This window comes from Mauremys mutica, chromosome 6 (genome assembly GCF_020497125.1).
Source record: "Mauremys mutica isolate MM-2020 ecotype Southern chromosome 6, ASM2049712v1, whole genome shotgun sequence".
Classification (NCBI taxonomy): Eukaryota; Metazoa; Chordata; order Testudines; family Geoemydidae; genus Mauremys; species Mauremys mutica.
The window spans coordinates 60698898-60770986 of NC_059077.1; the positions used below are offsets into that span (position 1 = coordinate 60698898).

A 72089-nucleotide genomic window follows, 5' to 3' on the forward strand; every position below is an offset into this window, starting at 1 on the left:
ATATAGGGTCCCAAAGAGCCAAAGGAGGTAACATGACCCAGTCACTGTCCAACATTAAACAGTTTGGTAAACAGAGCCATCAGCCTGCTTAGTACCGTAGCAAACACTCCATTCAAAATCCTTTTAAATATTTTATTAAAAGTACAGAAAAGAAGTAAAAATGGGTAAGGCATTTGAAATGTGAAGTATTAAATAAGGCTTTTATTTGGCCGGAATCCCTTGTTTTCATAGGATTAGGAGGGACCACAAGGGTCATCTAATCTAAACCCCTGCCAAGATGCAGGATTTGTTGTCTAAATGATTGTTCCCTTTATGTGTGGAAAGAATTTTATGTGCACCAATATCGAGGTAATGTGTGGATGTGCACCACCAGTAGAAACAAAAAACCTAGATATATTATATATATATTTAAAAAGTTACCATAGGGATAATTACTTCAGGCATTTTAGAACTCACTATTCAAATAATTAAATTTAAGCATAAGAGAGAAATCAAATTATGAAATGCACAGACCAGTGAAAAAATTGAAATATCAGTACTTTGTAAAAAATAAAATTACAGAGAATATATGTGCATTGCAGGAAGTACCAAGAAGTAACAACAATAACACAAGTATGTGTTGGTAGGTGAGTGTGAAAGAGACTGTGTGTGCGAGAGAGAGACTGTGTGTGTATTGCAAGGTTTATTGTCTATTCAGGGTTTATATTTATGTAAGGATTATTTGTTTATATTCACCATTTTATTGAATTGCCATCTTGGATTCATACAAGTTGTTGTTTGGACTCCATTTTGAATGTCCTTCTTAGAACGTTGGTGCCTTTTTCCTCAAACGGTGGGAAGAAAGGATGGGAAAAGGGTACATGACTAATCTGCATAAATAGCAAGTGCACCCAGCACAGGGTGCTGTCTGTCACAGAGGCAGCCCATATCCTGTTTATTTGTGCGCACGTCGTGACTCGAGATCCATTGCTGTTACTTACCTGGAAGACCATCTCCTGTATCCAGATCCATCTTCCTCCTGTGTCCCACCAGAGCACAGCTGAAGGTCCGGATTCAACAGGTGGCCGTGACAGATCTGAGACCCGTCCAACAGTCTGTTCATCTCCATCTGTGCACCAGAAATCATCTACCTACAAGTAAAGTTCTGTTAGTAGCCCACAGTTTAAGGGTTTATAATGGAACCTTGTCTTCACTGCCTGTGAGAACAAACCTACGAGCTGTTTTACTATTTTCCTGTCATACTGTTAAATTTGCCTTGTCTCTTAAATTTGTTTGCCTTGTTTGCCCAATAAATCCCTTTTTGGTTTGTACCTTAACATTGAGTTGGTATTAATTACCTATGACCCAGGTGATAGAGATACTATGCCTGAGTCCAGAACACAGCATTTCATTGGGCTTAATTTCCCTTGATGATAGTGCGTGGGACAGAAACAGAATATGTGGGTCAACGCGGGTTGCCTTCTTTATCTGAGTAGCAGTGATGGGTGTATTCTCTACCTGTTCAAAGTAGATGATTTCCTTTTGGGCACTATCTTGATGTTTGACCGGCAAAGGCAACCTTGAGAGGCCATCTGCATTGCCGTGCAGAGTGGATTTCCGATATTTGATTTCATATGTGTGTGCTGAAAGTAACAATGCCCAACGTTGCATACGACTAGCAGCTAATGGGGGAATGCCTGTGTAGGGTCCAAAAATTGACGTCAGAGGTCGATGGTCTGTAAGAAGAGTAAACTTTCGCCCAAACAGGTACTGATGAAACTTCCGAATTCCAAAAACAATTCCTAATGCCTCACGTTCGATTTGGGCGTAGTTAGTTTCTGCTTTGCTTAGAGTGCGTGAAGCAAAAGCAATAGGTCTCTCTTCTCCCGAAGGCATAACGTGTGACACGACTGCTCCCACTCCATAAGGGGAGGCATCGCAGGCCAATTGTAGGGGTAAGGATGGATCAAAGTGCGTTAGAACTTCAGAATTTAGCAATGCATCCTTAGCTTTGTTAAATGTAACATCACAGGCTTCAGTCCACTTCCAGGCCTTGTTCTGCCCAAGGAGCTCATGAAGTGGTTTTAGCAGTGTGGCTAACTGTGAGATGAACTTTCCATAGTAGTTCAGTAGTCCTAGAAACGAGCGCAGCTGGCTTACATTTCGAGGTGGAGGAGCCTCCACAATAGCTTTAACTTTTGCAGGGGCCTTATGAAGACCTGCAGAATCAATGATGTGTCCCAAATATTCAATAGAGGGCTTGAAGAATTCACACTTGTCTTTGCGAACTCGTAGGCCATACTCTTCCAGTCTTTGTAGGGTAGCCTCTAAATTCTTTAAGTGATCCTCTTCATTTCTTCCAGTGACCAGGATATCATCCAGATAGCACTGAACTCCTGACAAGCCACACAAGATCTGGTCCATAGCCCTCTGGAACAGGGCGGGAGCAGATGTTATTCCGAAGGGTAGGCGGCAGTATCGATAAAGCCCCTTATGAGTCACAATAGTCAACAGCTCTTGGGACTTTTCATCGACGTGCATCTGTAAATATGCTTGACTCAGATCAATCTTACTGAACTTTTGTCCCCCAGCCAGGCCTGCGAAGAGGTCATCGATGCGGGGAAGCGGGTATTGCTCTGCACACAACACTGGGTTGACAGTGACTTTAAAATCACCGCAAATCCGGAGAGAGCCATCTTTCTTCACTATTGGAACGATAGGAGTGGCCCATGAGCTATGGGTAACTGGTATTAGGACTCCATTGGTGACCTGGCGCTCCAGGTCTGCTTCAACTTTTGGCCTGATGGCATATGGCACAGTTCGGATATTTTGGTGGACTGTCAGGTTTAATGTTCAATGTCACAGTGATTCCCTTCATACTTCCCAAATCATCTCCAAAAACAGCAGCATGTTTCCTTAGTATAGGGGTTAGACTGGTTTCTTCTTTAGTCATCCGGTGCACTTCTGCCCAGTTCAGTTGAATCTTCCCAAGCCAAGACCTACCCATTAAGGCTGGGTAGTTACCTCTCACCACAAACAGTGGCAATTTAGCCACCTGTCCATTGATAATGGCAATTTAGCCACCTTAACATCAATAGTGCCCAGCATAGGCACAGCTTCTCCCGTATACGTCTTCAGAACAGTTTTTGTTGCCTTAAGCGGAAGATGCTGTAGCTTTTCTTTATACACAGTCTCGGAGATCAGTGAGACGGCTGCACCGGTGTCCAGTTCCATGCGTATACGTTTGCCATCCAATAATGGGGTTACCCAGCATTCATGTGAGCCCACTGCCAAAGACAAAACATGCAGTGGCACTTTCTCTTGCGCTGAGGTGTCACCTTGATCATCCTGGGTCTGCTCTAGGGTATGCAAGGTTCCTCTTTTTGTCGGCCAGACCACAGGCCTCCTTTTCTTTTGATTACAGGCACACTCAATGTGTCCCTTTTTGCCACAGTGTCGACACACCAGGTCCTTACACCAGTATTCCGATGCCTGGTGACCTGGCTTACCACAGCGGTAACATTCTTGACTCTGCACCATTTTGTGGGTCAGTTCTTGTGACACTTTTTTCGCTCTAGGGGATGCACCGATGTATTGCGCCTCCCTTGTAGCCAGTTCCATGGAGACAGCAATATCAACAGCCTTCTGTAAGGTAAGCTGAGCCTCTGTCAGTAGGCGCTTCCGTATAGCTTCACTGTACAGGCCACACACTAACCTGTCACGCAGGGCATCATGTAACATTTCTTTAAATTCACAGTGTTCTGCTAGCTTTTTTAAAATGGCTACAAATTGTACAACTGTTTCATCTTCCTTTTGGTCTCTTTTGTGGAACCTATATCTTTCAGCAATTACCAGTGGTTTTGGGGAGAAATGGGACCCCAGGATTTCCACAATGTCACTGTAAGATTTAGTCTCAGGCTTAACAGGGTGTAGTAAGCTGCGTAGCAGGGAGTAGGGTTTAGCCCCTACAACACTTAAGAATATTGGCACCTTCTTTGTTTCTGTAATGTCATTTGCAATACCAAAAAGCTCAAAACGCTCAGTATACACATGCCACTGCTCTATATTTTCATCAAAAGGTTCCAGTGGCCTGGTCAGAGTAGCCATGATTTTAGTTTCACTTTCACAGTCAGTGCAAACAAGCAGTATTTTTATTTGTTTGTTTTGTACTTTGACTTCTACTTCCTTCTGTTACTGGAGCAGCACCAGGATCCCATCCTCATCGCCACTTGTTATATCCTTGGGGGCAGCCGGTTTAGGAAGAAATCACTTGAAGCCAGACAGCAGACAGCTAACAAAACCACCATTTTATTTACAGACACAGAGCTCACCCAGCCGGCCGAAACCGGCTGGGCTATCCCCTAATAATCTAACTCAGTTGCCATAGGAACAAAAACCATGACAACCAAATACACAACAACAGGCACCAGCACATGGTCTTATCAGCCACTCTAAGACCTGGCCAATTTGAACTAGCATTGGGTCGGGTAGGGTATCAAATTTAGCTGCCTCTTGCTGGTAACAGGTTTACAGCAGGGTTGCAAAATATGCAGTTTTGGGGTCCTAGGAGAGAGTGGGAGTGGCAGCCATGATGGTTAAGCCAATTTTTCTCCCAAAGTCTCTTTCTTTACAGACCTCATCCTCTCATCATTTTGTTCACAATACAATTCTGACATGCTAATTTTAGTTTAATGATTTCTGATTCCACACTTCTCTTGTTTACCAAGCATGATCTTAATACAGTGTTTGAGTCACATTCATAAGCTTTTTGTGTAGACTAACTCAGTCTTTCTGTCTCATTTTGGCACCTTTTTCCATCAACATTTGTTACAGGTTATTGTGACATCTTATGAACTTACTCTTTTTATAGTTGAGCTCATAATTGGGCCTACAAATTTACACTAATTATCACAATAGGACCTCAGCTATTCTAATTTTGTTGCTAGACCTTTCCTCCTCCACTCTCTATTCTCTAGCCTCATGACTAGGTTGAGGATTCTTGGGGATCATCTATACATGATCTGGACAATCAGACTGTTTTCTGAATTTGTGGTGGTAAGGAGAGGAGAAATTTTCTCTCTGTATTATTTTCTCAGTAAGCAAAGTAATATTTTAATTAAAATAGTATTGTGTTTTTAATTTCAAATTGCCCTAATTAGCCCACAGCAATGGATAGAATTTGAATGCAATAAGGTTTGGTTCTATCAAGGAACTTCTAAACTCAAAACATTTGAGTGGCCTTAAAATTCAAACATAGTTATTTCTAAAGTACTTTAACTTAGTCCTCTGAATACTCCATCATTTCAAAGGCATCTCCAGCAAACACTTCCAGTCAGAAACTTGGATTTATATCAGTTATTGTTGATTTTAATGTCAACAATTCTAAATAGTGGAACAGAGGTGAGAGAAAAGCTTGTAGAAGGAAGGAATCCCATATACTTTTCGACTTCTTGTATTACTTATTTTAGGTTTGTCATTTTCAGAATTTGTTTCTGCTTCTGTCCCATATTTGGGGTTTTCCTACATTTATAATCTACTTTCTCAGTACATGCATTGAATGTGTGTGGTAGCTCATTTGTAATGTACACTCTGCATAACTTTTACATGTTCGAGGTTTTTTTTCCCCCATTCTAGAAATTTACCTTCCTCTGACAATTGTGAAAATCTCCAAAATAACAGATTCATACCAGGACTTGCTATATTGCTGTCTGGCCAGAACAGCTGGAGCTACTTCCATTATCCTTGTCTTCGAATCTGTCCTGTTTTTTGTTTTAGATGCACATTTCTATTTATACGGTCTTATTTTTAAATCAGTTTCTTATTTTGTCCCAGAAGCACCTTTCCCTATGATTGCCCTCATCGCACAGCTCTTCTTGATTTACATTTTTAGGGATCCCTGTAGAGAAGACATTTTCCTAGCGGTGTTTGTGCAAGCCATATCAGACTGGAATAAAAAGAAGAGGAAAGCTGGAAAAAACAACTAAATTACAAAACCAAACGTCAAAATTAATTTAAGTCAGTGGCTGAAAGGTAATTTACCTGTGCTGGATTCTGATTTGCAAATGAACAAATCATCAGTCCTGTTGGTAAGCTAGGACTTTTGTGAAATCCTGTTAAAGCTTCTCCCTTGACAAAACGGGCTTTCCCTTTATTATTAATTAAAGTCCCTGTTTGGCCAAGGGAGAAAATCCTTCTTTATGCTCACTAATACAGCCTTTATGCACACTAATCCATGTGGCTTCTGTTTTTTATCTTTGATGCTGTTGTAGCTTCACTCACCCACCCCCCACCTCCCCGGTGTTGTGACTTCATTTATTGAAACTTTTTGTTTTGAAAGTAGGAATGAATCTAACTGATACAAGATCCTAATCAACAATGTGTTTTATATAGAAGAATGGAATGGAAGAGGACTGATTTCATTACCAATAAAACATATACATCACCTAATTACTGTAATCATAAATACCATGAATTAATTGGTTAATAGATTTTCTACACTAAAATTTTAGAAAAGTACAGGAGGAAAAAAAATCTTTTTAATACCTCTATAAATAGGATATTTTAAATATTACTGTGAAATTTATTTTTCATAATTTTGGTGCCTTAGGCATTGATTCTATTCTCATTAGCGTTTCTGGCAAAGCTCCCATTGACTTGAATGGTGCAGGATGATCATTTGAATAGCATCCTATTCCACCCATTGCAAAATCTGCAAATACAAATTACGTTTGCCTATGGCTTCCTTTTACCTCTCGGTGAAATCTTTGGTGCTCTTAAATGCTTATCATGCCATCATCTCTTTTAAATAAAACTGTTAATTATCCACAAAATCTGTTTTGGAGGAGAGGGTTTTTTTTATTTTGTTCTGTTTTTGTTTTTGTTTTGTTTCTAGTGCACAGGATATTGCATACCATTTTATACGTTCTCCCATTCTAACTTGAATCTGAGACTTGAGGTCTGAATCTCATCTCGGCAGACTGTTATAATGTTATTGTATCACATTCACTGTGATTTCTCTGGAGATGTATGAAATGTCTGGAAATATAAATAACTTAGTACTCTGACAAATATGTGACTCATATAGCTCTCTGGATAACCTCCGATTTTTTTTATTTCTTTGAAACTGCAAAAATTGTCTAAACCTCATTTCAGATTTGCCTTGTCCTGAGGATTTCTCCAGTTACACTAAACAACAAAAACTTTATTTTACCATGGATATAATAGTTTTACTTAGTGATTCAGGTATCCCGCACCAGTTTTTTGTAAAATCCCGATATCATCATCTAATCTCTGTTGAAGCCAATCTGCAAATTACATGTACATTGCAATACAATGAACCATGGGCTGGTGATATTGTAGAGGTGTGGTTTCTGAAAGCCTTTATCAGTGACCAGTTGATCTTTAAAACATTTTATGAGTCAGTGCTAATCTTAGTTTTCAGTTTTAGCAGTTTCTAACCTTTTTCATTGTGGAGCTAGCGATTGATTTACATGTTGAAAGCTAGGATTGCATTGGTGAGGATGTGAGTGCCCAAACCTTGGCAGTTCTTTAGTACTAGGCTGGGTTCTGATGGTGTGGTAACCAGCGACTTGAAGGGTCTGCTTAGTTCAGACCAAATGAATAAGCTGTGGCAAAAGCCAAAAAAACACAGTTTGGGGCCTGGTTCCCCCATTTATTTGATACTGCCTTAGAACCTGTATCTGCAACCTTTTCTCATGTTGAATAGTTTATGGACTCAACGTGAAAAAGTGTTACCCTTTGTTACATTGAGTATCAGAATTGAGAGCCGAACTTCTACTTCACAAAGCCATTTCAGAGAGAGACTGTACATCTGTGATTTCAGGGAGGTTCTGTTAGTAGGTGTATCTAAGTGACAGAGTTGCTTTCTTCTAACACTGAACAAGAAAATTAGAACAAGATAAAAGCTTTTCTGTCTCACTGTAGAATTTCTGACTAGAATCTTTCTTAGTCCCTCCATCCTGCCTTCTGGCTACATATTTAAAGAGAGTACATGGTGAGTAAGCGTGTAGCCTTTCAGCTGAGAACTGGAATAATAATAGTTACAAGATGTACTGTAGTACATTGGTAGATTTGCATGGAAAGCTTGTCTTGTTCCTAGATGTAGAGAAACAAGAAAGGTGAGATAATATATTTTACTGGACCAACTTCTGTTGGTGAAAGAGACAAACTTTTGAGCCACAAAACTCTTCTTCAGGTTTGGGAAGCATCACAGCTAAATGCCAGGTGGAACAAATTGTGGAGCATATAAATAGTTAACACATTCAAAGGGACCAGTCACAGCAAAATGACCTGATTTAGTGTCACTCCTATTTATTATTTGTATTCCAGTGGCATGTAAAGACTCCAACCAACATTGGGGTACCATTGTAATAGGCACTGTATAAAACACATAGTAATAGAGGGTCCTTCCATCCAAGAGTTTTACATCTAAATTGATAAGACAGAATAGAAAGGGAAATGGACACATGAAATGACTTGACCAAGATCTATCAGGAATAGAACTTGGTCCCTGGACTCCCAGTCCAGTTCCCTATCCATTGAACTGTACCACCTGCATTAATAGTTCAGGAACATTTAATTCATTCACAACTTCAGAGAGACTGGGGTGCAGTTACATGATGGGAAACATTATCCTAGATTTCAAACATATGCTAAACAGAATAATACAAATAGTTGTTTTCCTGGAATTTCTGTAAAATATGGTGATATCTCCTAACAACATTACTGGTAGAAAGTGATGTATTTCATTTTTTCTTTGCTGTGATGAGGTCTCTAAAAATTTCTATGTACCTGCATGCTTCTGAACTAGCATGGATAATCTCTGATATGATTCTTTTCCCATTTCTAAATGCTTAATTTTGGAAATCTCTGCATATGCTTTTCTGATTGTGCACACATTAATTTCAGTGTAAGACATGAATACAAAGGGATTCACATGGAGAAGGCTAATTGTGTATCCAACAAAAAAAATAGGAAAAGTCAACCCTTCACAGCAAATTGCTGCAAAAAAAGTGACATATCACTTGATTTTTCAACAAAATATTTTCTTTCATTCTTTCTTTGGCAATAAGATTATTTAAAAATCAGATGCACATTCCAATGTTCCATATTTTTTATATATAAAGCCAATTTATATATACAGATTCTTCCATGAGGTTTTTTTAAAGATATATAATTTCCTTAAAAAAAACTCATGGAAGAATCTGGCTCAGAAGCAGGCTGGACAGGCTTAGGAAGACCATTGCTTGTTCTGAAAAATTTCCAGAAGTCATGGCTTTTGTCATAAAACTCATGACTTTGAAAAAATATCCAGTCTCTGCCTTGATAGCTCCCTTATTGTGCATCTCTGAGACTCTGCATCTCTGTTGGGACTAAATTTTATCTCCAGTTATACACTAGTGAAAATCTGGACTATCTGCAGTGAAGCCACTGGAGATATTTATAGTGGTATGACAGAGGGTAGATCTGACTCTTAACTATTACAGTAGCTCCCCCCGGGCCAATATTTCTAGCATAAAAATAGGTCCACGTTCCTAGAAAAATGAATGTATAATTGCACATGCAAAAATGCATGCTCATTTGCCACCTAAATAGAGTTCATTTACAGTAAATGTATCTTGAAATTATCATGTATTTGGTCATGAGTAATCACAGTAATTAGGTGTGCAATTATACATACATTCATACAAACACAATTGCACATGTAATGTCTTTAGGACCTGATCTAAAGCCCACTGAGATGAAGGAAAAACTCCCACTCACGCTAATGGGCTTTGAATAAGGCCTCTAGTCAATCATTTCTAAGGCCTGGTCTACACTAGGACTTTAATTCGAATTTAGCAGCGTTAATTCGAATTAACCGTGCACCCGTCCACACCAGGAAGCCATTTAATTCGACCTAGAGGGCTCTTTAGTTCGAATTCGGTACTCCACCCCGACGAGGGAAGTAGCGCTAAATTCGACATGGCTATGTCGAATTAGGCTAGGTGTGGATGCAAATCGAACTTACTAGCTCCGGGAGATATCCCACACTGCACCACTCTGTTGACGCTCTGAACAGCAGTCCGAGCTCAGATGTTCTGATCAGCCATACAGGAAAAGCACCGGGAAAATTTGAATTCCTTTTCCTGTCTGGCCAGTTTGAATCTCATTTCCTGTGTGGACATCGTGGCGAGCTCAGCAGCACTGGCAGCGATGCAGAGCTCTCCAGCAGAGGAGTCCATGCAATCTCAGAGTAGAAAGAGGGCCCCAGCATGGACTGACCGGGAAGTCTTGGATCTGATCGCTGTGTGGAGCGATGAGTCTGTGCTTTCGGAGCTGAGCTCCAAAAAACGGAATGCAAAGACCTACGAGAAGGTCTCCAAAGCCATGGCACTCAGAGGATACAGCCGGGATGCAACGCAGTGCCGCGTGAAAATCAAGGACCTAAGACAAGGCTACCAAAAAATCAAAGCGGCAAACGGACGCTCCGGAGCCCAGCCCCAGACATGCTGCTTCTACGAGGCACTGCATGCCATTCTCAGTAGGTCTGCCACCACTGCCCCACCAGTGACCGTGGACTCTGAAGATGGGATAGTGTCGAGGGGCAGTTTCTCGGCGATGTTCGCCGATGGGGAAGATGAGGAAGGGTTTGTGGAGGACAAGGCAGGCGACAGCGGTTACAATACTGCTTTCCCCGACAGCCAGGATCTCTTCATCACCCTCACAGAGATCCCCTACCAACCCTCCCCGGCCGTTAACCCGGACTCCGAATCAGGGGAAGGATCAGTCGGTAAGTGCTATAAACATGTAAACATTTATATTTTAACAAAACAGGAATAAAAACTATATAAAAAGAAGGTCAATGCATATAGGGATCGAACAGAAATCCTCTTGGGACAGTTCTACGAAGCTCTCTGAGAGGTACTCGAAAAGCCTCCGCAGGAGGTTCCTGGGGAGAGGTGCCTTGTTGGGTGCTCCGTGGAAGCACACTCTTCCGCGCCAGGCCATCCTGAGGTATAATGGGAGCATCGCCTTGACCAGCATGGCAGCATAGTGCCCTGGTCTGTGCAGGGATTCATGCAGCATTCGCTCTCTGTTTCTCCTGGAGACCCGCCTCAGGGTGATCTCGCTCGGCGACTGCTGCATCTAATTAGGGGAATTACTTTAATGTTAGTATTGTGAATGCTTGACTTTTCCTTTGCATAACAATGACCGTCGTTTAACAGCCGCGTGTTGTAGGCTGCAGAGGAAAAGCATACAGGGATCTTTCCCGTGCACAGCCGCGAGGGACTGGAATAGGGTCAGACTTTATGCTTTCCAGATTGCCTGCAGCAGGAGGGCACTGCTATCCATTAACTGTTAAGCAGCCTAAAGTTTCCGGCTTACCAGGCCTGGCTGCTACACGGATTCTGCTGTCCTGCCCCGCTTGTCCGATCTCCAGTGCAAGACCCCAGGCAATGAAAGCGAATGCCGAAAATTCGAACTTGTCCTGAGAGCACATGAGATTAGGTGCCCTGTATGGTCTTGTTCACAGAAACTGAGTAGACTGTGTTCAGTGTTCGCAAACATGTATCTTTGGAAGGAAATCACTTCCTTTTTCCCATCACACAGCTGCGGCTCTTTCCCGAACTGCCCCGGCATCCCCCTCACAGAGGCTGGCGCAGATTAGGCGGCGAAAGAAAAAGACTTGGGACGAGATGTTCGCTGAACTGATGGCCTGCTCCAGAGCTGAGGCGGCCCAGCAGAGCCAGTGGAGGGAGACCCTCTCTCAGCAGCAGCGCTCACACAGCGAACGGGAGGACAGGTGGCGGCAGGAAGACCAGCAGGCGACTCAAACGCTGCTTGGACTAATGAGGGAGCAAACGGACACGCTCCGGCACCTTGTGGATGTTCTGCAGGACCACAGGCAGGAGCAGAGAGCCCCCCTGAACTGTATCTGCAACCGCCCTCCCCCGCCACAAAGTCCTGTCCCCTCCTCACCCAAAATCACAAGGAGGGGCGCTAGGGGCCGTGAAAACTGTCACTCCACCCCAGCAGAGCGCTCATGTACCAAACAGCTCTCATTCCCTAAAGTATGAGAATTGCTTGCCTTCCTGGCTCACCCGATCCCAAATCCCAGTTTCATCCCCCAACTGTGTAGTTGAGTATTAAAAATAGTTTGCTGTTCATTACTGTTTCCGTCATGTTTCTTTGCAGAAGACTTTGTGTGAAGGGGGGGGGAGGGGTTTGTTAATTGCATAGGACAGCCACCATTAACAGGGTACAGACATGGGGGCAGGATCAACAGCAGGTCACACACAGAGTGCAGTCACTAGGCACCCAGGTCACTCTGCGAGGTGTCTGCTGCCCCAGGTCAGTCTGGGAGGTGTATGTTGCCCCAGGGTCCGAGCGCCTGGCATCCACAAATGGCAAGGCAGGCTGCCCTTACCATGCCCTTCCACCCTAGCCATGAACCTCTCCGATGCCCTGAGCCCCAGCCAGAGCCATCATCCACCCACACCTACTCACCCTTCCCACACACCCCTCACCCCTTCCTGCAAACCCACCCCTTCCTGCACACCCTCCGGTAACCGTCCTCCCCCCAGAGACCGCTGTAGGAGCAGGAGCCTGTCAGTCCTCGAGTGTAGAAGCGGTCTGTACAACACTGCACACCGTACCCACCACAGTCTGCGTCCCTGTTGGAACCCTTGAACGAGAATTCGTTAGTAAAGAAAACTTTGTTAATTAAAAATGTTCCAATAACTTTATTTTTAAACATCTGTTGGAAGGGGGGAAACCTGGTGAACGGGGTATGTAACCGCTGAAAAACGTCAATAGTAACTGAAACAGGGGCAGGTTCAGCTTCTCTGTAAAGAGACTGGACAGTCATAGGTTACCCTGCTCTCTGAGGAACCTAGCTTTCAAAGACTCCCGGATGCACAGCGCTTCCCGCTGGGCTCTTCTAATTGCACGGGTGTCTGGCTGAGCGTAATCAGCAGCCATGCGATTTGCCTCAACCTCCCATCCCACCATAAAGGTCTCCCCCTTGCTCTCACAGAGATTGTGGAGCACACAGCAAGCTGCAATAACAATGGGGATATTGGTTTCGCTGAGATCCGAGCGAGTGAGTAAGCTCCTCCATCTCCCCTTGAGACGTCCGAAAGCACACTCCACTACTATTCTGCACTTGCTCAGCCGGTAGTTGAAGAGCTCCTTGTCACTGTCCAGGGCGCCTGTATAGGGCTTCATGAGCCAGGGCATTAGCGGGTAGGCTGGGTCCCCGAGGATCACTGTAGGCAGCTCCACATCCCCAACACTTACTTTGTGGTCCGGGAAGAAACTACCTTCCTGCAGGCGTCTAAACAGACCAGCGTTCCTGAACACACGCACGTCATGAACCTTGCCCGGCCACCCGACGTAGATGTTGGTAAAACGTCCCCTATGGTCAACCAGTGCTTGCAGCACCATTGAAAAGTAGCCCTTTCGGTTAATATACTGGCTGGCCTGGTGGGCCGGTCCCAGGATAGGGATGTGAGTGCCATCTATAGCCCCACCGCAGTTTGGGAATCCCATCGCGGCGAAGCCATCTATGATGACCTGGACATTTCCCAGGGTCACCACCTTTGAGAGCAGTAGGTCAACGATTGCGTGGGCTACTTGCATCACAGCAACCCCCACGGTAGATTTGCCCACGCCAAAGTGGTTCGCTACTGACCGGTAGCTGTCTGGCGTTGCAAGTTTCCAGAGGGCTATGGCCACTCGCTTCTGCACACTCAGGGCTGCTCGCATCCGGGTGTCCTGGCGCTTCAGGGCAGGGGCCAGCAAGTCACACAGTTCAAGGAAAGTGCCCTCACGCATCCTGAAGTTTCGAAGCCACTGTGATTCATCCCAGACCTGCAGCACTATGTGGTCCCACCAGTCTGTGCTTGTTTCCCGGGCCCAGAATCGCCATCCCATAGCATGAACGTGACCCATTGCCACCATGATCTCCGCGGCGCGGGATCCCGTGCTTTGTGAGAGGTCTGTGCCACTCTCACACTTCATGTCTTCACTGCGCTGCCGGAGCCTCCTCGCCCGATTTCTCAGCAGCTGACTGTGGAAGAGGTGGACGATAAGGTGCGAGGAGTTGACAACGGCCATAAGTGCAGCGATGATCGCAGCGGGCTCCATGCTCGCAGTGCTGTGGCGTCCACGCTGTCACTGACCAGAAAAGTGCGCGAACAGAGTTCCTGCCGGCTCTTTCAAGGAGAGAGGGCGGGAGTGATGGTTGAATGACGACAGTTACCCAAAACCACCCTCGACACATTTTTCCCCCAATGGGAAGCGGGGACTGCGGGAACTGTGGGATAGCTGCCCAGAATGCACCGCTTCCAGTGTCGACGCTTGCCCTGTTAGTGTGGACTCACAAAGTCGAATTAGTGTCCTTAGTGTGGATACACAAATTCGAATTCATCAGGTCGAATCCACAAATTCGACCTAAGTTAAATCGAACTACTCTTGTAGTGTAGACATACCCTAAGTGCTAAAAGATGTGATGAACCCAACAATTATTTTTATTTTTATTTTAATAATTTTGAAGCTTCAATATGAGCATTTAAAGTAATGAAGCCCTTATCAAGAAAGTTTCTCTGTATAAAGTTACTGGAATTTCGTGAGTGGGAGTTTTTCCTTTAAAGTTATAACAGTACTTTGATGCTGTCATGTTTGATTACACAGAAATAGTACTGTTATAACTTTAAATACAGTACATGGAATGAAAATACCTTTCCGAACCAAGGCAGGAAGTCTTAAGGGAGTTAGCAATGTACAAAGTAGGCAAAGTAGATGAAGGCAGAAATTTTGAAGTGTGAAATGGCAATAAGCATGTGGGAGGAGTACAAGGAAACAGAGAGAGAGGAAAAGCTGAATGACTTTTACAGTATTACAAAAAGAGATTTAAAGCTGCTTTGTGGTTTAGGCAGTTCTCCAAAACCAGGGTGGGAAAACCACTGACAATGAATTAAAACAATCCATGATTTATCCCAGTGGTTCTCAAACTTTTGTACTGGTGACCTCTTTCACATAGCAAGCCTCTCCAACCCCCCCTTGTAAATTAAAAACACTTTTTTATATATTTAACACCATTATAAATGTTGGAGGCAAAGCAGGGTTTGGGGTGGAGGCTGACAGCTCATGATCCTCTGTTTTTTGGCTCATTCTAGCTACAAAATTGGTGTGTTGATAGAGAAGCCAAACTATATAGGGATGTCTTAGCCACAATAACATCACGAGTTAGCATCCTCCAGTTTCTGGAGTTTACTACAGGGCAAAAAGTGCTCAAAAGTCATGTCTGAGACTGTATTTCTGACTTTCATAGGCGAACACCGCTGGTTAATTTGGTCTGCATTAGTACAGGACATATGGAAGTCTCTCATCTGATAGTTCACCTACAATAAGGGAAAGAAAACTCTATATTTGATTTCTGTGAAAATAGTCTCTGACCATGTTCCAAAGACAATTGGCACAACTCTTAACTACAGCTGACTGAAAAATGAGGGGAAAAAAATTGAGACAATTTTGCAAAAATCATGCTGCTTTTTTTTTTACCAGCTTTTATATAGCCATTGGTATATCATCTGAGCACCTCACAGTCTTTTCAAGTAGTTAGCTTCACAACACACCTTTAATATAGGGAAATATTTCACTTTACAGGTGAGGAACTGAAGCACAGAGAGATTGATATCTGGAATTTTAAAGGTATTTAACTGTTGCGGCACTCAGTTTTGCAATGCCTACCTGATTTAGGTGCCTAACCTCACTTTCAAAATGGATTTAGGCACTTAGGAGCCAAGATCCCATTGTCTATCAGTGGGATTTAGGCTCCTAAATGCCTAAATCCTTTTGAAAATGAGATTTAGGCTCCTAAAACAGTTAAGCATTGCAACACAGAGCGCCTCACCACCTAAATGCCTTTAAAAATCTGGGCTTAAGTGACTGGGCCCAAAATCAAAGAAGAAATCTGTGGCAGAGCAAAGAATTGAATGCTGGTGTCCTAAATTCCAGACTAGTTACTGAACCACTGGACAAGTCAGTATTTGCTGCTTCACAATGGCATGCTGGAGATGCAACATAGCAAAGGTAATGTGACCAATCAGTGAGTTATGGATGAAAATACCCCTTGCATTGCTTATGGGCATTTTTGGGTCAAAAAAGCAATAACCCAATTTGTTTTCCAAAATCTGATTTACATAACAGAAACATAATTTATATGTTAAATATTTGAACCATGTGATCACAAGCACTGTGTATTAGTCTTGTACAAGTGTTGTTATTTCTGATCATTAGAGTTGTTCATTTATACTATGAGCTAAATGTTAAAGAATATACTTTCACTGGAAACCTATTTTGCTAGTATGGAATGGATGAGGAACTGCTGAAACACATCAAGGGACAGTCTAGGTCAACAACAGAAGGTTCCTGGAAAGCTTCAGCACCACATTAAAAAAGGTACATCATCACCCCGTATTCTTGCTGTCACCTTAAATATCCTGACTGATATGCCTTTGACTATGAAAAAATGGCAAGGCAATCGTTAAATCCTGAACATCATCTACTACAATATGGTTTAGGCAGAGATGAGCTGATCCAAAGATTTTGGGCTGAACAAGCCAACACAGTGAAATTAACTGAAGATATGGGAGCAATTGTTTGGTGTGTCAAGCTAAGAATTGTATAAAGTCGCAATAATTCTGAACACCTGAAAAGCTGCTAAAACTTTATTGGACAATGGGTTTCTAACTGTGAATGCTCATTTTGTTCAGACTTGAAAATTGGTCCCACGTTTGCAAACTTTCCTGACATGAAACTTTTATATATATTTGATATCCATTCCATTTTCCTTTCTTGATCCATTTCACAGTACAAAAGATATCCATTCCAGTCTTGCTCCAAAAATAATACAGCATAATAATAGATACTGCAGCTTGGATACTGTAGAAACAATGTTCATGAAATATTCATTCAGTCTGACCATGTACATTTCCCTTATTATTTGCTATTTAAGAGCATTTATGCCAAAAAGTGTTTTTCAAATGAACATTTGGGGAATGACTGTTTTAATATAAAAAAACAGGAGTACTTGTGGCACCTTAGAGACTAACAAATTTGTTTGAGCATAAGCTCAAATAAATTTGCTGTAGTTTTTGCTTATGCTCAAATAAATTTGTTGTTTTTCGGATACAGACTAACACGGCAGCTACTCTGAAACCTGTTTTAATATAAATACCCATATCTGCACACAAAAATATGCAAACAAGTATTCACTGTTATTTGTTGTACTATTTGCTATTCAGTATTATTTGTGTGTTACTCTCACTTAAAATTTCAATAAACCAATCAGGGAGCAGAATCAGGACCATGTGACTTAGGCGACCAATAGCCAAATTGAATAGATGGGGAGAGGAAAAAGAAATATTTTGCATTCATAAATTGTGATAATATGTGAGAATAATGACTACAATGACAAATGATTCATAAACAGAAAAAAGGACTACATATGTCAGATAATTTTCTTCAAAATGAATAATTTGACCAGCTTTGTTTTAATATGTTCTGATGAGAAAAGAGGGGGAATTCATTTGTCTTGAGTGATGATGGAAAGCACAGGAAGGATGATTCAGAACTAGAAGACAACTGGCATCTGGAATGTAGCTTACAGCAAGTATTAGTGTGTGCCCTTTAGGGACTGGCTTTTTTTGTTTGTTTGTTTGTTTGTTACTCCCCCCGACACAATGATGTTATCTATATTGCTTTGACCAGAAAACCAACCATGATAAAAATGCTCCCATGTAAGCATGAAAGTTCCATGTCAGGCAAGTTTTGCACAAATGAGACCAATTGTGAATTCTCACCAATATGAATATTCACACTTAGAATTTTATGAATATTTAACAATTTTCAATTAGCCCACTTTGGAAATCTGCAGACTTCCTGATACATCCTCATTATATTGGCTTATAGAACTTTGGGTCCAGTGTTTTCAGTAAATGTTTACCAGAGAATTTTAGGATATGTCCACACTTAAAATGCTACAGCAGCACAACTGTGCCACTGTAGCTTTTCAGTGTAGATACTACCTATTCCGATGGGAAGAGTTCTCCCATAAGTGTAGGTAATCCACCTCCCCAAGAGGCAGTAGCTATGTTGATGGAAGAATTCTTCCATTGACCTTGAGTGACATAGTTATGCTGACCTAATTTTCTAGTGTAGATCAGGGCTCAGTTAATTTTAAGGTTCCTTAAGAATCTTTTTATTTTTTTAGGCTCTTTACAGGGAATGACCACTTTTATGTCAACCATACCCAAACGAATTATAGTTTATTTAAGACAGCCAAGGCAATTTCAGTGGTTGGGTGTCAGGGCTATTTCACTGCTATGGGGACTTCCTGGTATGGGCTGGAGCCTGGGAACTAGGATGCCGAAGAGTGGGAGGATACCAGAGTTTTGGATCCAGCCTGAGCCTGGAAGTTGACCCAGCAATGAAACAATCCTGCAGTCAGAATCAGCTGGCGTGGGCTAGCTGCAGGCTTTTCTTTGCTTTGTAACCATACCCTATGTAGCCAAAATAGAAATACTGATGTGACTGAACTTCTTGAGAGACACAAGGTGAGTGAGGCAATATCTTTTATTGGACCAACTTCTGTTGGTGAGGACCCATGGATCTTGAAAATTTAGAGGAATATAGATCATTATAGCCGTGGAAATACGTCTTACATGTAGAAGGTCTCTGGGGTGGGTTCATGAGGTGAAAATATTGTAGAGTTTTTCTTGGAGTTGTTTGGGGAAGGATTTGATGATATCCTTAAATTCCTATGTAGTGTGGGGTCTTCTCTGAGCTGTTTTATAGTAGATGGTGTTGAAGAGTTGTTGGTTTGCCTTGTTGACATAGTAATCACAGTTGAGGACTATGATGGCACCCCCTTTGTTGGTTTGGTCACTATCTGGTGGTTGGACTTCAGGGACTGTATGGCTGTCCTCTAGGCCAGTGCTTCTCAAAGATGGTCCACCGCTTGTTCCGGGAAAGCCTCTGGTGGTCCGGGCCAATTTGTTTACCTGCCACGTCTGCAGGTTCAGCTGATTGTGGCTCCCACTGGCTGCAGTCCACCGCTCCAGGCTAATGGGCGCTGCGGGAAGGGTAGCCAGCACATCCCTCAGCCCACACCGCTTGCCGCAGCCCCCATTGGCCTGGAGTGGCGAACTGCAGCCAGTGGGAGCTGCGATCGGCCAAACCTGTGGATGCGGCAGGTAAACAAACCAGCTCAGACCACCAGGAGCTTTCCCTGAACAAGCGGCAGCCCAACTTTCAGAAGCACTGCTCTAGGCAGTGGAGAGATTGTGGTGGAAGTGATATTTATTAGGGATTTCACAATCAATTTTTGTCCTGAAGCAATCAATGTAGTATCAAGTGTCATTTCATCCACTGAGGGGAGAGGTGTCAAGTCAGATTATTTCTGTTTCATATGACTGGTGGTGGGGACATGGTAGTTGAGGGTAGTGTCACCTTTGTTGTGAAAGAATTTTGAGGCTGATTCAGTGAAAGAATCTGTCTAGTTCTCCACATGTTACTATGGTATAAGGTTCTGTGGTGTGTCCCAGGTACAGTCCCTTGGAGAGTCTAGACAGTGATGTTGAGGATGTCCTATACTATCCATGTGGTTGGTCATGGTTTCTCCTGGAAGGTGGTGTCTGTGGAGTTGTTGTAGTTGGTTCCACTTTTTGTTTTTGTGTTGGATGGATGTCATCAGTGTTTTTGTGTTTTTGTGTTGGATGGATGTCATCAGTGTTTGTTCAGGATTTCTTGCATTATCTTCAGGTAGGAGTCCTAATTTTTTCCTTCCAGTATGTGGTAGCATGTGATGATTTCTTGTTTGAGGTGATCCCTTCTGGAGTATGTGAGGTACAGGAGATGGTTCCTCAGTTTTTCTTGAAGTCCTTTTGCAGAGCTGTTCAGCATATTTAGAGTCGTATATAGTAATCAGAGGGTTATAGATGGTGAGTCTACTGGGGATAATGTTTTGTTTTTTGCATTTGGTCAGGAAGTAAATGTCTCTGCTAAGTTTGGCTTCATTCTATATGTTGTGGAGTTTACATTTCAAATGGTAAAATTTGATATCTTCCATTGTTGTTTGCTGTGTTGCAGCTATGTTGGTCCCAGGATATGAGCAAGACAAGGTGGGCGAGGTAATATTCATTATTGGGCCAACTTCTGATGGTGAAGGAGACAAGCTTTCAAGCTACACAGAACTTCTTACTTCTTACTAAAGACATTTTGCTAACAAAATCACAATGTGCAGGATAGTCTCTCATAGCTTACTAAAAACCTTACACTTATTTCTGAAATCAGATTGTTCCTCCCAAGGTATTTCATGGTGTTAATGTGCTCACTTTTATAGTGTTAATGAAGTCATTCTGCTTGCATTTAATTATCTACAAGTTTTGCTTGTTTATGGAACTGATTACGGGCCATGATGTATGTATGATGGTACATGCTTTTACAATTTGATTATTCTAAGTTGTTACTAGTTGCGTTTTCTGATAAGGCCTTATCACATTCACATTGCTTAAAATGTTGCTATTAGGATATTTATCTCAGTACGGCATTCCCATCCTGAGCCGTCTTCTTTAGCTTACTCTTAATTGATTGATGAAAGAGTGAATATTTAAACCTGTCATTAGACTACCTGCCTGTTTCCAAATCCTCTTCCCCTTTCTTTTCACGTTCATTTTTTCCTATTGTTCCCAGATATACTATGCATTCATAGATACAATGTTGGGAATATTTTGGGGAGGGTGACTATATTTGCTTTGAGACACAAAATCTGAAATACTGTTTGACGTTACCAAGGGGAAAGAACTTATATATTGATAGGTAGCAATTGTATGAGGCTGGAAATCAGCATCTCTGCCCAGGGAAAAATTATTAATCATGTTGATGACAGAAACTGCTTCTTGTTGGAGGGAAAAAATCTAGTAAAGGTTTTAAAACAATGAGGCTGATTTTGTGAGCACTAAAGCTCAATTTCAAACACCAATTACTATTTAGCCCTCTAGCTTTTCAGTGCTTCCAGGGCTTCCTGTCTTTCTCCTTTAGATGACTTACAATGTTTTTTATTCTAAGCTTAATGGTATGATGATCAGTTTTTAGCCAGCTTCCTCTTTATTGATAACTTACATTGGGATAACTTATAAAATAGAGTATCTTGGCCAAGAAGTTTCTGTACCTTAAAAAAAATCAGTTTAATCAAAAAGATTAGGAGTGATCAAATGTCTAACATGAACACGAGTGAAAATGAGATAGGATCTGAGGCTAAAATAGAGAAAGAATAAGTTAAAAATTACTTAGACAAATTAGATGTCTTCAAGTCACCAGAACCTGATGAAATGCATCCTAGAATACTCAAGTCGCTGAATGAGGAGATATCTGAGCCATTAGAGATCATCTTCGTAAACTCATGGAAGATGGGAGAGATTCCATAGGACTGGAAGAGGGCAAAAATAGTGCCAATCTATAAAAAGGGAAATAAGGGCAACCTGGGAAATTAGAGACCAGTCATCTTAACTCCAGTACCCAGAAAGATAATGGAGTAAATAATCAAGCAATCAATTTGCAAACACCTTGAAGATAATAAGGTGATAAAATCATCATGAATTTTTCAATTTCATTACCCTATAAGTAATCATATTTGAACAAACACAAAATTTGGATTTATACACTACTGTAATGGCATAAATTTCTGCCCCTTTACTGCATCTGCAAAAGGTCCTGACCGCAGCAGAAGCTGTGCAGTTCTATACCAGAGTTTGTGGAAAATGAGGATGCTGAGCAGAGTGTCTGAGTGCCATGGCCAGCATGAAGTGAGAAAGGCTGGGCAGGGCCAGAAAACCTATGAGTAGATAAAGCCACCAGCCACTTTCTTATCCTCCTCTGTAGAACAGAAGCTGAGGAATATACCCCAGGCCTCTGGCTACAGTAGCAGCCATGGAATGGTTCAACCTTCCTCAATGGAGTTCCTCTAACTCAGTCTAGTTCCTCTGCCTGAATAAAATTAACACATGCACAGAGGCCAAGCACAAGACCCATGCACAACTATGGTGCATAACCTGTGGATTTAAGTGGTGCATAGGTGTTGTACAGACTCTCTGTTAGAGCTGGGTGGAAAATTGTCACTGAAAAATGCAGGCGCAAGTCATCTTAAACATGTCATGAATTCTTCATAAATTTGTATCAATTTCATCAAATTGTTTCAATGTTAAAAGAATCCAAAAAAGATCTGTTTTGTTTTGACATTTTCCAAAGTGTTCACATTTTTTATTCAAAATGACTTTTTTCATTTCACAATATACTTCAGTTTTATTTGTATTTTATTAAAAAGTTAAAAAAGCTCAAACAATTTAAATTTTCATTCTGGGTTGAATGAAATGTATAATTTGACCCAAAATATTTTTTGTTTCTATTTGTAATGGCTATTAAGATGAAAAAATCAGCTCTATTATCTACATATGGATGAATTGCATCCATTTTTATTAAAATTAGAATTAGGCTTTTCACATTATCTCTGCATTTTTTTTCATATGCTGTTTTTCCTAAGTGAAATCCTGGCCTCTCTGAAGTCAATGGCAAAACTCCCATTGATTTTAATGGGACTAAAATTTTACCTCCAATTTATATTTATTCTTCATTATGTATTAAACATTTTGTAAGATTGTAACATAGCCAAAGGAACTCTCACATTCATTTTTCAACATTCTAATTAAACTTGCCCTTTGTATTCAAATCTGTATCTCTCTCTCACACACACACACCATCCTGGGTCCTGGTAATCTCACAGGAAATACAGATGGTTCAGAATGTTCATGCATATTTTATTTTCATCCCATTAATTAAGCTCCTCTCACCTCTCCCAGGTACTATATGTATATACTGCAGAGTTCATATTATTGTGTCTAGAAAATATTGAATGTATGTTTTCTTCTGACTTGTAATTTGAGCTAGCACATCTTAAAAATGTCATGAAATGACACATCTCAGAATATTAATTATTTCTAGTGATTTTTCAAGGAGTTGCAGGTTCTCTTCTTGTCACATCCTCTTGATTTGCCCTTCAGTCACTTCCCCTTGTTTCTAATTAATTAAGAAGATATTTAAAATGCACGTCCCCCTTACTGTGCCACTTAGTGACATATTATTCTAAGAAAATGTATTTAACTTAACCTATTACCTTAATTCAGTAGATCTGCATAGTCTGAGCAGATAATTATACATTTACAGTGCATTTATTGTAGTTGAATTTAAATATTCAATTAGCACATTAAGTTTTCATGGTGAATATTTTAAGGTTAAATCACTTATTGCTAATGCTGAAAATTGACTTCACTAATAAAGTCAATTAAACCTACTTAATGGAAGCTCATATTAAAAGCAATTTATTTAAGTTCAATTATGGACACTATCACATGGCCTGTTTCTGATACTGAACAATAAATGTGATATTTAGTTAGGGTATAACATACTCTAGTTATTATATAAACTGATATAAATAAAGCTACATAAAGAGTGAAAGTTCGGGCTAAACATTAAGGGGCATTCTACTCAGCTGCCATGAAAATGTACAAGGAATAGAGACGCACAAAGGAACACCTATGAAAACCTCACCCATAAAACCCCTACACAGTAACTGGGCACCATCTCAGTCTTTTTGCCCCTGAGTGAACCTTACCCTTCTGTATTTTGAGGGATTTTGTGGGACTTAAATGGCACTTAATGTCTTTTGCTGGCCCTGCACAGAAAGGTGAATGTATTTTGTAGAGCCAGTTGAAGCATTTCAAACTAAAAATATTAACATTAGAAATGGCTTTTTTAAAAAACAAAACTTTCACAAAGAAAAATGCTTTACTTATTCATTCTTTGTTAATTATCAGAAACAGGTTTTTTTGTGGGGGTGAGATAATATTTCTTTATAAAAATTAAGCAGTCCATTTCAACCACTTCTAAATAAAAATGTTGTGTTTTTGTTTTTTTCAGGAAAGTATCATTTTATTTTTCAACTATAGTAATTTGGGAAGAAAAATGATATTTTTGGCACCAAATGCCATGCCAGCAAAATCGTCCCTAAGCACATTATTCCAACTTTGCAATATTTCAGCTGCAAAATACAAGTTAAGTTAAACTAAGCTGTGTCCAACATCTGTGCAAGCTCCACCTTCTTTTATTGCAAAGTCAAAGCTTGGCTCTAGTATTTGCACATAAGGGAAGTTATAGGTAGCTGTATACAACCCACAAGCTCTTTGAAAAATCCTGGTTCTGCATAATACCTCTAGGTAGCCAGATGCTCAAATCTTTTCTGTATATGTGGATCAGATTTTCTTAGAGTTGTGCTTAAAAACTTATTTAAAAATCTCTAAGCAAGGAACCACACTTAATCCTGGATGACTAACAGAAAACCTAGATACAGAGGCAGTTTTGAAAATGTTGACCCATATCTCTGTATGGCTGGATACTAAAAATATTAAATCTATTGCTTACTGTGCTGCATGTTAACTTCTGAACTGAGAAGCACAGTCTTGCTAAGGCTAAGATACTGAAATAAGGAGGAAGACATCTGGGAACATTTGTGACATGCATTAAGGCATGATTTTATGTACTGAGTTGTAAAGATGAAGTAAGATGGATCTTTATTCCATAATGATGTGTTGTCATAAGTTCTTTTTAGCTATAAATGTGTGTATAGTCCAGGTGCTGCTTGTTCTTTTTTCTCATCTCTCCTTATGGTAGTCTTGTCAATGCTAAAATTTCAGTAATGAGTAGTCCTTCAATGTATTTTGGTGCCTAGCTATATAACTCTTATGAGAGACAAGCTAAGCTGGTAGTGATTCTAAGGACGTTCCAGAAGCTTATCTTATTATTTACATACAATCAAATTCTGGGAGATGCTACTTATCTGCAACTTCTAGTGAATCGACAAGATTTGCATGTGGTCAGGATTTTATGTGTAGGCTGAATTTGCAATACATAATCCTGGACCTGAAGATAATAAAATATTTGTTTTCATAGGACAGTCTTAATTCTGTTAAGTTTTTCATAGGACAACAGTTTGGTCATCTTTTAGGAGGTCATTACAATAAAAGATTATCTTCTCAGCCCATTAATTGAAATTGGCCTGTACATGCAGAATGACAGTTGTCCAAGATATTGTTCAGGATATTTTACCATTCAAATTTTTTTTTTTACTCCACAATTGGATGTTACCTTTCATGATGGGTTTATAGTATCTGCTCCTTGGTGGCGGGAGGTGGATGTTTGTTCTGTCATGTAGTAGGATAGCTAGGTTAACTGTGCCAGCTGGAGGCTGTTCAACTTATGTCCAATGATGTTCTAAGTCTCATTTTGTCCATCCTGTTATATATTCCACTTGAGTTGCCCAGAAGTAGAGTTCATATTAGGAAGGCTTAGCCCTTCCATATTATGTCTTCAGAGATCCTTTAGTTGAATTGCAGGTTTTGGCATACTGTGTACATTGAGAAAACAGTCTCTGTCTCTTTGTGAAAAGAGATCATAACATTATAGGGAAATATCTGGAGCTGATAAGAGATGCGGGAGTAAGCTGTTTTTTAAAGACCTCTTCTGTCCTGCCTTCGATGTTAATTTGTTTCCTTTTAGCTGCATTGAAGGGACAATTCCAGAAGCAGTGGCATACAATAAAGGATTTTACTCCTAGAAGGAGCACTTAGCAGAATGGGATCTTCTGAACTATGAATGACAGAAGGATGGTAGAGGATGTTTTCATAGAAACATAAAACAAAAATCCATGTACAAAAACAAAGGACATTCAAATTACAATGAAAAACCAAAATTTGTTTCTTCTGAATACAGGAATATACGGTAATGTGGCAGGGAGCACGGTGAAGAGGTATTTAACACACAGCCCTACTTTCTTTTACTAGCTGACTGCCTAATCTACTCAAATTCTCATCATCTTCCTGCTTTGGATGAAATTGTGAAAAATCTGTAGACTCTATTACCTATATTAGAGAATTTTAGCTATAATGGTAGTGTACATGGGTGATATTTGAGATATTCTGTGGCATACATTTCATATAGAATATGTGTCCACACTTATGTTAGTATAGTACAATGATCTGGTGATTCTAATTAGACACCACTATTATTATTTATTATTTTGGTCAGTTGACACAATTAACCACACTTATTCCTATGTTACTATAGTATTAACTACACTGTTTCTTAATTATAGGTGAACTTCAGAAGGTCCATAGGTTCAGTTTGGATTACTACTAAAAAGTTTTAACATTTGGTAAAATCAGGATGCAGGTCTCATAAAACTGGGTTCACCCATGAGATTTCTGATACTTCTGCTCTTCATATCTGGTGAAACCAGGAAATGCAGAGGTGCATGAAAATTTAAAAAATAACTTTTTTTCAAACTAGATTTGGATTTAGTAGGGCTAACTGGCATAAAAGATCCAAATTCTGTGACAAAGTTAATTCCCAGCTTTCCAATTTACACAAAAAAAAAAAGCACAACTGTGGCTAATAGATGTAAAGTTAGTTGAAAATACTCAATGTAAAAACACTCAATGATTATTTTCAGTGATTATTTCTGATGTTGGATTTTCTCATGTTTTCCACACAGCCCAGCTCCATTGCTCAGGTTTTGGAGCCTGTGATGTTATCCAGACACCCAGGCTCACAACTTTCTCATACTTCAGATGTGCCAGGTAAGGAGATAACTTTTTACTGGTTTCATTTACCCCTCTCCTCAAGCCTTAGCTACTCTACTCTTCTCTAGGCAGCCCAGCTGGCTAGACTCCATTTTTTGGTCTGCCCTGCTCACTGGGTGCAAGCTAGACCACAGGTCTGGCTTCCAATATCCTGTTTCTTAGCTTCATGGAAAATTGCAGAGAGTATACACTGTAAACCAATTCACTGTGAGCAAAACTGGAGAGCAGAGAGTGGATGCAAGGAGGTCCTGGCCAAGTAACAGAGACAGAGAAGAAAAAGCTGGGTGCCCAACTGCAGCAAAACTGCTGAATTTTGTGGCATCTTGGAAAAATATTCTATTCCCTGGTCATAGAATTGTAGAATCCAAAGGGATTAAGGTGAATGACATAGTTCATGACTCTTGAAATGATTGTTTCTGGCTCTCTGCAAACTCAGGTAGACAACCCTTCTTCTATTTTCACTCAGTTCATGTTTAAAGGGTTATATTTACACTCATAAAGTCTAAACACATTTTTTAAATCTAAAGCTGGGATTCTGGTGCACAATTCTGCATTAAGAATAGCATTCCATAGTAGTAGAATCATGAAATACATGGGGGCCTTGGCTTGAGATGTTCTTGTATGGACCCCCAGACCTTGTATGAGGAAGGTTGGTAGGGGATCATGGCATATTGGGCTAGATCTTTTTATTTGATTGACATGGGGAGGCCACAGGTTGGGCTTCTCTTGTTCTGTTTGTGGCCCATTGGGTCCAGTTTGAGAACTTCACTAGGCCAGTATTTGCTGAGTAGTTTGGAAAGCAATTCAGTACCCATGTCCAACATTCCAACACTCACCCTGCAGGGTTTAATGCAGGCCAGATGGGACAATTAACCAATTAGGCAGCTGATTAAGGAGGCTCAGCTGGGCAGGAATAGGCAGGGCCTATAAAGCCCAGGAGCTAAAAGCAGAAGGGCTGGCTGGGAAAAGGCAGATACTCCCAGGAGAAAGGGAGGTGTGAGTGGAGGCTGCAGTCATTCCCTAGGAAGAGGGAGGAGGCTTTGGGAACTGGTAGGTCCAGGAAGAAAAGGGTAACCAGTAGTAGGAAGAAGTAGGGATAGAATGGTGAGGCCAGGGAGAGAAAGCCCAGACTGCTGAGCTGAGGGTCCCTGGGCTGGAACCCAGACAAGAGGGTGGGCCTGGGTTCCCCTTCCAACCCTGGGTGAGTGGCACTGAGGCAGTGAGTGGGAAGACTGCCTAGGACTACTGAGGAGCTAAACTCCCTCCCTCCTCCCCCAAAGGGGGGGCATAGATAGCGACACATATAGGATCAGTTAAAATTATTATAAAATAAATAAAACAATAAAAATATTAGCCAGAGTATATGAACGGTAGATAAATGTTAAACTGTGCAGAAAACTTGAGCCCTGTGTTTGGCTTTGCTGTCAGAATGCCTGATCGGTAGTGTATAATGTATGTGTCATGAGAGGACATTGCATTTTTTGTCACAGTACCGCCTCATACATTCTGTTTCATGTCAAGCCAGGGAAGGGAAGCTGAAGGAAAAAAACAAGAGATGATATAGTTTTGTGCAGATCTTTGGTCTAGATTTACACCAGCTCAGGATCTGATCCCATTTGTTTTATCAGATCTGTTGAGTGTTTCATATTTTAAAATAACATGAACGATTACAACTCAAACTCAATTCTAATAAATGGTTATGTCATCCAACTTTCATTGAGCTTATACAACAAGGGCTTCATAAACAAAAAACACAGGCCTTGGAAAAAATAAAGGTCTACCAGTTACCTCTGCTGTGTATATACCAGCCTGAAGAAGAGCTCTGTGTAAGTGTGAAAGCTTGTCTCTTTCACCAACAGAAGTTGGTCCAATAAAAGATATTACCTCACCTACCTTGTCAGTCTGTCTACCAGCCTTGCATTTATGTGGTAGACTTTAGCTTCATCACAAAGGAGCTTTTTACAGTATGTTTTTAATGCATTAAGGACAAAAGATTTCTTTAGCCTTAGACATCTTTTTCTATCTATCTGTTTAACCAAACAAAACATATTTATTGTTCCCAATAGCTGGGGGAAACCGTGTGTCTATCATATCTGAGTTCCCTGTGTTCCTTTTATAGTATCTAGAGAATGACTGACCACAGAATCATTTTCTACATTTGTTTTTATCAATAGGAACCTACCTTTAATATTCCAGCTCTCTAGAGTAATAGCTAATATTTAGTGACCTTATGCACCAGCATGTTCTCCCTTTTGGGTATTGAAATACATTTTCCCTTTTGTTAGTATGTGAAAATTTTGTGTGAATGTCCCTTGTCTTTGTCACGAATGTGTGCAAACAGTTGAGGATATGAAGGGAGCAAATCTGTCCATACCAGAAGTGGCAGAATCAGAAGCATTAGCATGACCAGATAGTACTGAACAAGTTCTTTCATTGCTACCATATGGAGGAGTGCGCATGTAGAAATGCAGTCCAATGCCACTTTAGTGCAACAGGCCAGGTTTACTCCAGAGTCTGTGCTGTCAATGAAGTCTGACTATACTGCAGGTCGCACAATTAAGCGCCCCACAACCATCCTTGTGTGTGGATGGGGGAGGCCCTGAAACACAACCCCAAAAGTGAGCAAAAATATATCTTTGGCTGATTCTTTATTTCAGTGTGTTCCCTAAGCAATCTCTCCCAGGCTTCTATGGAGTCTAAAGCTGCTCTCTCTGGCAGAGCCCCCAAGAGAGCACAGCAGTGGTACAAATCCGTACCCTCCTGGTGAGTGGAGTCCCCACTCCGGAACACAAGAGGACAGGATGCCACAAGGAAATGCAGTTTGCCTCAACAAGGGATAAGATGGCCCACCATGTGATCTGTGGGTTATATTTTGGCCAACCCCCACTGAATGTAAACATTAACTTTTATTTACATGTGAGCATAGCCTGTGGAAAACGTTTTCTTCACTCTTGCACACCAACGGCCTGATCCTGCAGTTGTTAGCAAGGATGAGGTGCCATTTGAAGTCACTGGAAAATTTGACTGGATAAAAAACAAAGAAAGGGACCTGTTGTCATGACTAGCGTAATTATATGTCAGGGATAAAACCCGTAGTAGAATCCAGTAAAAATATGACCCAAATATAGATCCTAGGCATTTGAATTGCAATTGTTTTTAGCAAGAAATGAGTCTGCAGCAGCTTTCAATAGCATCTGAAGGCACTGGTACTGCATGTCAGCAGAATTTCAGGGCCTCTGAACACATCTTAATATAACTATATTTGATTATGTAAAGTACATGCATATGGTGAAAACTTGTAAGTATGAGTTGTGAGTAAAGGATAATGTTTCAGTGATATATTTAAGGTAAATCTTTACATACAAATATAGTCATTAAATGAACAAATGGACTACCAGCATGATGGAGTATTTTAGAAATAGTCATATAGAAAGACAGATGACTTAATATCATGAGTTCCACTGAAGAGATTCTGGAGGCAGTGAGAAATATTATTGATACATTTTTTAAACCACTAACAGCGATCTAAAGTCGTTTTACTGTGCATAATAATGTTGCAGTTGTAAGGTCCATTAGATCACAACCTTCCAGGGCTACAAACAGATAATGTCTCTTATACTGAAAGAGGGGATTTGAATTTGTCCAATGACATGCAATTCTTATACCTGATGATTTATATTGTATGTTGGATCTCAACCCTGTCACTGATCAACAGCTGAATATTGCCTGCCATTCACCTCAAAGTAGTAATGGGGGGGCACGTTTGCAAAGGAAAAAATAAACATTTTTGCGCAGTTAGCTTTGTTTTTTCAATGGCATCTGAAAGCCTGCTGAAAAGTTTGAAATGTGAAAAATAGTCCTCGTAGAGAGGGGCTACTAGCTAGAGAGCAGGTGAGACTCTTAAAGATGCATAATAAATGTAATGTATTAGAAGAATCTACAGCTTAACACCTGGCTATATCATACTAATATGTGATATAAATATAGAATATGTGATGTAAGCAGTGTGATATAAGATATATATTTCAGTGTCTCATATCACACTGCCCACTGTCAGATATCTGGTGATGAAATGGCTTTTCTTGCTGTTGGTGCCTGTGTAGGTTTTTTGGTTTTGTTTTAATGGATGTTGCTACGTTTGTATTCATGGTTTAGAGGCACAGTACATGTAGAAGGGATTTCTTCAGTTGATTGACTGGTCTCCATAGGAACAATTTTTAAATATTTGTGTGGTACTTTCTTGCTCAGAAATGATAATTAATATTTCTATGTAATTTACATGGAGTTCTCTTAATTTTTCTTTTGATTGTTTTTAAACCAAAATTAACAGCAACTGAGAGAAACTTGTAACAAGAGGAGGTGGGGAGAATGATAGAGGGGGCTTGGTCACATTTTATTTTTTTATAATTTTGACAGATAATTCCAATGTATATTAAGCATTTTTTATTTTTATTGATTTACATTTTCATAGTTGCAGGAAATTATTGGAGGATGGGAAAATGTGGGGGACCGACAATAATTATTTGATGACAGTAGACTGAGATTCAAAAATTAAACCTTTATATCATTAAAACACAAATTGTCAACATCATTAAAATGTACAAAGTATATATATTTAAAACTCTCATGTTCTCAAGCAGCATTTTTCTTTGTAAATTTCAGTTACCATTGATGGAAATATTTTTTTCATCAATTTGTGTCTGTACTATGAAATTGAAGTCTACCAACATTTACTGATAAAAATCTAACCCTTCCAAGTCTAGATATAGGCTGATAGAGCATGTCCAGGTACTGGCAAAATAGGTTGTTTTTTTTTTCCTTTGAAGCTACTCTACTTTGACATCCACTACAATGGATCAGCCTGTAATATTCTTACTTGCATGACTTTGAAGTCAATGGGATTCCTTGGGGAGTAAGGCCATCACTCACACTGAGTAGTACATTGCAGACAAATATGTATTTGAAGTTACATTTATACCATACCTTTTTTCTCAAACGTTTCTAATTTTGTTCTGTTTTTGCAGCGTATCACCAAAAAAAAATCACTGATATATGTTGTATAGCACTAAATGGCAAATATCTTCAAACTACTAACTAGCATTACTAGTGCCCATCTCTGCTCAGGATTCACAGCTGTGAACCCTCTCCTGTAGTTAGGCTGCTAAGCCAGCTCAGCCTCTCTCACAGAAAAAAATGAGGAATTGGTGCTGCTGTGCCCCTGTTAAACCAAATAGCAGAATACTCACCCAGGATGTAGAACTTCTGGGTTCATATCCCCATTCTGGCTGATTCAAAGCAGTGACTTGAACCCAGGTTTTTCCCTTCCCAAGTATTCCTTATGTACTCATTGCACCAGAGACTGTAACCTGGGTTTCCCATGTGAGTGCCCTAACTACTGGGCTATAGAATAATTCTCTCTCAAAATCTGGCCTAATGAGGACTAGCTAAGGTGCTTAGGGCACTTTCCTGAGAGGTGGGAAACCTGGGTTCAAGTTGTTGCTTCAAATCAGACGGAGTGGGGATTTGAACCTGTACCTCCCACATCTCAGCTGAGTGCTCCAACCACTGGGAAATTGGGTGAGAAGGGGGAGATGTGGGCTGCTGATGCTTTGTTCAGTGCCCCATCTGACCCCTACCCGATAAGACCCTGCAGGCAAGACCGTCAGGGGATCCCACCAGTATTTAGGTGCTAAGCTGCTCTGTGGCTTCAGGATTTAGGCAGATTTGTACATACACATGGTCACAAATTTAGGAATCATGGGGACATTATCAGTAGAATTTAGATACCAGCAGGAGTTTTGAGGATCTAAATTTTGGATTTAGGTGCCAAACATAAGAACGACCATACTGGGTCAGACCAATGGTCCATCAGCCCCAGTTTCCTCTCTTCCAACAGTGGCCAATGTCACTTGCCTCAGAGGGGATGGATCACTCAGTGATTCCCTGTTGTCCACTCTCAGATTCTGGCAATCAGAGGCTTGAGGCACTCAGAACATGGGGTTGCACTCCTGACCCTATTGGCTAACAGCCATTGATGGACTTATCCTTCATTAACTTATCTTGTTCTTTTTTGAACCCCGTTATAGTTTTGGCCTTCACAACATCACCTGGCAACAAGTTCCACAGGTTGACTGCAGAGTGTGTGAAGAAATGCTTCCTTTTCTTTGTTTTAAACCTGCTGCCTATTTATTTAATTGGATGACCTCTGGTTCTTGTGTTATTTGAAGGAGTAAATAACACTTCCTTATTCACTTTCTCCACACCAGTCAAGGTACTATAGACCTCTATCATATCCTCTCTTAGTCATCTCTTTTTTCAAGATAAGTCCCAGTCTTTATCGCTCCTCATACATGAAGCTGTTCCATAACCTTAATCATTTTTGTTGCCCTGGTCTGTACCATTTCCAATTCTAATATATTTTTGAGATGGGGTGATCAGAACTGCATACAGTATTCAAGGTACCATGGCTTTATCTAGTGGCATTATATTTTCTGTCTTATTATCTATCCTCTCCTAATGGTTCCTAACATTGTTAGGTTTTTTTGACTGTCGCCACACATTGAGTGGGTGTTTTCAGAGAACTATCGACAATGACTCCAAGATCTTGTTCCCGCAGTAGCCTCAGCGTTGCATCCTGCCTCCTCTGATCTTCCTGCCGCCACCTCTCCTCATGTTCACTGGCCACTTTCCTGTCCTGTGCTATCATGTCCCTCCACACTTTCTGCCGAGCTCTTTCAGTGTGGGACGCCTGCATGAGCTCAGAGAACATTGCATCGTGCGTGTGGTTTTTTTTTGCCGCCCTCCTCTCCTCCTCCCACACCCCACCCAGGCTACCTTGTGAGTTCTCCCTATTTTTATAATCAATTAATAAAGAATACATGGTTTTTAAATGATAGTGACTTTATTTCCAAGCTGTGATTGAATGGGGGAGGACAGTTGGCTTACAGGGAATTAGAGTCAATCAAGGGGGTGGGTTTTCATCAAGGACAAACAAATAGAACTGTCACACGTTACCCTGGTCAGTCATGAAACTGGTTTTCAAAGCTTCTCTGATGTGCAGTACTTCCTGGTGTGCTCTTCTAATCACGCTGGTGTCTGGTTGCATGTAATCAGTGGCCAGGTGATTTGCCTTAACCTCCCACCCTGCCATAAATGTCTCCCCCTTACTCTCACAGAGATTGTGGAGCATACAGCAAGCATCAATAACAATGGGGATATTGGTTTCGCTCAGGTCTGAGTGTGTCAGTAAATTGTGCCAGCGACCCTTTAAACATCCAAATGCACATTCTTCCACCATTCTGCACTTGCCAAGCCTATAGTTGAACTGCTCCTTACTACTGTCCAGGCTGCCTGTGTATGGCTTCATGAGCCAGGGCATTAAGGGATAGGCTGGGTCCCCAAAGGATAACTATAAGTATTTCAACATCCCCAACAATTATTTTCTGGTCTGGGAAGTAAATCCCTTCCTGCAGCTGTTTAAACAGACCAGAGTTCCTGAAGACGCGAGCATCCTGAACCTTTCCCGGCCATCCCACGTTGATGTCCATGAAACGTCCCTTGTGATCGACCATTGAAAAGTACCCCTTGCGGTTTATGTACTGGCTGCCTTGGTGGTCTGGTTCCAAGATAGGGATATGGGTTCCGTCTATCGCCCCACCCCACTTAGGGAATCCCATTGCAGCAAAGCCATCTACTATGACCTGCACATTTCCCAGAGTCACTACCTTTGACAGCAGCAGCCCAGTGATTGCATTAGCTACTTGCATGACAACAACCCCCACAGTAGATTTGCCCACTCCAAATGGATTCCTGACCGACCGGTAGCTGTATAGCTTCCACAGGGCTATCGCCACTCGCATCTCAACTGTGAGGGCTGCTCTCATCTTGGTATTCTTGCAGTTCAGGGCAGGGGACAGCAAGTCAAAGTTCCAGGAAAGTGCCCTTATGCATGCGAAAGTTTCGGAGACACTGGGAATCATCCCAGACCTGCAACACTATGCAATCTCACCAGTCTGTGCTTGTTTCCTGGGCCCAGAATCGGCATTCCACAGCATGAACCTGCCCCATTAACACCATGATGTCCACATTGCCGGGGTCCGTGCTTTGAGAGAAGTCTGTGTCCATGTCCTCATCACTCTTGTCACCATGCTGTCATTGCCTCCTCGCCTGGTTTTTCAGCTTCTGGCTCTGCATAAACTGCACGATAATGTGCGAGGTGTTTACAATGCTCATAACCGCTGCGGTGAGCTGAACGGGCTCCATGCTTACTGTGCTATGGCGTCTGCTCAGGCAATCCAGGGAAAAGGGCGCAAAATGATTGTCTGCTGTTGCTTTCACGGAGAGAGGGTTGATTGATGACATTTGCCCATAACCACCCACGACAAATTTTTGACCCCATCAGTCATTGGGAGCTCAACCCAGAATTCCGATGGGCAGCGGGGACTGGGAACTGTGGGATAGCTACCCACAGTGCACTACCCGGAATGTCAATGCTTGCTATCGTACTATGGACACACACCACCGAATTAATGTGCTTAGTGTGGACACATGCACTTGACTTTATACAATCTGTTCCCAAAAATCGACTTCTGTAAAATCAGAGTAATTTGGTAGTGTAGACATACCCTTAGTAGTTCTGCAATTTCATATCTGAGTTCCTTCAGAACTCTTGGGTGAATATCATCTGGTCCTTGTGACTTTTATTACTATTTAATTTATCAATTTGATCCAAAACCTCCCTTACTGACACTTCAATCTGTGCTAGTTCTTCAGATTTGTCACTGAAAAAGAGTAGCTCAGATGTGGGAATCTCCCTCACATCATCTGCAGCGAAGACTGATACAAAGAATTAATTTAGCTTCTCCCCAATGGCTGTATCTTCCTTAAGTGTTCCTTAGCACCTCAATTGTCCAGTGGCCCCACTAATTGTTTGGCAGGCTTCCTGCTTCTGATGTACCTTTTTTTTTTTTTTTTTTTTTTTGTGGCTGTTAGTTTGAGTCTTTGGCTAGTTGCTCTTCAATTTTTATTTTTTTTTGGCCTGCCTAATTATATTTGTACACTTGACTTGCCAGTGTTTATGCTCCTTTCTATTTTCCTCTGTAGGATTTCACTTCCAATTTTTAAAGTATGCTTTTTGTCTCTAATGGTTTCTTTTATTTTGTTTAGCCATGGTGGCACTTTTCTATTTGACGGTATACATTTAATTTGAGCCTCTATTATGGTGTTTTTAAAAAGTTCCCATGCAGGCATTTCACTTTGTGACTGTAATAGGCATGGGGCAGGTGCCTAAATCCCTTTGTGGATCTAGCTCTTTGTTTCTTTTACCTTTTTTTACTTTTCATTTTACAATCTTAATTGTGAACTTTATATTTAAATATTTAATTGGGAGTTCTTAAACAAAAAGGCTGAAGATGAAAGTGCCTGAGGAGTGTGAAACATGACATCAGTTGAGAGAGTAGCTGGATTGTTAAACCAGTCCAAGAAATTTCTAAGAATCATTGTGGTCCAGTGCATAGGATATTCAATAGGCAGTCAATGGGAGCTTTTTAGACATACACTAAGAGTTTCCATGCCACCAAACTCAGATTAAAGAGTGAGCGAACCTGAAAGTAAAACTGGGAGCAAATCATTTCGCCAGATAGAATGTGAAACCAAGTACATATGTGAAGTCGAGACTGGATGTCTTTCTGAAAGACATGCTATACTTAAGACAGATGTTACGGACTTGGATGAGATTCTATGACCTGTTATACAGGCAATCAGAGAAGGTGATCAATGGTCCCTTCTCACCTTAAAATCTATGAAATGCCAATGGTTGCCAAGCAATATGTGTAGTGTGTGTTTGACAGAGATAATTGCCTTTTTTCTAAAGTTGTCATAGCTATGAAATTAGTTTTAAAGAGCTTGATATATGGCTATGCATATTTGCATGTACAGGTATGACTGTGGTGCAATCCTGCATAACTGGGGGTGGGCTTTTGAGGGTTTTTTCAAAGTTACTAATATGATGATTTAATTGTGCAATATTTTAGTCACACCCTCTTAAAGGCAAATTGTTCATGTAAATATTATCCTTTAGTAAGGTTTCACAGAGCATTCTCATTGTATTACATTATTTTGTAAATAAAGTCCTTAGGTTTAAATGTGAAATATTATAAAATATATTTTAAAAGTCAGGAATCAGATGTATTGTAATCTTTGTGTATAGTCTTATATTAAAGACTTGCTTTTAGCTTTTCTGCCTTCCAATAACTTCCAAATAGAGTTTAATTTAGATGATGGATTACAGGAAGCCTGTTCATTCATCTAAAGCACAGCATATTAAATCACACTGGGCCAAATTCTGCTCTTATTTGCATGAGTGTCTCTTCAAATGTAGTAAATGGAGTGGCACCGATGTAAACAGAATGTGCCTCATATTTGATAGTGCATGGCTTTCTAAAAAAATAAATACATGCAATCCTCATACAGACAAAATTCCCATTAGTCACTGGGAGTTTCCTCTGGAGAAGGACTGCAGGAATCAGGCTTATATAACTAGCACTGCTGACATTAACACTCCAAAAATAGTATTGTGCTCAATATCTTTTACCAAAAAAGTTAGATATTCTTTTAATGATAGGAAAATTCTTACTCCTGTCTGACATAAATATATAACAAAGTCCATAATTTTTATCTAAAACTTGCTCCTATATGAAGTCTAGAAATGAACAACTACAGTATTCCTGTATCTTCATTTGTCCTGATGGGATAGTTGGCTCCTTTAATTTATCTTCCTTTTCTAATCTGAACCCCTGGAGGTATTTTAGCAGCTAAGAAGAAGAACTTGTGCTGTCATTTATAAGCCTTTATGAAATTTTCTTTAGTCATGGCTTTTTTTCTTTCATCTGAAGTTTCCTGGGTGGAATGGAAATTGCTCATACAATATTTGTATGAAAATTGCACTTGACAATATTTGTAACTTGACCAGTATTTGAGTGGTGCAGAACATGCATATATCTGCACTTGTTTTGAAACATCCTGGGTATCTTATTAAATAAATGAATGCATATTCAGCCTCCAGTGTTTCAATGTGTAATGAGAAGCTGTTTTCAAAAGTTAACTCAAAGTGTGGAACAATACATTTTAACAGTCTAATACAAAGATGTATAATGTAGTAATAATAATAGTGAGCATTATTACCAGCATGGGTGCGTTTTTGTTTTGTGCTTGTTTGAATTGAAGTTAAACAATGCAAACACTGCCCTATCAGAATAAAAACATTGCAACTGGCCTCCATCTGCTCTTGATGACTCCAGTTGGTTAAACAGAGTTATAGGGTCAGAGTGTTCCCTCCTGCAGAAAAACTGATTAAAATGGGCCAGACTGGTAGTAAGCTCTACAACAAAAACCAAACAAACCTGTATACATGTAGCAGAAAATATTCTACAAGAGGAGAGAGAATACTTTAGGACCCAATTGGGACTTTGCCATGCAACCTAATTTATCTGGGAAATGATTGGCTATTAGAGGGTTAGGCACTACAGAAAGTCCCTAAGAATCTTAGTTAACTTTCAAGTATCAGAGGGGTAGCCGTGTTAGTCTGGTTCTGTAGAAGCAGCAAAGAATCCTGTGGCACCTTATAGACTAACAGACGTTTTGCAGCATGAGCTTTCGTGGGTATTCACCCACAAAAGCTCATGCTGCAAAACGTCTGTTAGTTAACTTTGTCAGGGAAGGAAGGGAGGGAACCAAGTGGGTTTCCTTGCCAAGAACAGGAGGATCATGAGCATCCACTTGAGGCACAAGCCATTCACACTAGTTCTCGGGCCCTCCATCAAAACCGTACTAATCTGTCTGTGGTTGCCCCTGGAAGCACCCAGAAGGAGATTGCAAGTTGTGGGAGCAACTCTTCAGGAAAATTTAATACATGCCCAGTATATTGTTCTTCCTAAGTATTCTCCACAGCTAATGAGGAGATGATGCATGACTCCCCACTGGTGGGAGCCACCTGGCCTGCTTGGGGGCCCCCGGCTCTCCGTTCTGTGGGAGCAGGGCACTGGCTCCCTGAGCTGGCCATCTCTGCATGACCAGGCATTCTCCAGGCAGGGTGAATGACACAGCTCTAAGCTGCACCTCTGACACAATTTTGCCTCTGCCCTGAAGGACCCTGGCATTGGCCAGCGACACACCTTAGAGCTGATATGAGATGCTCCCCAAGGTGTTCCCTGCAGTACTCATCTGCCTTGGGCACCTGCCTCTCAGCAGCCCAGTCACATGATGGTTGCTGCCTGGGGACCTTCTATTGCAACCTGGCCACTCTCTCCACACTCCCTGTGTGCAGAGCAGAACCATTCCTTACTCCCCTTGCTGCCCTGTCCCAGCCCCACAGTTGCCAGGTTCCTGGGTGAGTATTCTGCTATTTGGTTAAAGGGGGGCAAAGCAGCACCAATTCCTTATTTTTTCTGTGAGAAAGGCTGCTAAGCCAGCTCAGCCTAACTACAGGTTGCTGGGTTCAGCCAGAAGACAGAAGCTGCACTGCCGCGGACAGCTGAACATAGAAGCTGCCACCAAATTGCTGCCACTGTGGAAGCGCGCGTGCTGCCCTAACGGCACACAGACTGCCCCTGCTGTCCGCGGCAGCAATTCGGCACACTGCTTGGGGGCAAAACACACAGACTGCCACCCCTTGCAGATTGCCACCCCAAGCACCTGCTTGGAATGCTGGTGCCTGGAGCTGACCCTGACAGTTACGCAGTCCGTGCTCTGAGCTCAACCATGTGAGCACAGTGCCCAGCCCAGGCACTGGGATAGGTGGCTGCTGTCAGGGTGGACACGTGCCTGCCAGCTCTGGAAACCAAGGCTGTGAGAACAGAGTAACCCCTAGGGTTACCAGATTTAAAATTCCCAAATAGAGGACACTGCCAGAGGAGGAGCTGGAGGAACTATTTTGGGGGCTGGGGAGGGGTGTCTGTGTACTGGGAGGGATATTTTGTGGGTATTGGAGGGTGCTGGAGGGGGTACCTGCAGCAGGGGCACCCCCTGGAGGTGGGCTACCAGTGCTGGGGAAGGGGATGGCCTGGCTTAACGGGGGAGCCCCAGCTCCTGCTGTTGAGGGGATGTTGCATGTGGGGCTCCTGCTCCCCCCTTGCCTCTGCATTCCCCTATCCCCTTATCTTCTCCCTGCCCTATCACATCCCCCATCCTTCCCCACTGCCTCTACCCCCCCCCACACACACACTTTCATACCTCCCTTATCCTGCCCCCTCCATGGGCACTCACCATTGTACATAAAACAGGATGATGCCCATATAGGGTTCCCAGCACACCTAGAAGGGGAAGTTGACCAGCACTAGGACCCAGGAGGCGGTGTCCCACTGCAGAGGCACAGAGAACCCAGCAGGAGAAGCTGCTCCACACCACCCCTTCAGCTCCTAGTCCAGGCCTCTGTTAGACTCTGGCTGATGCTGCTGGGCCCCATCCTGCACTGTCCCATTTTTGTGCCCTCACTGACTCTACGCCTTTGTCAGCTGCCTCTCGCACCCCAGCATCTTTATGGCCCTGTTAGTGACTAAAGACAAGCACTGAGAAGGGAGCTTATAACCTACAGTACCCAACAGTACAGCAATCCCAAATGAAAAACGAGTGGCAAATATGTGCATTCTGAAACTCATTTTCTGTTCTACAGTGAATTAACTTTTCACAGCCAATTAGAAATTCCTCTTCTCAGTCAATATCCAATTTTCTGTCTGTGATATTCTCAGAAGCATTATTTGTTTTTCATTACGTTGACTGGTATGTGTTTCTAGTAGAGCTGAAATAAGCAAGATGCATACATCTGGTATGCAGGCAGAAGTGTGGCTTTTATGACGAATGAGATTACATCAAGCACATGTAATTCTATTTATCTGAGAGGAAGAAAGACTTACTGGGTGAGATTCTGTGCAGCAGCTACATGAGATTCAGCAGAGAACTCTCAGTCCAGGGGAAGAAGGGGACTATGGTGGCTTTAAGACACCTTTGCATCCTCCTGATCCTAGGCTGCTCAAGGGGCTGAAAAGACTAGTGTAACTTTAGACAGGCTCTCAGGACTGTCCTATGGGCTGCAGCACAGCTGAGAACCTCTGTAGTATCACGTGTCCTGCCCCGATACCTCCCTCTGTCTGGCATGCCATGGCTTGCAAGATAATCTTTGGAACGCAGTCTTATTGCTATCTTCTGGAGTGGAGAATTTTCCCCTGGCTGGAACTGGGGCTTTTAGAGCCCTCTATGACAATCTGGTCTCTTTACCTGGCATAAAGGTGTCAGAAGGGGTGAGGATCTCACCAATTTTTATACCAGGATTATTGCCTTGCTCTGAAATGACATGTCACTGCTTAAATGACTTCAGGTGTGCAAAGCTAAATTTTGTAGCTGAAAGAAAGTAATCAAAGTCCTGATAAAGTTGGCTTATTTTACCTTCTTCACTGATTTTTAATTAACACCACAAAAGAGCAGGATGCTTTGAATATAACTAATCTTTCTACCAGGGAATACTACTACTCAATATATGAGAAACATTATCATATAACACACATAGAAGCAGGTAAGCATACCAGGCCAGATTCTGTGCATACATCTATATCACAAATGAAGTTGTGATTGCAGTGGAGGTAGGCATACCCATGCTAGCTTTAATCTAGCTGTCAGGACCAGGTGGTGGGCAGTCTGACCTTCTGGTCAGAGAAGGGGTGGTTAGAGCCAGAGTGCAAGACAGGGTTTCAGAGCCAGAATCAGAAACCAGAGATCAGGAAAAGCCAATTTCAGTGCTGCACCAGTCAGGCAATGCCTCCTTCTGGTTTAAACAGCCTGATCTGGCCAATCGGTAGGGACTGTAGTCCTCCCCCAATCAGGATCCTCCTCGGCAGTAGCTCCAAGAGCGATCAGAATGGCACTAGCCCTTCATTTTTAGGCAGTCTAGCAGTGGTGGCCAGGCTGTGAAGGCTTCCTGGGAAAACAGGGTTCTGGGTTTGAGACCCTGTGGACCCTTACATTAACACAGGTAATAACAGCAGTAAAGACAAGGCTACGTGATCAGCAACCCCACTACATATCCATATCCTCCAGTGGACTTGTACTGAGTTGGCAAACCTGTACTGAAGCCACCGTGTCCTCATTACCACTGTTACCCAAGCTAGCCACATTAAAGCCTACCTGTGCTGCACTTATGCCTTCCTTTGTAGTGAAAATGTACCTGCTCAGGCCCCTTTGCACCACTTCAGTGTGATTAAACTCTGGCTGTAATTTTTGGTCAGAGGAGAAACTGTGGAATAAAGCAAGGACCTGTAATCCAGTTCCCACCACGTAATAGGGAGTGTTCTGGGGAAGAGAGCTGACACTGAAAAGGCATGGTCTAGCTCTACTTTGCCATTCCTCCACTTGCAAGGGGACCTTACCTTAGAGGCACATGTTAGACTAGCCTCACTGCTGATCTAAATCATTCCACAGTGGGCCTGGTGCATAACAGGTACCCTCTTCTGCTGATTTCTCTTACGCTCACCCTGAGTAGTAGCTCTGAAATGGGATAATGAAGCCCACCATGTACATTAAGGTCAATTTATTTTGTTTCAGTTTAATGTATAAAAATAGTTACAATATAGAATCATAGAATATCAGGGTTGGAAGGGACCTCAGGAGGTCATCTAGTCCAACCCCTGCTCAAAGCAGGACCAATTCCCAACTAAATCATCCCATCTGTACTACTTTTGTTCTGAATACATTCAAGTACTCAGAAAAAACAATTTATGCAAAACATAACTCCCCTGAGCACAGAAGCTAGACAAAGTGGTGAAATAAACTCCAGTATGTAAATTCCAGAAATAGTGCATCAGGGTTTCCCCCTTCGCCAGCCCACCCCCCTCAAGCACCATATCAAATCAAAAACAAATTTAACTTAATTTCAAAAGTAAATGTCTCTCCCATTTCTCAGGGAGAAGGGCCCAATCTTCACTGATTGATTGCCCCAAAGTGAGCTATTTACTCAGAGGCCATCATGTTGAACATTCATCCAACTCTAGATGACTAACAGGAGTGTTATAACATCTTCAATTATCCTTCAAAACTTCTGCCTAAAAAGTCACTTTTATTTGTTTAATTACTCAGTATAGGGTCCCCACTTTCCCTTTCTGCCCTGTGGGGTTTACTGTTTCCCTGGGGCTATAGAAACCATAACAATCATTCTTCAGGGAAAGAGGATACTAAGAATTATGATTAGTGGAAAAAAACAGACCACAAATGACAGACATGCATTAATGCTAGAAATAACTACACTCATCATGATAGCCTGCAACGAAGCTAGACAAGAAACATTCAGGTAGCCAGACAACACTGCAACAGTAATCCAAGCCAAACCCTGGTTTCTAAGCTTTATAGCTGCCAACTACTTTGTGATTCTATGATATTGGCTATGTAGTAGTATTAACGGTGGTTATTGAACAGTGATAGGAATCATGAATATCTAGGCCAAGAAAAAGCGAGTTTCTTTTAAAGACTAAAACTGCATCAAGAAAGACTTAATTAGTGTTTGGAATACTGAGGTGCTAGGACTACCCTCAATCTTCCTCTTTCCTTGAGACAAAAAAAGGCAGTGATTTCCTCCAAGGAATCTAATCCCTGATTTACACAACAATTTACCTTAGGCTGCAGAACATAGATGTAGTGATGCACCAGTATTTTTTCTGCAAGAAGTACAACTCCATCCAGTCCTGACAGTAGTGATGTATTTCATCACCACAATGAGGTAAAGAACAGTATGCAGCTGCAGTTTTTTGACCAGAGGAGCATTTTTTAGTCTCTGTGCTGTAGGAAATGAAAGTGGAGAAGTTGTCAACCGAGCATCTCCCTGAGATCTTGGACCTGCTCTGCCAACGGCGCTTCAGTAGTGATTCTGCCATTGGGGAAGTTCACCTGGGAACTCTGCCCATTCCAGAAAAAATGAGAAAATAAAGTCAGAAAAAAATAAATTCAGCATCATTCCAATCCTATGCTTCATTCACCGCTGTTAGTCAATCAGAACAGCAGTCCAGGTGCAGGGGCAGCAGACTCAATCACCTAGACCATATCGGACCCAGAGCTCAGTCCTGCACAGTGATGAGAGTTTTGGCCCCAGTCAAAAATTGAGGCACTCATTTAACTTTAAGCACTTTAGTTGTCCCACTGAAGTTAATGGGACTTGAAGGCATTCAGCAGTTTTCAGGAGATGCCCAGCACCTGCCAAGATTAAGCACTTAAACCAACGGGAAGCAATGAATACTGGGCAGATCCATTACTGTGGAATTTTTAACCTTGACAGAACTTGGATGCATTTAAAAATCTCATGGGAGAGCTTGTTCTTGAGATATTGCCATGCTGTTTTCCAATCTAAGTAAGCTTTGGAGAAGCCACCAAACTGTCTTTATTTATCCAAATGTTCTGTTTCATCCATACCTGCTTATGATTCTCTGACAGAGTTCTTCTCCCGGCTGGCATGTGGCAAACTCTGTAGTTAGTTTCTAATCAGCAGACATATTGATCAACTGGCATCATGGAGTTCTAGCACATATCGGCTAGCTGGCCAGACAGCAACCATTTTAGTCACTCATGACTATTTCATGGAAAGAGAGTCAATTGCCCACTGTCATTAATTGTCCTCCATAACCACAAACTCATTTTCTACCCAAAGCTACTACGCTCACTTTCTCAGCTGAATGTCTTATGGAAAATTCTTTACTTGTTAGATTTACTGAAAATTCAGTTCTTTGCCTTTTATCACTGTCCTGTGTGAAACAGGAAGAAGGAAGTAGTGGGGGGTTAGGGGGAGAAGCATTTGTTCCTGATCGTCAATGTTAATGGTTTGTCTCAAATTTGTGATCAGCAGCATATTTCCATGGATGTACTAGCCACACATGGTGCTGAGTGCGAACATAGAATCACAGCTTTTGGGTGCTCTGCCTTTTTGTGCAAGGACAGCAAATAACCTCACACTTAGCTGTCATAATGAAGTAGAAAAATCCACTCATCAGGTAATGGTCACATACTGTTGGAACTTTTTGGCATAAGTGGTCTTATTCAGAACACACAGGAGCCCACTTCTGCTTTCTTCCACATTTGAATTGTGGAGGGAAAAAATATTCCATCCTTCTTAATGTATCACTCTTCAGATTCACAGTATTGCATTATCCGTATGTGGACCTTCTGTGCAACATTTTGTCATCAGCAGCTGGATTTAGTAATGTCTTCGTATTAAATCCTCAGGAGCACATTTCACAGTACAATATTTAACTGCTAAAGTTTAGTTATGGCCAGTGTTGCTGGTGCTATTGCATGTGAGTTTGTAGTAAGAAATAGCAAATCAAGTGTAGGGATGGGTGAACTTGTTCTTCCTGATTTTAAACCTGCTGTAGTATTATGGAATTAAAAGATGCCCTCAAAGTTGAACATTATCAGATTTGCACTCCACTGAAGATAAGCTGTAAGGAAAACTATGGGGTTAAAAATCTAGCAGGGATAATAAAGAACACATGTAGAAGGCCAAAAAAAGAAAAAACTGAGACAGGAAGAGAGAAATTTTAAATAAATAGTAACCATCATATTTATACCATATACAGGCCACACACTTTTGCCATTCTCACTGTTGGGAGAGTGTTTTTCTATCCCAAATACATAATATAGGCTTTGTCTTTAGTTAGAAAAACAGTTGTTTTAACCTGAATCTCCATCGGAAGGGGAGGGGGGCTGGGGGGAATTGCAAATCCCAAAAAGTCTGATATAAGTTTCTAGTGTAGACCATGCCTGAAAGTTTTACAAAAACCTAGTACTTCAGGAAGGTCACCTGTTCCAAACGTTAGCTTTTATTATCTCTACTGAACTCTGCTTGGTCTGTTCACTCAGTGGCAAGGAAAGGGACAGGTTGTTATTGTTGATGCCCAAAGTTCATTATGCATTTTTAATGGACAATACTCCAGCGGCAATGTTTAGAGCCGCAAATGCAGGAAGGGTAGGAACAGTGTTTCTGTTTCAACTTTGGTTTATGAACCAGAAGACCTAGCCAGTCATAGGACACTGGGACTCATACTTATGTCAATTAATTTCAAGTTTGATTTCCCTGGTGACTGGGCTGAGCCTATCTCAACAGGTCAGATATGAGTAAAAGTTACTATCTGATGGCTCTTCAAGAGCCTTCATGAAATAACAGTTATGGTTTCAGAGCATAATGAAAACCACCATCAAACTTGGCAGCTCACTTGGTAGTCTCAGAAAAGAGACCCGGGATTCAGCAGGCTTTAGAAAATGAACCGTCTTTCCTATAAATGGCCCCTCTAGCTCAGATCTGAAGTACATTAACAAAAGCAGCATGGGGAAAGCTAGTATTTGTGCTGTCTATTTTGTACCTGGTTTATGTGTAAAGGATTTAAGTCTCTACAGCTGTCAATCTTGAACCTTTCACATGCAAATAATCCACTCAGATGATGATAAAGGAAAGGAAGCACCTGTAAGAGGTTGAGCCATTTCCAGTTGAGACAAGCTTATTGGTCACTGTTCCTAGCATATTCAATCCCTGGGGACTTACAGCATTAGCATTTTTGTTTGGTTCTCTTTTATGAAATGGGCTTTTTTTTAGGCAAATGGAAGGAGTGCTCGCAGACCTCTGTTTGCCGGCAAAAGGGATAGCTGTTAGAAAAGACCAAATGCCAGCCTGAGAATATGAAGCCTTTTTACATTGAAATGATCTCAAATGTAGTTGAACTATCAAAGTGCACAGCAATAGGAAAAACCTGTCCCTAGTGACTGTATATCTGACCAAGCTGAAGACAGTTTCATTGATCTTGCCATGTCATTCCTGAATCTGTCATGAACGTGGCTATTCACCACTGCTAGTAGAAATGCCAGGGATATTTCAGCTGCTCCTGTCATTCAATATGAAGTCAGATTGCTTTTAGTGATTTGCTGCATATACAATGTATGGAATTATACTTCTCCCCTCATATTTATTTTCTATCTTCCCTCTTGTGTTTAAGCCTATCTTTGCTTTAGGTAAAAATCAAATGCTGTCTGTACCCACTGATTAAAAGACTAAGCTTTTGTATAAAATAAAAGCCTGTGGAAAAATATATTTTATTATGTAGACTGCAATAGTGCTCAACATATGCTAGATACTTTAGACACAGAGAGAGGCACAATCCTTGCCCCAAACTATACTTCTAAGACATTTTATCTAAATGTAGAATGAAAAATAGACATGTGTATTAGTCACAGCCATCCAGTGTTTATTTTTTATTTCATAAACTCTTCCTCGCAGGAAAAGACTCCAGCAGTGGGAAAAGATTTTGACAGGGAGGAGGCAGTGAGGAAAGCCTCTGCCAGCTCCTTGCTGCTGGAACCATTCGCTGCCACAGGTAAAGACTACGACAGTGGAGAAAGGTCCCTGCTGCAGGTAAAGGGCAAACTTTAAATTAAAGGAGTTAGTTAGGGAAGTGGACTGGACTGAAGAACTCGAGGATCTGAATGTGGAGGAGGCTTGGGATTACATTGCCAGAGTTCCAGGAACTATCTGCAGCCTGCATCCCAAGCCAGGGAATAAATTCGTAGGGAAGGGTTCCAGACCAAGCATCTCAAACAGGTGATTAAGAGAAAGCAGAAAGCCTACAAGGAATGGAAGGTAGAATGGATCATGAAGAGAAACTACTTCTTGGAGGTCAGAAAGTGTAGGGATCAAATGAGAACTACCAAAAGCCAAGCAGAGTTGGACCTTGCAAAGGAAATTAAAACCAGTAGTAAAAGGTTCTATAGCCATATAAATAAGGAAAGAAGAAGTGGTATCACTGAGGATGGGATGGAGATTAAAGAGAATCTAGGTATGACCCAACACTTTGCCTCAGTCTCTAATTAGGCTAATGAAGAGTTTAAGGGTAGTGGCAGGGTGGCTAATGAGGATATGGAAGTAGAAATTACCAGATCTGAGCTGGAAATCAAACTAAGTTTAATGGGACTAAATTGGGGGGGGGCCTCAATAATCTCCATCGAAGAATACTAAAGGAACTGGTACATAAGAACAGCCATACTAGGTCAGACCAAAGGTCCATCAAGCCAAGTATCCTGTCCTCTGACAGTGGCCAATGGCAGGTGCCCCAAAGGGAATGAACAGACAGGTTATCATCAAGTGATCCATGCCCAGTCACGCAATCCCAGCTTCTGGCAAACAGAGGCTAGGGACACCATCTCTGCCCATCCTGGCTAATAGCCATTGATAGACCTATCTTCCATGAATCTATCTAGCTCCCCTTTGAACTGCATTGCAATATTGGTCTTCACAACACCCTCTGGCAAGGAGTTCCAGAGGTTGACAGTGCATTGCATGAAAAAACACTTTCTTGTGTTTGTTTTAAACCTGCTACCTATCAATTTCATTTGGTGGCCCCTAGTTCTTGTATTATGAGAGAGTAAATAAGACTTCCTTATTTACTTTCTCTATACCAGGGGTTCTCAAACTGGGGGTCAGGACCCCTCAGGGGGTCGCAAGCTGTCAATCTCCACCCCCAGTCCCGCTTTGCCTCCAGCAGTTATAATGGTGTTAAATATATAAAAGTGTTTTTAATTTATAAGGCGGGGGGGTCGCACTCAGAGGCTTGCTATGTGAAAGGGGTCACCAGTAAAAAAAAGTTTGAGAGGCACTGCTCAATACCACTCATGATTTTATAGACCTCTATCATATCCCCCCTTAGTCGCCTCTTTTCCAAGCTGAAAAGTCCCAGTTTTATTAATCTCTCCTCATACAGAAGCCGTTTTATACCCCTACATGAAATTGCCAGCCTAACAGCAAGGATTTTTAATATATCTGTAAATTCAGGGTTTGTACCCTAAGACTGGAGAATTGTTAATGCAATTCCTATTTTTAAGAAAGGGGGAAAAGTGACCCAGGAAACTACAGAGCTGTTAGTTTGACCTCCATTGCATGCAAGGTCTTGGAACAACTTCGGAAAGAGAAAGTAGTTAAGGAACTAGAGGTAAATGGTAATTGGGATAAAATACAACATGATTTTACAAAAGGTAGATCAGGTCAGGCCAGCCTGGTCTCCTTTGATTTTTTTAGACAAAGGAAATGCATTAGAACTAATCTACCTGGATTTCAGTAAGGCATTTCATACAGGCCCACATGGGAAATTATTAGTTAAATTGGAAAAGATGGGGATTAATATGAGAATTGAAAGATGGACAGTGAACTGGTTAAAGGGGAAACTACAATGGGTTGTACTGAAAGATGAACTGTCAGGCTGGAGGAAGGTTACTAGTGGAGTTCCTCAGAGATCAGACTTGGGACCAATCATATTTAACATTTTTATTAATAATCTTGGCAAAAAAATAACAGTGTGCTAATCAAATCTGTGGATGACTCAAAATTGGGAGGTATTGTCAATACAGAGAAGGACTGGAATATCATACAAGAAGATCTGGAGGACCTTAAAAACTGGAATAATAGAAATGGGATGAAATGTAATAGTGCAAAGTTCAAGATTATGCATTTAGGGACTAACAAGAATTTTTTATATAAGCTGGAATGTATCAGTTGGAAGAGACAGAGGAGGCAAAAGACCTAGGTGTATTGGTTGATCACATAATGATGTGATCTGGAGCTGGGGAGGCTGCAGCCATGCGCCGCCCTCCTTCCAGGCACTCCTTTGGCGCTGGGGGGGCTAGCCTGGGGAGGAACTGGGCTGATGGCCAGGGGGCCGGAAGGGGCAGGCCTGGGGCAGGACTGGGGGCTAGCCTCCCCCTGCAGGCAGTTTACGCACAACCCAGGAGTTCGGGGTCTATTACAGGATTTGTAGGAGAGGTTCTGTGCTTGCAAAGTGCAGGAGGTCAGACTAGGGGTAGGCAACCTATGGCGTGTGTGCTGAAGGTGGAATGCAAGCTGATTTTCAGTGGCACTCACACTGCCCGGGTCCTGGCCACCAGTCCGGGGGGCTCTGCATTTTAATTTAATTTTAAATGAAGCTTCTTAAACGTTTTTAAAACGTTATTTACTTTACATACAACAATAGTTTAGTTATATATTATAGACTTATGGAAAGAGAACTTCTAAAAACCTTAAAATGTATTACTGGCACGCAAAACCTTAAATTAGAGTGAATAAATGAAGACTCGGTACAGCACTTCTGAAAGGTTGCTGATCCCTGGACTAGATGATCATGACAGTCCCTTCTAGTCTTAAAGTCTATGGCTGAGGCTACACTTGCAGTTCAAAGCACTGCCGCGGCAGCGCTTTGAAGCGCTAAGTGTAGTCAAAGCGCCAGCGCTGGGAGAGAGTTCTCCCAGCGCTGTCTGTACTCCACCTCCCTGTGGGGAATAACGTACAGCGCTGGGACCCGCGCTCCCAGCGCTGGGGCTTTGACCACACTGGCGCTTTGCAGCGCCGCAATTTGCAGCGCTGGAGAGGGTGTGTTTTCACACCCTGCTGCAGCGCTGCAAATTTGCAAGTGTAGCCATGGCCTGAGTCTATGAGCTCCCTGCTATTGGAACTCTTCACTGCCACAGGCAAGGACTCCCGCAGTAGGGGAAATGCTGCAGTAGCTCCTCACTTTACAGGAGGCTTCACTTGCTGAAGGGAAAGACTCTGGCAGCTGAGAAAGGCTGAGCCATTCCCTGCTGCCTTCCTCCTGCCAGATCCTCTCCTCACTGCAGAGAAAGGCCCTGACAGTGGGGAGCTGCTGAAGCTTTTCCCTACAGCCTCCGCCTCCCCCCCTCAGCCAGAGCTTTTCACTGACTCATGTACCCAGAGCTGTCCTCAGGCATACGGGCACCTGAAACCTTGAGGCACCCCAGGGTCTTAGTGTCCACTTTCCTGGTTTTTCCTATCTCTGTTCTGACCCTTCCTGCTGCAGCTTGGTGAGTCTTCCTCTGGAGGGGATCTAGTACTTAAAAGTGAAAAGTCTTCCAGCCTGCCAGACCTATTAGCACAACACTGAAATTGTTAAAGAGCCATTCAAGTGGTAATGAAGCCATTTAACAGGGATTTGCCAACCTCCAGGTATATACTGTCAGTTTCTGAATTTACTGACAAAAACAGTTGTGCGTTACTGTAATATTTACTCAGAACATGTTAGCCTACAGGACCTTAGTTTAAAATTTGCTTTAAAAATATGTCTTTAGTGTGTTGCTGAAGATTATAAAATCACATCTCTAAAAAAATCCTTTCATAGAGTTTTAGATGCACAATCTGAGTATTCATCATTAGCCTTACATGCTTGGATCTTCAGACACATAGTTTTTTTTAAATAAATCTTTCAAAAGACCACCTTATCTAAAATACACATGTGAGCCCAGGCTGCCATCAGGCATAGGGGCACCAGTTTAATAATATTGCATCGGGCCCCATAAATCCTAAGAATGTCCCTGTATGTATCTACATTTAGCATAATTAGCCTCTGAAGTCAAGAGGGACAACTCACATGTTTAAAGTTAGGCATGGGTTTTAATACCTTGCTGAAATAGGGCCTTAGAGAGCAAAATAGTAGGACAAGTAGAAAAAAAGGATTACAAGGAGTAGTGACTGAATCCCAGGAGTCTTCTGGCATCCCACCACAGCTTTACAAAAGATAAGAAATATTTCAGTTAAAATTATATTGGTCTTTCTGCATTCCTTTGGTGGAGGGGAAGATAAATAACAGGTAGAAAAAGAGCAATACATAGTGTGACAAAGCTCTGTCCTGGTCTCAGTGGGCCCTACACTTCCTGGCAGATTTCACTAGCCTCAGAGGCTCGCTGTGACCCTCCATGTAGCCCTTCTCGCTCTAGAGGCAAGGGTCACAGCCTACGGAGTCTTTTTCATCATAAGCCAGCAAGGGAGGTGAGGAAAAGCAACCCTCCCTCACACAGTCTCTGCAATTAATCAGGGAAGGCAGAGTCCAGGCCCGCCCTCTACTCCAGGCTCCAGCCCAGGGACCCTAATAGTTGCAGCTATGGTAGCTGACTTTTTGGAAATAGGACATGTACAATTCCCTGTGCCACTTCCCCACAGCAGCCCTCACTCAATATCTCTTTCACCATTACCTCCGGGCCTCCTTCCTTGCATCTGATATGGATTTGTACTGCTTAGTTCCTCCAACTGTACAGCTCCCTCCTACAGCTCCTGACACACATGCCCAACTGACTAACTGGGAGTCTTTAAACTAGTTTCAGCCAGCCCCTAATTGGCTTCAGGTGTCCCAACCAACCTAGCTATCTTCCCTGCCTTCTGGAAAGATCTTAATTGGCCCCACATGTCTTAATTGACCTAGAGTAGCTGCCTTGTAGTTATCCTGGTAACAGGGATTTGTTTAGCCTGGGGCTAATATATCTGTCTCCCACTACTTTTCTATAGCTTATAGCTTATACTCCACCCTGATTCCCAAGCCCGCCGGGGATATCAGTTGGCGGCTCCTTCACGGGGCCGTGAGCACGGGCATGTACTTGGCGCGGTTTACCCCTATCCCAAACATCTGCCCCTTTTGCGGCATGAGGGAAACCCTGGCACACATTTATCTAGATTGCGCCAGGTTGCAGCCCCTATTCCGGCTCCTCTTAGATCTCTTATTATGTTTTTGGTTGCACTTTTCCCCTCACCTGTTCAGCTATGCACTCCCCATCCATGGCCCCACAAAGTCGTGGGTTCTCCTTATCAACCTCCTCTTAGCCCTGGCCACACTAGCCATCTACAAAACCAGGGAGAGGAGGTTGGCCGACGGGATTTCCTGTGACTGTGGGGCCTATTTCTGTTCCTCTATCTGTTCACGCATCCAGGCAGAGTTCCTCTGGGCGGTGTCCGCTGCCTCCCTTGACGCCTTCGAGGAGCAGTGGGCGCTGTCCAGGGTTCTCTGCTCGGTATCCCCATCAAGTTCCCTTCGTTTAGCCCTATGACCTCACTCCCGATCCTGTTTTTTTCATTTTTTCATTAGTTGTCCCATGTATTTATTTGGTATCACAGACCTGTGGATCCTTCATTTAGGCTGTGGGGGAGGTCCTTTAGCAGTGGATACCAACTTCCTGGATACCAACAGGACTACTTTTCTATAGCCATCTGGCCTTGCCCCATCACAATAGTTACTGCTTGATCCCCAGGGAGCATGAATCTTCAATGCACACATTGTTTTTTTGAGGGTGGGGGAAGCATTTACTTTGAGTTGTGATGGTTGTTACTGTTTGTAAAGGCATTTATAGCATTTGAGAACTTTCCTGATTATCATAAGATCTATCTCCCTTCATCAGAAAAAGAATAATCTGCTATCAGTCTCCATTGTACATAAATCAGGGATTCTATAAAAAAAGAGAGAGAGAGAGAGAGAAAGTGAAACATGAAATAATGCTTGAGAAAGAAGATCGAAAAGACAGCACCATGTAGTTTTCTAGACAAACTAGGCAGACTATCAAAATTATCACTGCAGAGAACTGTCAGGATTAAATTTAAATAAAGACAAATGCTACAATTTTGAAGATCATTTATTTTCATTTTCCCTTAGTCAAATAGAAATGTTATAGCTTCTCACTTTCACTCAGGTTATCCCAGTTATGACAGAATCATAACTTTAAAATGTTTGTTTGTAATCAGCTCTTTGGAGTTATTCTGGAGAAAATAAAAAATCTAAAAATATAGCAAAGCTTAAAAAAAGGCAAAGCAAAATATGGCGCACGCAGTTTGCTAAAGGGTTTTAAAATGAAATTAAGAAACCAGCCTTGGACTTTAGCTTTATTTACATAAAGAGGTTTGGAGTTTTGAATAAGTTTGAATGTTTTTCTCAAGATAGTGGACCAGATTCTCTGGTCTTTAGGGCAATTTTGAACAGATTTTGGCTAGTCCTGGCAGATGTGGCCAATGAAAGATGCCATTTTCTTGGAGTACCCTTAAGTCATAAGAAACCACCATAGCATCTCCACCACCCACACTCCCAGTCCCTAGTTTTTCCTAGACACATTTTAAGGGGGATGTGACCAGAACACTCCTGGATCCAGCGATCCATAGCTGCCCTCAGGGGGTTGGGGGAGGGAGATAGCTGTTGGCAACCAACCAGAGAAGCCTTCAAGCTGTTCTGATCTGGGTCAGGAGATCATTCCATCACTGATCTGGCTCATGATCAAGGAGGGGAAGGGGAAGGGGAAGAAGATAAAATAGTGGCTGTAATAGTGGTCTAAGCCCACTTTGACCCTCTAGTCTTGTGTCAGGCACAGCTCAGCCAATGAGTGAGTCTGCAAAATTTGTTTGGAAAAATCACAAGAAAAATCTTTCCAGTCTTGCTCAAAATATCAAAAATGGGTTTTTCAAAATTCGGTTCCATACCTTAGACAAAGGCTGTAAGTACGGGACAACATACCAGGGGGAGGAGAAAGTTAACTGAACTTTTTTAAACATCAGATTTGAAGCAAAGGTTTGGAAAGTTCCAAAGGCTATTTTTATTTTAACTGAATCAGTTTCTCTAGTTGTACCTTTACATATAATATACTATATTTATGCTAGTACTGTAATTTATGTAGTAGGCAAATTGTCAGTCATATGCAAATCTGTCACATTATGTAATATAGCAATAGTGCCCTGCTTATGAAGAGTGAAAGCCTCCCTTGTGCAAAGGGCCAGCATTGGGGCTATGCAACCCTAAAGTCCTGTTTTGTTAGTGTCACACTTACAAACCCAAGTCATTAAGGTGTGTGCTCCTCCTGCAAAGTGCTAAGGCCCCAGTTCAGCACATACTTAATTTTGTACTTAAGCACATACTTAATTTTGAGCACGAGTAATATCATTCTGATCCAGCAACACATTTAGGCATGTGCTTAACTCATGAGTAATTCCTACCCTATTCTGAAAAGCACTCAAAACAAAGTTTCAGAGCTCTGCTGAATGAGGATGAGATTACTTATGGCCTTGAAATTAAGCATGCACTTACATGCTCTCTGAATCAAGGTCTTAGATTTTGCATTTCAAGTTTCAGCTCAAACAGAATTTTATCCCTGCATTATAAACCCCTAAAATAGAGGACTTACATGCTAAAAAAAACTGAACAGACCATTCACTGTAACAGTACTGCAGAGTACCACTATAATAAATTCTTCTGTTACACTCCAAGTTTGCACAGCCAAATGCTGGCAGAAATCCATCAAACATTTATTTGCTGAGACTAGTTTTAGTATTATCCATTTTTCTTTAGGTACTTCATAAAATAAATTCTAAAATCTATGTATGATTAATTATGTATCCCCCCTCCCCAGTTTCTACAGAGAGACATAAAACAGGAGTTATTTCTTCTTTGTAATGATCCTGTTTTTGCAGATAAATTGGGAATTCTTTGAAAGTGGATACAGAATTATAATATGAATGGATAAATAAATTACCAAAATTGCAGCATTGTGGATTCAGTAGAGGTTTTATTGTTTGTTTCTTGAGCAGTCAGTTTGCCCAAGTTTTTTGCTGTCTTTAGAATAATAAGTTAGAGATGGGAAAGACTACTTAGGTCATCTGGTCCACCTCCCAGATTTGTTCTTTATTTTGTATTCTTGAGTGCTTTGTCCAGTCTAGTTTTAAATTACTCAAGCAATGGAGCTTCCAGGCTATCCCTGGGAAATTATTCTATAGACTCAGAGTCCAACTAATCACCCATTTAAATAAATAGAGATGTTCTTATTAACTTCAAGAGCATTTGGATTGGGTTCATAGCCCACAGTTAGAGAATATTTCCTGACAATCATCATAAATTTTGCTTTTTTTAAACTATTATACCATTACTTCTAGTTAGATTCCCATTGATCACCCTCAACAACTAAGAACCCGATTCTCCTCCTACAGAAGTCAAAGGGAGTTCTGCCCTAAAAGCCCTGTTTACTTTTCTCCTTGTGCAATCTCTCTTTGCTGCCTCTACTTTTCTATGTAGCTATAATTGAATCCATTCTTCTTTGTTTCAGTCTTTTAAAATATCCTTTACAGGTTCTTTTTTTGCCACTTGATCCTTAAGCAGTTCCTGGTGAAGCAAAACTGGATCTTTTGTTACATAAGTATTGTCATCTAGGTCAAACCAGTAGTCCTTCCAGGCAAGGGACCTGCTTCAAATTGTTATCAATGCCACAACTTTTAGAGAGAGGCTCAAGAAAGCCTATTAAGAACAAATATGTAAAAAAAAAAATTCCTAAGGGAAGTTTCTTCCTAACTCCAGGCTGTTAATGGTTGACTCATGCTCTCAAGCTTTGAAGTGCGAATGTGGTCGGGTGCTGGGAGAGAGCTCTCCCGGTGCTGCAGGTACTCCACCTCCCCGTGGGGATTAGCTTACAGTGTTTACACTGGTGCTTTGCAGCGCTGTAACTTGCTGTGCTATGGGGTGTGTTTTTTCACATCCCTGAGCGAGAAAGTTGCAGCGCTGTAAAGCACCAGTGTAACCAAGGCGTCAGTGAGGATGCTTGAGTCTCTCACAGCTCCTAGTGCTCCCCACAGGGGTCCATCCCCTTACAGCTCCAATGTGAGACTGGACTGTGTGCATGCATCATTGTGACAGAGCTTGCTATATTCTCAGGGCCTGGGATACCTGAGCAAGGAGACTGAGAGCTGTAGGAGGTAGGCTGGGACTGACTGGGCAAGGAGACCGGAACTGAGAACTGGGGATAATGGTGACTGAGAATGGTTATTTAAGGAGGCTGGGACAGGAAGCAAATGAGGGAAAAGGAGAGGGGACTGGGAGCTAGGGGGTTGAGAGGAGAACACTGAGATTGGATGGGAAGCTCGGGGAGGGGGAGACTGGGCCTAGGAAGCGAATGTGGGATTGGAAGAGGGGTAGGAGAGACAGACCTGTCAACGAGCAGGGGCATGGGGGAGAACTGACTCCATAAGGAAACTGGGACTGGGTGCAGGAAACAACAGATACTGGCAGTTGGGCAGTAGATTGAGACTTGGACAGCGAGCCCAGAGGGACCACTAGCATTGACTGGACACAGCAAATGGGATGAAAAGCCTGAGGATTGGAGAATGGAACTTGGTAGGCAATGAGAATAAGACCAGGACCAGGAGGCAGGGGTGGGAAGGAAACAGAATTAGGATAGGGACAGGGAAGAAGTAATCAAGCATGGGAAAAATAGGCAGAAGAGTCTGTGTTCCCTAGAGCATACTTCTTTCCTGAACCAGGAATGGGAACCCAAGGTTCCCGAGTCTCACCATTTCTCTGCTATCAGCAAATATCATTGAAACCCACTCGCAAACTGAGGGTATGTCTAGACTACCCGCCGTATCGGCGGGTAGCGATCGATTTCTCAGGGATCGATATATCGCGTCTCATCTAGACGCGATATATCAATCCCCGAACGTGCTCCCTTCGACTCCGGAACTCCACCAGCGCGAACGGTGGTAGCGGAGTCGACAGGGGGAACCGCGGACATCGATCCCATGCCATGAGGACGAGAGGTAAATTGATCTAAGATACTTTGACTTCAGCTACGCTATTCACGTAGCTGAAGTTGCGTATCTTAGATCGATTTCCAACCCCCCCAGTGTAGACCAGTCCTGTGTGTGTCTTACCTCGCTCCAGTTCAGGACCACATGCAGGATGACAACATACTATTATTATCCATTATTTGTGTGGAAAGGCACATCCTTTGCCTCACCAGGCTCAGCATTTCCCTGTCTAGAGTGGGGGGACCTGGAGTAAATCAGTCCCATTCCAGAAAGTTTTTATTCCACACTAGTTTTCCTTTTCCAAAATTTATATGGCAGGCCTCAGGGTAGGCCTAAGGAGTACTCTTCAGCCAAACCAAATTAAAATTCATTACACACACAACAAAGGAATGCCTGGGGTTTTGCCTTATTATGCAGGACCTGGGGTTCCAATCCTTCCCCAAACGGGCAGGTAGCTTGGTTGCATCCCCTCTAGAGAGGGAAGCAGACTTTCACCCTGGAGAAACCTATTCTTCCTGTTACCAGTAGCCCTGCTGCATCCTGTCTCACCTTCTCTCTCATCAGAGAGTGTTTTTTAAAGATTACAGGTTGCCTTTAATTGGATCAGGTGTCCCTAGTTGACCTGCGGTAACTTCTTTTCAGCTCCTGGGCAAAAGGGCCTTTACCATTCTACGGCTGACATACCTGCCTTCCACCACGCTCTTAGATCTAGGAGCAGTGTGCACTGTCCAGGGTTCTGTGCTCAGTGTCCCCTTCAGGTTTACTATTTTTGACTCTTTGACCTTCACACTTGTCCTTGTTTTTTCCTTTGTTGTCCCCCATATTCATTTGAGTCCTGGGTTCAGTGGCTCCTCCTCATAGGCTGGGGAAGGGGCCTTTAGTCATGGGTGGGCTTGTGTCTGTCCACTTCCTGGAACCCAATAGGATCAGTCTCTTAGATTGAGAAGCAGTGGGCACTGTCCGGGGTTCTCTGCTCGGTGTCCCCTTCAGATTCTCTGCTTCTGACTCTTTGACCCTCACACCTGTTCTTGTTTTTTCTTCTGTTGTCCCCCATATTTATTTGAGTCCCAGGCTCACTAGCTCCTTCCCCAAGGCTGAGGGAGCGGCCTTTAGATGTGGGCAGGCTTGTACCCGCCCACTTCCTGGAACCCAACAGGACCACTCTCTTAGAGTTATCTGGTCTGATTTTTGTCACACTCCATTAGCTCAAGTAATAGAAGCCTATGTGGTGGATCTAAAGGTTCCAGTCTTGATGATGACACATGTGGGTGTGAATATGATGCCACATGATGGAATTTCTGTTTTGTAGTTTCCTTTTTTAAAAATCTAGGAAGTAACCCTCAAAAAACGCTATGTTTAAAAGAACATTATTAGATTGCAAAGTCGAGTACTTGAACATTAATTTGGGCTCCTTGTGCTTATGCATAAATATATTGTCTTCAGTTACATGACAGTATACTATTCTTCCCACAGGACCCCTGGCTCATTCAGTGAAAAGGGATGGGCTGTTTTGGGGATGAATCAGAGTTTTCTAGTAAAGAGAACTCTTGCTTCAATTGTTGCAGAAGTTGTAAGGTGTATGATGAAGGAGACAGTGGATTGCAGGAAGAGAAAGGGCAGTCTCATGATTAAGACAGGTGAATGCTACCCTGGATAAGTGGAATGTATCCTTGCCTCTGCCACAGAGTTCCTCTGTGATGCTAAGCAAGTCTCTTAAACCAAACTTTTTATAGGTCTCTTTTTACTAACACACTTTTTACTAAATGTGTGTGCCTCATTTTCTGGGGGCCCAAGATGAGGCCCTGGAGTCTGATTTACGGAAGTGCTGAGCACTCACAGCTGCAATGGGAGCTGTGCTTTGAGCAAATAAAATACTACATAATGCTAAATACTCTGAAAAATCAGGTGCTAGGTGTCTGAAATCAGGCTCCCAAAATTTGTGGCTATTTTGACCTTCATCTCTATGGTCTTGCTCCCTATCTGTTCAATGAGGATAATTCCAACCCCTCATCACATAAAGGTTTTGTGAAGATGAATTAATTTATGTTTGTGAAGCACTTGGATACTATAGTGACAAGTGCCATGGAAAAGCCCACGAGGAAATTACTCTGTCTTCAGAGCAGGGTTTCATTAGTGTGCAGAAAATAAGGCCTTCAGCCACACACTGAACAATAAGTTTAAACACAATATTGAATAGCTGCTGTTTTAGTGAGTACGCTCCACTCTGTGTGCTGAATGAGGCAGGGATCCTGTGGGAAAAATAGTATGTGATCATATAATTAAAGTCTGTATATAATGTATACACTATGTATATACACATAATGGTTATGCATTAGGGGACCAAATAAGGTTCTACAGGCAATCTTAATTCTGGCATTTTCTAACTTTTGCCTCCTTGACTTTTCAACCTTATTTATGCTCTTTTAATGTGGGGTTTTTGCTGTGTAATTACATAGATTGAGGATGGCTTTTCTTCTAGCTACAGTCTCTACTTTCTGGATCATGGCATTGCCCACCAGAAAACTTTTTAATGATAAATTTTCAATTGTATCTGTCACCCAATAGTTGTTTCAATAGTTAAAGTCCCTCATGAGTGTTACTAGGAAGCTAAATGTGAAAAAATATCATGGATTCATTCATGTATTTAAAGTAATTTGTTGCATAGCTGGACTGGTTTACAGATGCCCAGAAACTTGGTAAGTAGGTGGCCACCTACTGCAGTGTAAGTTAATTAGGCAAACCTAGGAATCTCTTAGGTACTAATAATGTCCAGGAAATATATTAACAAGGTATGGTGGAAAGTAGTTATACAGCTAGTGTTTGCTGTATCTATTACAGGGTATCATCAATTGTATCAAAAGGCATTGGTATGTGTATCTCCCCCTGCTTCTTCACCCCAAGATGAGACTGTTTTGGGGAACCCTCAAGAAAGGTGAATGTTATATTTTTTGGCTATAGCCTTGGCTGGATTAAAAATATCAAAATGATGTTACTGCTTTATTCTAAATTGTCAGAGATTAAACTGGAAATCTGTGAGTAAACCTCTAAAATGATGACAGTGTTGTGACATGTGCAGATGAGGCCTTAATGTGGCTGTCAGGTAAGCAGCAGTTGGTTTTCATTTTGAAAAATGTATTTTGAAAAGCAGATTTGATATTGTGCAAAGTCAGTGACCTTGCCATAAAATATTGTGAACAATCAAAACAACCGTAATACCATTTGAGTTCCATTAAATTCTGAACTGATTCAGCCTTGAAAATAGTTTGACATATGTAATGACAGTGCAGTAGGCAATTAACAAAGAGGTTACAGACATTATAGTGTGATTAAGTAAAAGTGTGGTTAAGTATCAGAAATAATTTTGTAGTTAAATGACAGTATATCTGGCTGTGGAAAAAAAAGTCAAGCCAATTCAAATTTCAAAGCTGGTCATCTAGTACAAAAACATGGCAGTTCTATATTAATGTCTTTCACTTAAGCATATTAGGTTAAAAATTTTAAATGGAAAAACCTTGTCTGTTAGATGGTAGTAATCTTATCCATCGCCTATATTGTTACATTCTGGAGTGCTTTCTTCAGTCCAGCTTTAATGCAAGAGATGTGGGCTTTCACCACTTCCCTTGAATGTTTTGCATTTATTTCCACAGGCATAATAGCTTGCACTTTTAAAGATGAATCTCATTCTAATATAGTTGGGCGAATATTGCAAAAAGTAATCCCAAGAACATTTGTCTGAATTTTTAAACAAATTGGCTTTGATTCTGATCACTTCCCATTTGAGTTTGCTTTTTACACAAACAATCTAGTGACTGAGTTCACTAGCAATAATGTTTGTTCAGAAGATCAAATTTCAAGAAAATATTGGAGAATATTTGCAGAAAGCCAATTTGATTTTGTGAGTATTCACACTGGCAACCTGATCCTAAAAGTTAGTCATCCAAGCAAAATAGAAACTTACCAGGTCTTGTGTTTCCAATTAAAATTAACGTGGAGAGCTTAAATTTTGAATACCAAATACCTCCAATCAATTACTCTTCCAATTTACCAACTACAAATAATTCTCAGAAATTATTTAGTGAATATATTAATCAAGCAAGCAATAAATTCAATTTGATCAAATCAGAAGCTTCTCTTGGACCATTTGTAAACAGAAACACAGATTGTCAATTAAATAAATTATTCTTTGAATTATTAGGTCAGCTTTAGTTTCCACTTCCTCACAGATTTGGACTAACCTACATGGTGGTTTCCTGGGAGGCTGCAGGATTTGAAGGCATCTCTCTCCCCTATAGTCATCCATGCAGTAGCAAACTAAACACAAATCCTATTGATCTATGGTTTTGAGACCTGGCTGGTGGGAGCCTAGGGCCTAATTGAGCTTTGATTCGCATATCCATCTGAGAGTTACCATTGCAGAAGAGTAGGGACAGGAGGTGGGGATATGAACAAGGACCATCTTCTTTAAATGTAGCATGCTACCATGTTATGTATTATGACATGATCTGCGACACTTTGTTACTATGTTGTGCATAATATGCTAAATTCAGACTTAAGAAAGAAATGGCAGGAGGGCATTTCATATTGCAAGCCAACCACCGAGGCAGTGCTTGGGAGAATCAAAAGGAAGAAAACATTATTCCTATTGTTCTGGGAGCTAGCAGTGGCATGAGATAAACACAGCATGATCCACAACTGCCCACATCACACCCTTGGAGGCCCCTAATCTCTTTTCTTCCTCATCCCACCAGCCTGATGTTGACCTTTCTAGGTCCCTTTGTGATTTTTCTCTTGCCTCACTGGCTTTTGTGATATCTCTCAATTTAGTATCACTGGCAAATTTGTTTAATGCACTGCCTATCCATTTAATCAGGTCATTAATAAAGATGTTAAGCAAAACTATGTCTGCAACTGAATCCTGCTGCACTGTACTTCCCCCCATTCATATGCACACCTCTGTAGCTTGCTATCTCACTTTGTGTGTGTGTGTGTGTGTGTGCATGCGTGTGTGTGTGTGTAATTCCAGACATAACCCATTCTTCATCATTTAATTCATAAGCTGTTTAATTCTTGTTTATAGACACGTGCATGCACTGGAGCTGTGCAATAAAGTTGACCAAAAACCAGGGGCTTTTAGGCATTCTTTTCCACAAATCACTTTTCTGGGTACCAGAGACATGCATGAGGGATTATGGCATAAAGTACTACTGGATATCAATGAGGGTGGGAAGATCTGACCTGTAGTAGGCAACAATGTGCTATACAATTTATTTGTCTTCTTTAGGTAAAATTCAGGGGATGAAGAAGTTTAACTATGAAACTATCTAACATTTACCAGTCTCTAAGACAGCAAATTTTCAATATTACTCGGTGTTATACTTAAGCTGTAGTTGGTAGAGTAAGAATGATTTATAGAGAACTTTTCATACAAATTACTGTACTAATTCTGTTTATGTGCAATACATGAAGTAGCATAGAGTATTATACAATATTGCACAAGGGTATCTGAAGATATAGGAGAAATTTATTATTTTATTTTGTATTTGAGAAATAGTATATGAAATCAAATGGCTTGCTTGCTCAGCAAGTTACTTCTCAACATGAGAATGAGTGACTGATGCAGAATCTAAAGTATTATAACATGTACATCTTTTACACCAAAATCTAAAGGCCAGATTTTCAAAGATATACGACTCCCAACAATAAAGATGCCTGGTCAAAAGCACTTAAGCAGGTTAGGCACCTAACCTGACTTGATTTCAGTGGAAATTAGATGCCTAACCTACCCAGGCACTCTCAAAAAATTCCAGTAGGCACCTATCTGCATTCCTAGGAGCTTATATACCTTGAAAATATTAGCTCAGTAAAGATACACTGGATCATTATGACAATGGAGCACACAAGAATGAAAAAAATTACAAGATACTATATGTGTCTCTAAAATTGTAACTAAAAAGACTGATGTTATATTGTAGCATTTGACATAGGGAGAGATCAGGTTAAATACAAATGATGTGTCAACTCCTGGCCACCACTGCAGTCCATTTCCAGTGGATTGTAAAGCTCGCTTAACTAGCCAATTGAGGATTCCCCTGGCATGAGGAAAACCCCAAGGTAGCGTAGCCATAGTATAGAGCACGTTGAGACATAGCCAAAGCACTACTGTGTCCCACAACCCACAGCTGATGGAACAGTACATTGGAGACCATTACCTGCTGGTGCAAGTGGGAACAGTCCTCAGGCTGTTCAAGTTTGCACCAAAGTTAAACTGGGCCTTGGTAAATGTGGTATAAACCCATTTTTCTCTTTGAATTCCCTTTGTTTTTTACTCAGGCACACCTTGGTCAGACACAAGGATCAAGTTCTGTTTCCAGCAAAGTATTTAAGCATGTGCTTATCTCTTATGCAGCTGAGTAGTCCATTGACTTCAATTATTTCAAAGGGACTACTCAGAAGCTTAAAGATAAGTATGTGCTTATGTGATGGATCTAAGTCAAAATGCATATACACAAGGAGTTTTCATCAAGATTGCCTATATGCTGACTCTGGCTTTTCTTGACCTTTGATTACCAAACTATGGAACCAGTGTTCTCTTAATTTATTTTGTTAATATTTTAAAGAAAAAAGATGGGAAACAGAATTTCTACAATGTGGGCTTATTTGTCTGCACACCAGTAGAATGTCCAATCCCAGGTACTTTATAAGGCCTTCAGGAGGGAGCCCCTCTTCTGCATGCTTTAGGAAGTGTGTAGGAAACAGCCTCTCTCCTGCAAACTTTAGCAACTGGGCAGCTTTTAACTTGCAAGATTCATAGTGAACGAATCTTCTGTAGATTCCTTCATAAAACTTTGAACTATGCAGCTGAGTTAGCCATACACCAAGTGCACAAGGGTCTCTTTAAGCTGCACTATTTACAAGCCTGACAAGGAAACTCCATGAAAAATACACCATGTACTTGCAGAGTGTAATTTTCAATGAGTCATACCTGAGTCTAACTGAAAACAATTTTCAGCAATGCATAGACGTCTCTTATCTCTAACAAGGGCTATTACCATACTACATTCCAATTTTCCAGTTCCCTTTATTTTGGCACTAGACCAGTTAAAATAAAATTGCAAGATTTTCCTATATACATACATTCATGTGTTCATGCACGCACACTCACACATATATACAATTTAAAAAAAACATCTTCCCTCTTTCAAAAACAGGTGCATCTCTTTTTGCTCCCATCGGAGAGAGACCACACAGCAAGTGTGAAAAATCAGGATGGGGTGGGGGGCAATAGGCACCTATATAAGACAAAGCCCCAAATATCAGGACTGTCCCTATAAAATCTGGACACCTGGTCACCCTAAAAACATTGGAAATGTAAACCAGAAAAGTAAGTTTAAAAAATGCCACTAAAACTAGGGTACAAGAGTAGAAGTGGTTTTACAAAATGAGTTCTAGATTTTTAAAGGTATTTAGGTGCCCAAAAATCCAGATAAGCACCTTGTTGGATTTTCAGAAGCATATAGGCACTTAACTCCTACTAAAATAAATTTGTTAGTCAGCTAGGCTCCTTTGAAAGCTCCACTAGGCACCTATCTGCATCTTTAGGCACCTAAATCTGTTCCTAAATGCTTTGCAACGTTGTTACTTGAGTCTCCATCTCTTTCACCATTGCTGTATTGCCAAAGATGTAATAAACATACGGACCTTGGCTGGACTCCTCCTGGTTTAAATGGGAGGAGGCTGTACATAGGACTTATTTTTTTTATGAAGGACCTCAACTTTGAAACTTGCTGACCCCAGCTATGTTAACTTCCCAGGCATGCAGTAAAACTTCCTCTGTCCCCAGGAGTTTGAAAAATTGACAGGTTGATGAACTAAAATATGGGATGATGTTATACTATGATCATTTGATAGCCACATGCTAATACAATAACTCCTCACTTAAAGTCCCGGTTAATGTTGTTTCGTTGTTACGTTGCTGATCAATTAGGGAACATGCTTGTTTAAAGTTATGTAATGCTCCCTTCTAACTTTGTTTGGCAGCTGCCTGCTTTGTCTACTGCTTGCAGGAAGAGCAGCCCATTGCAGCTAGCTGGTGGGGGCTTGGAGCCAGGGCCGGCTTTAGGTCGATTCCCCCGAATTGGGCCCCACACCTAAGAGGGCCCCCGCGCCTAAGAGGGCCCTGTGCCGTAAAGAAGAGCGCCTAATTTAGGCGCCTTTTTAATTTTTACTCACCCAGCGGCGCTCTGAGTCTTCGGAGGCATTTTGGCGACGGGTCCTTCAGTTTCCCTTAGTGGTAAGGGAAATATCCTGCCTTCTGACTCCTCCACCTCAACCAAGCTTCACAATCATCATCACTGCGTACTGTATTAAATTGTTTGCTTAAAACTTATACTGTGTGTGTGTGTGTATATATATATATATAATATAGTCTTTTGTCTGGTGAAAAAAAAAATCCCTGGAACCTAACCCCCTCATTTACATCAATTCTTATAGGGAAATTGGATTCACTTAACATCATTTTGCTTAAAGTCGCATTTTTCAGGAACATAACTACAACGTTAAGTGAGGAGTTACTGTATTGGAATGAACAGTTTAATTCATATGCTAAAGATTTTATTTTATTATTGAATATTGTTCTTTTAATATATATAAATTGCCCAGCAATAATTTATTTAGCCTTTTAACCACAATGATTGTGATGAGAATTCTATAATACTACAGTGGTTGCATTTTGTCTGAAGTTGCTTGAATAAAGAAATTTTTACTGGATTTATTTTAGTCAAAATATAAGCAGCAGACAATATTACATTCTTGATGTCTGCTCTGTACCTCAGAAAGATCACCTGAAAGGTGAATTCTCCGCAGCACAGAGAGCAGATAGAACAGGAAAGTTTGAGGCTGTCTGTTTGAGATTTTTCTCATGACTAGCAAAACAAATCAAATGTATATTAAAATAGGTTTTCTGTAAATACTATTTGATTTACTGGCTCAGCAAACTTGGTCATTATCAGTAACATTCTATCAAGTGGAGTGGTTCTGCAGTGATAAAGTTTCTTTCAGTACACTCACTGCATACTAGTTTATCATCCCTTTTTCAGAATGACCTCATAATGGATGTAAACCCGTTCATAGACCATTTTATCTTGCTGGATCTGCTGCAAAATGTACACAGAATACTATAGATGGTTGCTAAACTTGCTTTACAAAATAGGCTGTTTATAACATTACAAAGACCTGTTTAGTCTTCACAGAATCAGTTGTTTTTGTGTGGAAGCTAAGATAATCCATTATTCATTGCCTGCCTAAAGGATGTTTGTTTCTTTTTGTCCTCTGGTGTTCTGCCATGAAGACTGAGCTGAGAATCCAAGTTCTTAAGAACCCAAGTCATAAGAATATCCAAATTTCTGCTTTTAAAACACACTTCAGACAGAAACAAAAATAGCATTAAAAGGGCAATGTCAAGGCTGGAATCTGGAAATTTACTCACCTTTTCTTTTCATTTAATTAAAAAAAAAACCTTTTGAAGAGAAAACATAAGGGCAAAAATCCTCATTCTTCTCAGATAAGGGTTATCATTTGTAACAATCCCAACTTCCTCAAATCATCAGTATGCCAAAGGACAGTAGAAAATCATACTGTTTTTACCCATCCTCAAAACTCTCTCATTTTCCCCCTTTTAGACTGTCCTTTTTTCTGTCTAGCTTCCCTCCCTTCACCAACCCCTGATTCTCCTGAAAACTTTAAGTCATATTGGATGTCTTTGTACGCTTTAGTTCAACCTCACATTATTGGACTGGATTCAGGAATTACTAGGTGAAATTCTATGGCTGGTGTTATGCAGTGGTTACACAAAATGATCTTGATAGGCTTTCCTGGCCTTGGAATCTTTGAATCTATGTATTCACCCTTGAGCCAGAATGTAGTTTTAAGCTATAGGCCACTTTGGAGAGGTGTGAGGAGAGAACAGATTCTCTCAAGAAATTCTCACTGATTCATCCAGAATTCCTCCTGAGACTGCTAGGGAATGCCTGCTGGAGTGACATCTCTGGCAATCTTTTGCAAAGGCACAATGAGTGCTTTCCTCCGATGCTGGTGCTGCTCTGAGAACAAAATAATGGCCAGGATCTTCACTGACTCCTTGGCGTGGCTAGTACCGTAAATAGAGCTATGATGGTGCAATGGTCAGAGAGCACAAACTTGCTGTCCTTTCTGCAACCCACTCAGTTGCTGGGCTGGGTACAATCTAACCTTCTATCCTCTCTCCTGTTCCTCTCCCTACTCTCCTAACAGTAGTTCCAACTTCCTTTTTCAATCTGTCCTGCTAAACCTCTATGTCGCCTTCCCTTCTTAAATTTATCCTTTTCCCTTTTTCTCCCACAATTACATAACAACTTAATACTCATTCAAAGATGTTGCACATCAGAGTGAGTGTCTTCTCCTTTTTAATATTGAAAGTGACCTAGTCAGCTCCTTAGCTAATTGTTCTAATCAGTGTCCTGTGCCCCTAGCATGCGCAGTGCAGGGAACAGAACACTAATTACAACTAGTGTTTTAGGAGCAAACCCAGTGATGGAACATATGGAAAGCTCAAATAAAAAGCAGCACATGCAGGACAGCAGAGAAGGCATTTACTATTGACACATAGCACTTCTGGAAGAATAAATGATAAAGCACAAGACCTCACCCACCTATATCCCCTACAGCATTCTCTGTCTCTCCACCAATGTGGTCGTAACACAAGCATTTATCTGTGTAACAGAGTTTAGATTCCCTCCGTTACCAGATTTGCCTGTTACTTGGGGATATGCTCATTTATTAGGGTTACTCTTCTGGGGGGTGGGAGTGATTCTGTAATTCTATCAATGTACTGCTTGTGTCATGTGTGTTTTCATATGGAGTTCTATTTCTCCCTTATGCAAGTCCCCTCCCAATGGAGCTATCCTGCAGGACCTATGGTCCCCAGGGCTGGGTTCCTCCAGAACTGGATGCACACACACACACACACACTCTCTCTCTCTCTCTCTCTCTCTCTAACAGAGCAAGTCTGAGCGGACCAGGTCAATCAGCACTTTCAAGCTGACCCCTTATATGTCCCTGGACTCAATGGGCTGGGTCAAGCAGCACTTTCAAGCTGCCATCCTTATGTGTCCCTGGGCTCGTAGGCTGGGCCAAGCAGCACTTTCAAGCTGCCACCCTTATATGCCCCTGTACTCAGCGGATTAGGTCAAGCAGCACTTCCAAGCTGCCACCTTTGTATGTCATAGGTTCAGCACATCCCTATCCCCACTTTCACATTACAATTGTACTGCTAGTAACCCACTTGGTGAGCAAACCCCACAGTATTTCTGGGTGCTACAGGGATCTTTAGCATAGATAAAAGAAGTGTTGCTGCAGAGTAAATGGGAAGCTAAAAACACAAAAGAGTAAAGTTCAAAGAGAGAGAGAGAGAGAGACAATCAGCTTAACCATAAAAGTTATTTATTGAATAATAGTGATAACTGCACAAGAAGAGGCTAAACCCACATAAGTTCCGTTATTAAAGGTTAATACCCGAGGTAGAAAAGAAAACAGAGAGAGAGAGAGAGAGAGAAGGATCTCACTGCTCCCTAAAGCTTGAACTGGTTGGGGTTCCCAGGTGATGATGCATCCGAAGAAGTGGGTATTCACCCACGAAAGCTCCTGCTGCAAAACGTCTGTTAGTCTATAAGGTGCCACAGGATTCTTTGCTGCTTCTACAGGTGATGATGGTAGCTCAGGGTCCTGAGTGCTGGAGACAGGCAGAGCCCCCAGCACGATCAGTCAGGAGATGGAGTCCCAATGGAACTGATGCATAGTTTGGATCCAAGCATCAGAACACTTACTTGGGCATAGGTAGGGGGTTTTGTAGAGAAAATACAATGGTTCAAGAGAGAACACTAGGTTTATTTATGGGTAAGCTGATGACTCAAGGGTTTTCTTTAGGCTGGACAATAGGAGCTGATCACTCTTGGCTATGGGTGGTGTTTTCTTCCAGGGAGCTCACAGTGCAATCAGGCTGCTTCAGTATTTTGGATATCAATCAAGGATTCATTACTAGAATTGGGTCTGATAATTGCTGAGCTGGGTGTGTGCAAGGGTACGTTCATTAACATCTGGAGCAGAGATCCCCTATAATGCAGTGCTTCCCTGCTTTTCTGGTCCCAGAGTTCAGTGCGGTTCTCTGTTCTCCATTCTGTATGCTAATGGAGATGTCTTAATCTTTTCACCCTTGTCAGGAGGGGCCTAGGTGTGTCTCCCAATGCTCTCCACTGCTCTCTGCAAGCCTTTTCTCTGATCGGTTTTGGTTCAAGCAGAGGCTGGTGGTGTTGGGGAGGGTGTCTTTCATGAGTCAGACAGGCTAGATACACTGCTCTGGTTCCCCAAGAACACAGAGCTGACTGGTATCACTACCCCACCCCCCGAGTTCACAGCTAGGAGGAATCCAGTGTCTGCTTAGGCATACACAACATGAATCCTTGAATGTGGTGTTATTCTTATAACATGATTACTTTCATTGTAAAACAAAAGTTCAGTTTTCAGGGAAAATGTTTCAGGACATTGATGTGCATTGTTGAAAGCAGTGGTCCCTTTGGGAAAAATAATCCTTTTTCACTTTCACATATAATTTAATTGTAACAGAATATTTAAAATGTTACATGGGTGTGTCAGTTCTCTTCCCTGGGTATCTGAATTGTTATGCCGATGCCACTCTGAGAGGAGGGGAGTTTGGTCTATAGCTTATTCTTCTAATTAAACAAGGAGACTCTTTTTAGCTTTTTACTCTGCTTGCAATATTCCCAGTTTTCCCCATCCCCTTTTCTGTTTAGAAATTGTTCACACAAAGGTTTGAAAGTTTTCAGACATGCTGCTATTCTAAATTATTCACGTATTCCTTCAGGGAATAATTCTTGGTTTCCAGACCATTCATTGTAATTTGCAATTCATGCTGTGTTTGATGAGTTATGCATATGCCACATGGTATTTTTTCTGTTTTCTGATTGGATTATGTCTATATAGCTGATTAATAAAAGATAAGTTTCAAAACTCCAAATTTTATAATCAAATATACAATTTGAATATCATTTAAAGTGAATATTCAAGCTCAACATTCTCCTTTTGTGCATATTCATGCTTGTAAAGTTCAAGCACTCAAACATTCATGGCTAGTGACCACAAAAGGGTTGTGAATACAGTCAAATTGAAGTTTGCTTTTACATTGGAATGAATATTTATGGACAGTGTGCTGAGCTTACACCACCAGGATATTACATTGCTTAGTGAAGAAAATGTCAGTAGGTTTATTATTTAGTGTCAGCCACTGTATTCTTCTGAAGAAGGTGAAGGGAAAGAAATGAAGGTAGAGAGATGGAGATATATCTGCTGCTTCTCCAAAGGAACACATCTGGTAGGAATGGAAGAATATATAATAATAAAATATATCTTGTATATGAGCTGAATATTTGCCCAGTTAGCTGAGTACACAGTGAACATTTATCACAACACAAAAGCAGAGGGTGTAGCTAAGATTTCTTTCAGGACCATATCAGTCCACTAGGTCTAATATCAAGGATGAAATGCTGTTAGATCTGGTACCCCTATGAGGACTACATCCTAATGGTTCTGCCTCCTATATCAGTGTACTCCCATGCAGAAGGGTGGCAAGTGGACTCCTCTTGAGTATACAATTTGTGTATTTCAAACACCATCAGAACAGACAACATCTTAACACCTTTTTAACACTTATTTTTATGTATTTTCCCCTAATTTTGCAAATAAATTCTGCTCATAGAAATACAAATATAAAATGTCAGATAATACAGTAGTAATTTTTTTTTAAATGTTGAATATACAGCTGCCTAAAATTGAAAAAGAAAAAGCTGCAAGAATCAAATCTTGCATATCAGTAAAAGAGTACAGAATGTATCCCCTATATGTATTTAAAATGATGTGTACATTCAGAATAATGTGAGTCATATAGTTGAATTCCCATGCAGTCAATGAAAATCTATCCCTCGGTGGCAAATTAAATGCCCATGTATATAGAACATCCGTATACAAAGTACCAAATGTTGTGATCCTTCATGTGCCCATTACCAGTGACCTGGACATTACAGGGCTGATCTGCTAGCACAGGTTCCTTACATGTTAGTGCTTTGTGTAACAATAGTCTAATGGGGTGCCTTATCCTGTGTAACCTCATATCAACAACTGTCTGTATGTGTGTGTGTGTACACTTAACAGAGGTGATTCTGTCTGCATTCAAGTCCATTTACAATTTGTGGTTCTCAAGGAAGGATTTGTGTATATTGCATTCAAACCATCCTTTCAGCAAATTCTTGAAAGACTGTGTTCAAACTCGCAAGATAATTTATTCCCATTGGTTCTTTAGTATACCATATGTCTCTGTGTCGGACCATATCAGGGAATTTCTGTATTAGAACCATAAAGTGTATGTGTATAACAAGTCTGAGGCCAAGAGAGACAAGGGGTAAGATTGAATTCCCCACAGCTTAAACTTCAAGATATTGGTAACAGAACAGTACTCTTGCTTTTTCATTTCTGTGTCTCTCCCTCTCTGTGAGAAACACGCAAGGCCAAACTGCTAATTGTGTTAACACATCCTAAGAAAGTCTGTTCTCTAAGAGTAATAAGGCTTTGTAAAAACAACTGTGGTGGAATTAGTCTTGCAGAAATCACCTACCCCTCCCCCTTTGTTTATTATCCTGCTTGTTTTCTGCTATTGTATTAAAAAGGTTAAATAGACTGATGAAAGTCTGTCACATCTGGAAAATAGAACTGTAAAACAAGAATGTCAAAGAAGAGGAGGTAGTAAAACAAAAGTGTAAGATGTGACTTAAAGATAAAGGATGAATGTGAATGAATGTGTGATGTAAATAAATAATTAGCAAATCAAAGGTGCCAACCTAAGAGTTATAACTGTGATCTCCCGT

At 41.4% G+C, this 72089-nt stretch overlaps 1 long non-coding RNA gene across 1 annotated transcript; it reads left to right on the forward strand.

The window, feature by feature from the left end:
• Window positions 1-16355: 16355 nt before the first annotated feature.
• On the forward strand, window positions 16356-60058 carry LOC123373230. Its single transcript, XR_006580622.1, has 4 exons — window positions 16356-16446; window positions 26648-26732; window positions 47029-47125; window positions 59962-60058. It is a non-coding gene; the product is annotated as an uncharacterized LOC123373230 (long non-coding RNA).
• The last annotated feature ends 12031 nt before the right edge of the window (window positions 60059-72089 follow it).